The sequence below is a fragment of the Pinus tabuliformis genome, chromosome J, assembly GCF_031772625.1.
Source record: "Pinus tabuliformis cultivar Carrire ecotype Pingquan chromosome J, CPIR1, whole genome shotgun sequence".
NCBI classification, from domain to species: domain Eukaryota; kingdom Viridiplantae; phylum Streptophyta; class Pinopsida; order Pinales; family Pinaceae; genus Pinus; species Pinus tabuliformis.
Window position 1 is genome coordinate 498,464,846 of NC_142295.1, and position 72,089 is coordinate 498,536,934.

Sequence of the window (72,089 nt, forward strand, 5' to 3'; positions counted from 1 at the left end):
CACACCTATTACACATGGGGGGTGCGATGCATACTGAAAAGTCCTTCTATAGGGTGCGATGGACGAGAGTAGACAAATGGAGGAAGCAGTTTGCTAAGTGGATGATCTTGGAATCTTCGAGAAACTTCCCCAGGACACTTGTCTCTCTGAATTCACCCAGGGATGAGTAAGAGATCATCAATCTCCAAGTGGAGTCAAGAACTATTAGAGAGAGGACACTACTCAAAATCCTAGAAGCTGACTCACCCCCTGCAATCATCTATATATGGATCCCTCATCCCAGAGATCCAGAGGATGGAATTTTGTATCTTGTAAGGAAGTGTTGTTGGTTTCTTGGTGGAACATCATAGTGTTTGGTGATCTAAGATTTTCATGAGGTGAAAGAAGGACTTTAATGCTGGAGGATGACGTTGGGTCAAAACAATTGGTTGTAATCCTCTTTGCTATTCTTGATATTAATAAAGCTATTCAAACTTTCCTCCACATTCTTGTATGTTTGATGATATATGCATTTGTGTGGTCAATATACATCTAGTCCTATATTATTTATGATTGTAGATCTCTGTTCTTCGATAGTATTATGTTGCTTTGATTCCACAGGTGCTCTTTGAAGCTGGGTAGACGAAGGAGAAGCGGCAAGGATCTATCAGAAGGGAGAGGAACCGAGCAAGGAACCAAGCGCAAGACTGAGGTTGGTGTCCTTCATTCCCCTCTTATCTACTTCTCATAAAGGAAAATGAAAGTAGTTTTAGTTTGTTTATTTCTAAGATAGCTACCAGTCTTAGTGGGACTAGCAGCTCCGAGTGGACACTAGATTTCCCGATAACACAGATGATATAGTTCCTATATTTTTTTTTTCCTATATAATACTACCTAAGCACCCACGAGGGATTTGAACTAGTGACCTATTGCAAGGAGTTCCTTAATAGTACACCCATTCACCATGAATCCAAAGCCCCGTGGGCGATATAGTTCCTATATTTATGAGGAGGATTTTTGAAATATATATGTATATTGTATTGCCGTTGAAGACCTTACATTATGACCAAGATGTTGAGAGAATCTTGCCATGTATTTTCATAATGAATAATGCTAGGGTTTATCAGTCTTTTATAATGTTGATGCACTTGATCTCATGTATCATTGAGAGGATAAGTACATGTATTGTTTTTTTTGTGTAGATCATATATTATTATTCATTGGTGCTATGTACACTTATTAAATTTCCTATATTGTGAAGAGAACTCATTATTTCCTATCGATTCCATGCATTTCTACCAAGACATGTAAAGCTAAGTGTGCGTGTATCAATTGGTGAGACACTAGTGGTTAGAGCATATGAGAGTAGACAAGTTATTGGGATGGATTCCATGTCGAGTTTCAAATAGAGATGGTTGAGTATGTTGTTGGCATGTTGTTGTTGATTAGTGGTTTTGCAGACGAGTGTTTGAATGTTGGTTTTACTTACAAGATATTACCATTTTCCATTGATGTCAAAGGGGGAGAGAGAAAAATCCGAAGGCTTGGTGTTTGCAGGAGGTTGCACCAGTGTCAAAGGGGGAGATTTTTGGTACTATGGTATGTTAGCATGTTTACATTGATTTCAACCTGATGGTGGATCATGCTTGATGAATTTTTTATGCTATAGAGGTGATTGAAGGTGGTCACATGTTGTATAGGTGCTTGCGGAACTTTAGTTGGAGGTTTGGATCCTACTAAGCATATGTTAGTAGCACTATTTTAGGTTTCACGACGGGAAAAACTCGGGGCTTAACTATTGTAATTGCCCAAGGTTTTGGCATAAACGTTCATGTTGAATTGGTCTTGATTTGGTACTCAAGGTGTGAATTCCTTGAGCAATGGATTGTGCTTTTAGTGGATGAGATGTAATGAGTAATGCATTGATCTAGTCATGGGTTAAGTGTTTTATTGGGTTGAGAATTAATGGATCTTATTTGGTCTCCTCAAAAGTAATGGATCGCGTTAATTTCTTTTGACATGGTTTGAAAAGTGGAGCACATTGATTACTTAGTCGATTTGGTACAAAAGTGGTTGATCTATCTCTAGAACATATATGAATGCATTTACATCATAGTTTTCCATTAGATATGGCCCTAATATGGTGGAATACAATGAATGTCATTTGCTAGCTCTATCAATTCAAATGGAGTTCTAAACAATTTAAATATAATGTATGTTGAATTAATTGAAGGTTATATCGTTAGACAATGTGTATAGATAAAGTGAGTATCTCTGCATAGACATAGGCAATAGAATGTTGAAAGAGTGTGTGTAGACAAAACTGAAGTGAAATTAGTCCAAGTGTTAATGCGAATGGAAGCCAGGGTGTGTGGGTAGAACTAAATGGAAACTAGAGGATTGAAAATGTTGAACTGCACATTGAGGGGTGTGATGCCATTTTTTAGATAAAAAGGACATAGATCACATAAGAACAATACATAACTGGAAAGTATGATTTCCTTGAGACATATGCACGTGGAAAGAGAAAGATCATGTTGGAGTGTGATTGGTCATGCATTGAATGAGTTGTTGAGCAATTGAATGTGTATCAAAATGTTGGTGAGATGGTGTAGTGATCTTGAACAAGCTTGACGCTATAGATTTGAAGGAGTGATATCTTGCATAACAATTGAAAAAGTTTCCATTGTTGTTGTGAATATTTGAATAGGTTTCAAATTACCAATATTGTTGTTGTTGCGAGTGTGATGACTTGGAGCTACTAATATGTTTGTTACAAAGTGGTTTACATGGTAGAGAAAGGGTTTGTGTTTTGTATTGCTTAGTCATTATCATTATAAGTTTAATTATGCTGAGAGTGAGTAACTGTATATTAGTGAGGTGTATGTACTCCTGGATATGGCTCTTAAGCCTTTATGATACATAGTTTGTCATGTATAGATATTGCCATGTATGTGCTATTGTTAGTAATTGATGAGATATGAGTATTGGTGTATACTTTTGGTCAGCAAAGGAATTTATTTATGAGATAAGGACAGTAGGTGCGTTCTGAGAGGTTGATGAGTGGAGAGTGAGGTTAATGAGTTGGCTAATGTATTAAACGTATTTGGTCATTGAGCGAGAGTAGTATTCAGTGGTGGTTTTATGTTGATGATTGTATCTAGGCCTAGTATGAAAATGTATGAAAGGGTGGACCATAAAGTTTGAGGAGATTGGGTCCTTTAGAAAGTAGTGGCTTGCTAAATTAGGAGTAGTGATTCCTTGTTAATAGTGGCCAATAGACAGTTGATAGGGATTTGGCGCTTCTTGGTTGGTAGTGGCTACTAAACTATTATAGGGGTGGTGGCTCCATGCTAGTAGTGACCAATAAACTATGTAAAAGATATTTGAGGGTTCCCACTAGAATCACTTTTGTTCTATGTGTTTGATTGTCTTAATTCTTATTTTTTCTTACATGTGTTGATCAGTTGTTTGTTTAATAAATTGCCAAAAAGTTAAAAATTGTATAATTCCTATAACTATTGATTCACCCCTCTCTCAGTAGTGATATGTGTCTATCAAGTGTAACTCAAAGTATGACAAAACATGGTAATGAGAATAGCCCTGGGTGATAGTATGAAGCTGGGTTAGAATTTTGAGGAAGATAGGGTACATTTAGGTGGAAAAAGAGAGGGATCGATCGAGCCATTTTTAAGTGCTCAATCGAGCTCCTTGAGCGCTAAAAAATAACTCAATCGAGGGTTAAAAACAAACCCTCGATCGAGCCATTATTTTCTAATAAAATGTGTAGCTGCGATCTACACATGTCATTTTGCACAGACCATAGAATAATTAACAACTCGATTGAGAGTATTGGAGCTTGATTGACCAATTGGAGCATGAAGCAATCTAACCAACCTTACCAAAAAAACTGTCAATGCCCCAAAAGCTCAAACGAAGGTAGGTATTCTATCCTTTTTGACTTATTTATTTGTTTTTTTTGCAAAATTAAAAAAAATGATTTGCAAAAAAAATTACCATACAAAAACCATGAAAACCACAAAAAACCATTAAAAAACCCTTTGTTAGTGTAAAGATTCTTAGTAAGTGTACCAAAAATACTTCATTTAAGTCACTGGTGACAAGTGACCCTAACAACAATATGTGGCTATTTACGCTTCAGGTTTGCAATAATAAAACGAGAAAACCCTGCAGCAAAAAGATTGTATCTGATCCAAAATAGAAAACAACAAGAAATATCTAGTGTTACTAATAACCCAATAGAATAAGACTTCTATATGAATAATATTTCTATTAAAACACTTGGTGAAGGAGATCTACAACAAGGGTCTGTAAATCCCCCTCCGTGGGATTAGTCCTTTGATTTCTTGTGCTTCAACAATCTATTCGCTGCAGGGTCCATCTTTCCGTCCACCATAGGAGGACTCACTGGAATAGTCCTGGCAAATCCTGGGCTAGACATTGCCCTGCATGATACTCATTATGTGGTTGCACATTCCCATTATGTACTTTCTATGGGAGCCGTTTCTGCTTCATCTGCAGGATTTCACTTCCGGGTGGGTAAAATCCCTGGTCGAACATACCCTGAAACTTTAGGTCAAATCCATCTTCGGATCAATCTTTTCAGAGTGAATTCGACCTTCTTTCCCATGCATTTCTTGTGGCTTTCGGGTATGCCACGTCGCATTCCAGATTATCCAGATGCGGACATACCGGAAATTGGAGGTAGCATTCCACCGATGTTAAGGCATGGACCGGTTCCTCCAGCCCCTTCTCCATGTGTCGGTTTTCTATATGACCATCATAAGACTCAACCTGCTAAATATTATGGAGGTTCAGTAAGCACCATGTCGAATCCCCCTACCATTTTTTTTTCTTCCACTTTAGCCGATATGGGTTTCCCTGGTACTAGCAGCTTGATAGGGGGAGACGAGCTTATTTTTGGGCTCTTTCGGGTTGGACAAGAAATCCAACGCCTGGAAGGCGATCTGCGCGAATGCAGGGAGCTTCTGGCCGAGTGGTGGGAGCATTTGCCGCCGGTTTCACCTGATTTGATCTGGGAGCGGATGCTGGCCCTGCAGCAGAATATATCCTCTCTCGAGGACAGGGAAAGAGCACTGCACGAGGAGCAGCAAGAGCTGATTATTCGGGCTGTCACCTTCGCCCGTGCGGGCGAAGGTGATTAGCTACAGCTTCTTCCTGCTCTTCCTGCCAAATACGAACATCACTCGGCCGTTATCACCTCATCTTACTATTCACAAGCCGCAGTTTACTCCGACGTTTCCAATTTACCATAGAATCCCCGGGGCTTTCCTAGCCACTATGGTTTCGTTCAGTTCCCCTTTTTGCTTGGAAATAGGTTTTTTCAGCCTCACTTATGAGAATTTCTACCAACTTGCCTCAAGTTTCTCCGTCAATTTCCCGAAGTTAACTCTAAGCTTAGTCAATCTCACTTCATTAGCGCCGCGCACGCTTAGCGAAAATAATGTATCCCGATACACCTAGAACATGGATGATATATAAACCAATGGATCGTGACAAGCCGTTACTACTAGCAATTACTTTCTCTTCCATTACTTCATCCTTCCCGTATCCCTCTCCCTCGTTCTTAGTTACTCATCAAACGGCACTAAGTTTCTATCTGTGAGTTCGACCATTTACTTACAAGGTTCAAAGAGAGGGCCTTCCTGCTCAGATGTACCCGGGCCCTGTACACACCGCCCGTCACACCCTGGGAGTTGATTTCGCCCAAAGCATCAGACCAATGATCACCCTATCTATATATGTTCCACTAGTGTGGCCCACTATGGTTGGGGTGGTCTTATTGGCGCATACCACGGTGGGGTTTTAGCTTTATTGTGCTGCTTCCCACTCCCCTATAACATATCTACCGTGCATCCCAACTTCTGTACGGCTCCTACCCCTACCTTTGCTCTTGGTGATGTTTCCACCCAAAAGAATGCCTCTGTGTGAGGTCCATTACAACCAAATGTATAAGAGAGAGAGATTCGTTGGTCCGATCTTTATGTAACAGCTACAAAATTGATCCACGCTAAACTATTTACCCACCCACCCCAATCCCCAGGAGGCGGAGGTTTTTCAAGATTCCCCTACTATTATAGCATTTTTAGGAGGCGGAGGTTTTCACATCTTTCCCTTAATTTACTTATTGGGTGGGGGGCCTGGTCAAGCGTTAAAACCCTACTAATTTGGCCATTTCAGGATGCGTAAGCAGGCTCGACTGTTAAGGCCGCCATCACCTTTAGGTGCTTGACCATAGGACCTTTAGGTACTCGACCATAAGGATGCATAAGGAGGCTCGACTGTTAAGGATAGGACCTTTAGGTGCTCAACTGTTAAGGAGAGGGAGAGGGAGAGGATGCGCAAGCAGGCTCTCAATCTAGGGAGAGGAGGCGGAGGTTTTGAAGCGTAATGACATATATAATGAATGAATGCATAATGACATATCTCGAATGACGTAATTACGTATATAATGAATGACTGGAATCACAGACAAGTTTCAGTGATTGATGGGTGCGAGAAGACGATAATGGTGATGATGATAATGATCATGGTGAAGAATGAATGAAAACCCCTTTTATTTATAACAAAGTATTGGGTTGATATCGAAAATGGAAAATAATAAAATAATATTGACCAAATCAAGATCTAACCATTAGGAATACTTTATTATATTTTTTGGTCAGGGAAAAGATATTCAAAATGGTAAAATATCTTTATTTAAAAATAATTAACAAATAAAATGATTTATTAATTATTTTGTGAGGATTAAGAAAGGTGTAAAATTGAAATAATTATTAAATAGTGATTTAACAATTATTTCGAAAATAAAATTAAGGAATAATAAATAAATAGTGAATTTTTTAATTATTCCTAGGCAATATAGTCAAACGTGACAACGAATAATTATCAAATAATGATTTAATAATTATTCCTAGAGAAATTAAATAAATAATGATGTATTCAATTATTCTTATGGGGTTTTAAAATTTTAATAAAAAATAATTAAAATAAAATGGTTTACTAAATTTTTTCTCATGGTGAAACTGATTTTACTACGGTAAAATTAACCCTACATGTTGTATTTTGATCCATATAGTTAGAAATGGCTAGGTGATCATTTTTTAGTTGATACCACCCTTCCAAACAACTTAGAAAACCATAGAACCAACCTAGAAAACCACAAACTAACAACCTATAAAACCACAAAAAACAACTTAGAAAACCAAGAAAAACAACCTAAAAAATGGTTTGAAACCACAAAAAAACTATAATTTAGGTTTTAAATTTTTTTCTAACTTTTAGTGGTAGCATGTTTTGTCTATTATGCATATTTTCCTATTTTGAATGGTAAAAATGTTATTTTCTCATTATTTTAGGAGTCGTCTACGGAGGTAGAGGAATTGCCCATACGACCAAAAGTGGCCGAAATCTAGGCAAAAAAAATTCAAAATATCTTGTAGAGGTAGTGTTTGAACCATGTTTTTGATGGTGGAAATGGATTCAACACCATCAAAAACTTCTAGGGCACCTAAAATTATGAAGTTTGACAACTTTTACTTGGATTTACAAAATTCCTTGCCGGATTTTTTCAAAATATGGCCAGAATTTCCATAACTTTCAAGGCAAAAAAGCATAATCGTTAGACTACGACATTATTTTAGGCTTTAAAGTTTTTTTCGTTAGAAATTTTGTGAAATAAATTTTCAATTTTTATTTTTATTTTTTATTTTTTGTTATTTAAAATGAATTTTAAATTGCTAACAAATTTGACTGAAAATATACCTAAAAAAACTCCAAAACAGAAAACAACCAAGCTATAACCAATAAATAAGTAAATTAGGAGCTTGAGATTGACACGATGAATATTGTTTTTCATGGTAAACCTCTATTTATCAAATAATAAATTATATATATATATATATATATATATATATATATATATATATATATATATATATATATATCTATATATATATATATATATATATAGATATACATACATATATATATATATATACACTACGATTAATTTTAAAAATAAAATATTAATCTTTAAAATAAAAAATCTAGAAAGACAAAAATTTGTTATTTAATTAAATTTCTCTCTCTCTAGATATATATATATATATATATATATATATATATATATATATAAAACAAAGTATTTAACTTAGTTATATATAATATTTAACTATATATAATTATAACGTAACATAACTATATTTAATTATTATTTAACCATAACATCACATAGCTATATATTATAGTTCTATATATAAAATATAACATAATATAGTTCTATAACTATTTAACTTAACCTAAAGTTATTTAACACAAGGGTAATATTTGCGATGCAACATAGTCCCTGCTTCTACTGCTATTTAATTGTTTTTTCTTGCATAGTGTTTTCTTGGTAATGACGTATTTGTTTTCCAATAATAAAATGAAATAAATAGCTCTGCATAGTGACCTAAGTTCCACACAATAGGCTAAGTTTCTCGCTTCCACACAATAGGCTAAGTTTCTCACATGAAAATTATTAGTTGTTTTCTCTGTAATGATGTGTTATTTTCCAATAATAAAGATAATGACATATTCATTTTCCAATAATAATTTAATTTATTTTTTTACATAGCTTTTTCTCAGAAATGACATATTCATTTTCCAATAACAAAATAAAATAAATAGCTCTGCACAATGACCTAAGTTCCACACAATAAGTTATAAGATCTACAAAATGAGCTAAGTTCCACACAATAGACTAAGTTTCTCGCTTTTGCACAATGAGCTAAGTTCCACACAATAAGATAAGTTTCTCGCTTCTGCACAATAGGCTAAGTTTCTTGCACAAAAGTTATGAGTTGTTTTTTTAGTAATGATGTATTCGTTTTCCAATAATAAAATAAAATAAATAGCTTCGCCAATGGGCTAAATCTTGCACAATAGGCTATAAGCTCCACATAATGAGCTAAGTTCTGCACAATAGGGTAAGTTTCTTTTACAAAAATTATTAGTTGTTTTCTCGATAATGATGTATTCATTTTCCAATAATAAAATAATATAAGTAGCTCCACACAATTATTGATAATATTTCAATTGTAAATAATTAGGCATATGTGCAGAAGTGCAGATGAGTTGTAATACGTTGGATAACTTTCTCTGCACAACTAGTCATTTTCTCTTATATACGTTATTAAATCCTTATTCGAGAGTTTTTTTCGCACTTGCATTTTCTCATTATTGTCGTCTTTGTTTTCTTGTATATATATTATTAAATCCTTCTTCGAGTGTTTTTCGCACAAATAGTAACATTTTTTTATTTGTGAGGAGAGGTCCATATTTCATCCGCATTTCTTGTTCCGCACTAATCTCTCCACACAACCACCACTGAATAACTTCTTCCTTACACGCTATATCTAGACACATAACTCTATTGTGCGAAGAGGTCAACATTTCATCCACTAAAGGATTTTATTGCTAAATATTTTGGTAAGCAATTGACGTAAATGATATTATTGGTGATATTTGTATTTTTGAATATCTGTTTGTATTTGTGTGGAGTGGTTCGTATTTCATCCACTTTGCTTCTTCCATACTACTTGATCTGTACAACTATGATTGAACAACTTCTTCCTTGCTATATCTGGACACATAACTCTATTGTGTGGAGATGTCTGCATTTTCCAAACTACTTGGTCCACACAACTTTTTCCATACACGCTATATGTGGGGACTCGACCAGAGTGAATAACTATTTTAGTAAATAGTTAACGTATATGAAGTTATTGCTAATATTTTGTATATTTCGAACATCTTCTTGTGCGGAAGTGCTCCTAGTATAGATATCCACACTTTGCAATAAGTGCTAATATTATTGTTAATATTTTAGTTATAAATAATTCATATTAGCAGTCAATTTAGTAAAAGTTTTGGGGATAATAACATTGTTTATGTTCATATTATTTTTATTGTAAATAATGTTTTGAATATCTGTTTGTTTATGCTCTTGTATGGAAATTCTTTTTGTTTAGATGTACACACTTTGAACTAAACACTTTTATTGTTAATATTTTAGTTATAGATAATGCATATCAGTATTCAAGAGAGTAAAATTAGTGCAGAGTGCACTCAAAATTGTGTACAAAACCACACTTCATTGATCAGAAGTTTTGTTTGTAATAGAAGAAGCTTTCAAGTTTGCATTATGCAGATGATAGCATTAATTTATTGATAATATTTTAATTGTAAATAATATATACTACTATTATAATAAAGTTATTGATCAAATTAGAACTATTACCTCAAAACAATAACTATAGCAAAAAAACCTCAAAAACATTAAAAAAAAAAAAAAAAAAACCTAAAAATGAAAATTGTTGATTCTGTATCACCACTTTTTTTCGAGGTAAATTTTTAACATTTTAAAAAAATGACAGTAAAAGCCAATTTTTTGATGCAAAAAACACCCTGAAAAATGAAAAATGTTGATGCTGGAATAACATATTTTTTTCAGAGTAAATTTTCAATCTTTTTTAGAAATTACGTTAAACATAAAATATCATGACTCTGAAAAACCTTGAAATTGCAACAATTTTTAGGCATGGCATTAAAGATAAAATGTCTTGTCTCTAAAATGCCTTAAAATTCCAACAATTTTCAACCATGACGTTAAAGAGAAAGCATTTATAATTGTTTTCAATGATAGCATTAAAGATAAAAATCGTAACATAGAAAAAATTTAAAATTTTGACAAATTTTCAACCATGGAATTAAAACCAAATATCACAACTACAAAAAACCTTAAGTTTTCAATATATTTCAACCATGGCATTATGGAAAATTATATAACTAAAAAAAAACTTTAAAAATGAACACATGAATGAAATAGTCATTATACCAAGAGTAATTTCTTTTTTAAATGCTAAAAGTATAGCTATTTTAAAATCTTAGCCTAAAACAACTTGACACATTGCAACGAAAATTTAAAATCAACCATCAAATTGACATGCAGTGTCGGTGAACTTGACCTATTGCTGATCCAAGTTGATATTGGTGGCCACCCACCTATTCCACTTGAACCTTCACCATTGTTCTTTCAATTTTTATTTCATTATTTATTTCAGTTTCCTTAATTGTAGCACAATTTACTATTTTTGGTATTTTTTCGGGTCCTAAACTTCCGGAGCCGTTTTGAGGCCCTGAACAACATTTTTTTTAGAAAAATGTTTCTGGAAATTTGTAATGAAATCTCATATTTTCCATCGATGGTTTTCCCAAAAAACGTTGTTTAAGGCCTCAAAACGGCTCCAGAAGTTCAAAACCTGAAAAACTGCCAAAAATAGTAAATTGTGCTACAATTAAGGAAACTGGAAAACTGAAAGAAACAATGGTGGGGGTCCAAGTGGAATAGGCAGGTGGCCACCAGTATCCACCTGGATCAGCCTTGAACTATCTTCCTTGTTCTGTAAATCCACTAAAACCTCTATCTCTTGATTTCTTTTTGTTTCCTTATCAACAATTTCATTGTCCTTCTCATCCCACATTTCTTCCCCTTTTTATTTGGAACTATGAAATTCTCTATAGTTACGATAAATTCTTCCTTTAAGAAAGTTCTTCTTACTAGTGTTTTAAGGTAATTTTGGATACACGTTTTAGAACGTTAAATGATATGTTGCTTCTAATGAAGAAACATTTTTCCAACTAATTTGATTTTGTAGAATAGGCTTTCAAATAAAAATTGGTTTAATGTGTTTCTTATTGTATCATGGAGTGTGTATTTATGTATTGTATGGTTTTTTAGTCACAATTTATCTTATAGTTGGTTAAATTTGTATGAATTTATAGATTATAGATATTGTTTTATTTAATGAAATAAATTTATCCCTTTTAATTTGGTAACTGCTAGCTTGATTTTTCAAGAATCTCCCATTCTCTCAAATTTAAAAGATTTTCCACATCATTAATTTCTTTAAGTAATAATTCCCTCTGAAATATGCATTTAGAAGTTTCCTATATAAGAATTTAAACTTAATTTCTATTAGTCTTTAGTTCAACAACCTTGCAAATTATTATACAAATGAGTAGATTTAAATAATTGACATTGGATTTAAATAATTGAAATGTTTGGTATATGATATATATGAAAAAAAATATAATACTTTCCTTGTTACAATAGGGATCACTTTTAGTTTGGGATTTATATAGTCTTTTGAAGAAATCAAAAAATGTTGCTAAGAATAAGTAAATTTGAAAAAGGTCTTGAAATGCTTCACTTTGTTGTAGAACTCACTTTTAGTTTAGGATTTATATAGTCTCTTGAAGAAACGAAAAATTGTTGCTAAGAAGAACTAATTTTGAAAAAGGTCAAATGCTTCACTTAGTAAATGGAGACAATATTCTTATGATCTATCAAATTACTTTAAAAAATTGAGAATATTGTATTTTATTAACTATTTATAGAAATATATTTAACCACACGTTATAACTATATAATACATATTTCACACATACTTGTAATTCAAACACTTTGTATGTGCAATAGATTCACCTTGCACACATCATCACTACTAACCAATTTTCTATACTAACCGTTACAAATAGAGTACTTGAGGCTTATATTTTACTTTGAAATTTTGCACTCAAACATACGCTCACATAGTATGATTAGGAAATAAGTAAGGGTCCATTATCCACACATCATTTATTTTCTTGCAAGGAACAAATATCACATAGTGTAATTAGGGAAATTGTAATAAAGGATCATGAACCACATATCCACATACTTGCAATACAAACACTTTGTATGTGCACTATTCGACTTGCACACACCATCACTACTAACCAATTTGTTTTATTAACCATTACAAGTAGAATAATTGCTTATATTTTACTTTGAAAATTTTCACACAAACATATGCTCACATAGTATAATTAGGAAAGAAGTGGCCCATCATCCACGTATCATTTCTTTTCTTACAACTAACAAACATTACATAATTTAATTAATGGAATTGTAAAGGATCGTCACATATCCATATAAAATCTCACTTTGTATGCTCACAATTTTACTTACACACACATTCACCCCACACACTAAGCTCACTTAAAATTTGTATAAAGGGTATCCTCTTTCCAAAATCTTTGTAACTAATTTATTTGAGCTTATATTTTGTTGCACACCCTAGGTGAAGCAAATCCTTTCTAAAAAAAATCTTAATTTGAACACACTAAATTCCCCACAGCAGCCACAAGATAATTTATAGTTCAAGCTAGGACTATGGTGATAGGAAACAAATGTCTCTCAAGCAAGCTAAGAAGGATAATAAATTATCACCCAAGTAATACGGTCCTTAAAAGTTGTTTCAAAATATTGGTACTATGGCATACAAATTGGAGTTGTCTGTATCTTCCCTAGTACACCCAGGTTTCCATGTTTCATGCTTAAATAAGGTTATAGGTAACAAGCTTGCAATCAAATAGTGTTGCCAGAACTTGAGGAAGAAAGAAAAATCATATTTGATCCTGAAGTAGTCACAGAAGCAAAAACTTGACAGCTACGAAATCGATTAACTTGACAGTATCTCATTAAGTGGAAGAACTTACCCGCTGAAAATTCCACATTGGAGGATGAGAATTTTATACAGAAGCATGTAGAACTACTCAAGCGTTGAAGACAACACTTTTTTGAAGGAGAGGGGCATGTTAGCTCCCTATAATATTAGTGTATCCCCCTTATTGTTATTGTTGTGTCCATGTAGCCCCCATATTTTTATTGTTGTGCCCCATAGAAGCCCACTATTGTTATTGTTGTGCCCTTACATTATTATTGTTATGTAGGCTCTCATTATATTGTGACCCCTTAGACCCCTATATATACAAAGGAGGTCTTGTCATTTGTATCATCCAATAATTTTTCATTTATGTAATGTAAAGGAGGTTTCCCCCTCGAAGAGGATAATTTTTAAGTCATTGATCTATCTATTTGTGAGTTGGTTGCATAACACAACACATAAGATGTCATGGTTGTTTTTCATATTGAAACATAGAAATTTGTCTTTTAGGGAGCTTAAAATCATGCATCCTCCAGTGAAAAATCCAATACATGGAGAGAGAATCGTGAAGGAGTAAGGCCTAGGTGGAGGATTATCATGGACCTTCATGTTGTCTCCCAACATGTGGTAGGGGTTATGGGTCCAAAACTGACAACCAGAAGTTGAGATTCATCCATTCCCATTGGACGCAGGTAACTTAGTGGCCAAATCTTAGGGCATCTTTCCCTATAGGTTGAGGTGCGGGAGCACTTAGACCTGAGGTGATCTTGGTTAGGCTACTGGAAGTGTTGCCAGCTCTTTCAAAATGTATCCCTTGTACATTTTGCCACTATAACCCTCTCCATACCTTGGTTGGTTTTTTGGTTGTTGGAAGCATCACTAGTGAAATTTATGACATGGCCCCAATACCCTACTCTAAAATCTTCACAAGGCCTAGTTACTACTTAAGTGGAAGGACGTTAGGTATTTTTCTCATGCACAAGACCTTAGATAAACATTTTTTGGTTGATTTTTTTACACATTAAAATTAAAGGGAAAATTAACCATTTATTTTTCGTTTTGTCTTATTGATGTGATTCATTTGGTTTTCCTAAAGAAAATGTATGTGTTGAGGTGTCCTTATAAATGAAATAGTCTCAAGTGTTGTTGATTTGTTTCCTTTCTTTCCAACTGATTTATTTCCTAGAATAGAATGTTCATCATTAGTTACATGCTTCATAGGATTATATCATCTTTAAGTGCCTCCTACATACAATTAATATTATCATGAAAATTATTTTACCTATCATACATGCTGAATGCTTTCACCTTTCATCATATTTCGGATCACCCTTTTTGTTAACAGAAGGACCGATACTTTTACTGACCTACTCTCTTCTTCGACCCATATTTCCCTGAGCTCAAAACCATTTCATTTTCATGTTTCAACTTAGAATCCTTGGTTCATGAGACTATAACCCTAGGGTTTCCAAATTGATTTTTATTGATTGAGGATGAATGTTTTTATCTTTCATCATATTTTGAATCACCCTTTTGTTGACACAAGGACTGATACCTTTATTGGTTCTATCTTCTTAGACCCATCTTTCCCTAAGCTCTCAACCCTTTTATTTTCATGTTTCGAATTATAGCCCTTGGTCCATGTGACTAGAAACCTAGGGGTTCCAAATTTATTTTTATTTATTGAGGATGAATTCTTTTACCTTTCATCATATTTTGAATCAACCTTTTTGTTGACACATGGACCAATACCTTTACTAGTGCGCTCTTCTTCAACCCATCTTTCCCTGAGCTCAAAACCCTTTCTTTTCATGTTTCAAATTATAACCCTTGGTCCATGTCAACTTCTTCTACCTAGTTGCCAACTGTGAACTTGTTTTTCATTTAACTTTTCCCTAGGGTTTATGACTAGAACCCTAAGGTTTCCAAATTGATTTTTGTTGAGTGGGGAGGAATGATTTTACCTTTCATCATATTTTGAATCACCCTTTTTGTTGACATAGGGATCAATACCTTTACTGGTGCGCTCTTCTTCGACCCATATTTCCCTAATATTGAAACCCCTTTCTTTTCATGTTTCAACTTATAACCCTTAGTCCATGTCAACTTCTGCTACCAAATTTCCAACAATAAAATTGTTTTTCATTTAAATTTTCTCTACAGTTTGTGAATAGAACCCTAGGTTTTCCAACTTGATTTTTGTTGAGTAAGGAGGAATTCTTTTACCTTTCATCATATTCTAAATCACCCTTTTTGTTGACGTATGGATTGATACCTTTACTGGTCCACTCTTCTTTGACCCATCTTTCTCTTTCTCTAAGATTGAAACCCTTTTCTTTTCATGTTTCAACTTATAACCCTTGGTCCATGTCAACTTCTGTGACTTAGTTTCCAACTGTCAAACTATTTTTCATTTAAATTTTCCCTAGGGTTTGTGACTAGAACCCTAGGGTTTCCAAATTGATTTTTTTTTAGTGAGGAGAAATGTTTTTACCTTTTGTCATATTTTGAATCACCCTTTTTGTTGACACAGGGACCGATACCTTTATTGATGTTCTCTTCTTCGACCCATCTTTTCCTAAGCTCGAAACCCTTTTATTTCCATGTTTCAACTTAGAATCCTTAATCCATGTCAACGTTTTCTACCTAGCTGCCTACTATCAAATCATATCATGACCTTCCACCTATGGTGATTTCTTAAATAAACATGTGTATATTTACTATTCACTTGTCTTATGATGATGATTCACTTGACTTACAAGTATATTTTGTATTCCACTATGCAGGGATGGAAATTGAACATCCACATGAGGGAGAAGATGTGTCCCATCAAGCTGATCAACTAGATGATGATCAAGATGTGCCCTATGGACCTAATCAACCACTAGAGGAACATGTGCCCTATCAAGCTGATCAATTTTCACTAGGGGAACAACATGTGCCATGTCAAGCTAATCAACCAATGGAGGAAGAATATTTTCCCTATCAAGTTGATCAACCACTAGAAGAACAAATTGTTTCCTCTCAAGTTGACAGGATAACAGGGAGTTGTAATGGTTTGGAAAGGGGTGGACCATTTGTAGAAAATTTGGATGCAAGCACAATATAGGACCTTGGGGAGCCTATCCTTTCTCACACTATTAGAGACCATGTCAATAACATCATTCGATAACATTTTTAGAAATATTAAGTTTTTTCACAAGCTTAGATACTACATGGTTTGATTAGACATAAGAAACTAAAACATTCCACAAATATTTTGGGTGTCCAAGATGCTTAAAAGCAAAAACACACATATGAATGTCACATGAAATATATCAAAGGTATTCATTATGTTTGGAAAATCAAGAAAACCCGATGTTCAAGCTATGCATTGGGAAATTACAACTGTTATTGTTGCATCAAGACAACAAAAGTTGGGAACAATGTCAAAATTGCTCCATGTCTTGAGAAAAACCTTGCACAAGCATACCAAATTCAGAGTTTGAGTGATTTAAAATGATGAATCTTCTTATTGGGCTTTTGTCACCAGGAAACCCTACTAAGACATGGTTACAATGTGAATCATAACATTTGTAGTAGAATTCTGGGAGAGTCAAATCCGCGTTATTCTAGATAGAAAGCATGCCATATGACATCACATAACTAAAGGTGAGTTACTATGTGGAACATGCTAAGCACATTGTATAAATGACATAAAATGCAGTGTTCGAGGAATTTCAGGAAAGAAATTGCCATGTGAATATATCCATAAGGATGTTTCAAAAATTGAAGCCATAGTTTATTAGGCCTAATACAATCTGTGACATGTGTTATTGTCGATATCATGTTGAATTTTAGCTTCATTATGATACTTTCTAGGAATTTTACAAGAAGAATTATAACGATGACCCTCCTCCTCCTACAGTGTGTGATTTTGTTTCATCAATATTGTGCAGAAGGGAGCTAGAAGAGTTGTATTACAAGAAAATATGCATAGGTGGGAGAAGATGCATTGAATGTGGTTATTTGGAATTGTTCCATAGGAACTTTCTTATTTATTCCAACCAGTCTAGGATGTCATATGTCACTGTCACATGGGAGCATTATGAGTATGTTGTGGGAAATCGACCATCTTCATCAACTCTAGAACCTAAGAGGATCAACTATGTTTAGGATTATATCACTATTTCACAATTCATGGGGGTGTTTCAAAACCATATATATAGATATATCAAACGTGCACATAGGTCCAGGTGGAAAGCATATGAATTTAAGCATTCTCGTGAAATATTTCAGCCAGGCACTATCTTATTAGTGGTGGAGTTTACTGAGAGTTACACATTTTCTCCTCAGACAAAGATACAAAGTGAATATTATCACTCAAACCAAGCATCCATATTCGTACATGTTCTGTACAGACATGCACAAGTAAACATTGATGGTAGGTATAACATTGATGAGTCACATGATGTGATTAAGGAGTATCAATTTTACAATAGTGATGATCATGAGCATGAGACATTATTCGTGCAATATTTCTTTGACTTGATTTATGAATCATTAAAAAAATGACATATCATTCAGGAAGCATTGGATATGGTCAGATGATTGTGCAGGGCATTTAAAGTCAGCACGCACTTTTTATTGGTTGAGTTGACTACACAAGAAGACAAAAAATTAGCATACTTGGGGCTAATTTGAAATAGGACATGGAAATGGTGAGCACGATGGCAAAGGTGCTTGTGTTAAGTGAGCACTTAAGAGGTACCAAATGGGTCATGATGCAGATCGACTCAAATAATCACTAGAAGTGGTCAATTAGTGCAGATCCCATTTAGGACATGAAGGTCACAAATCTATAAGGCCTGTGCCTACGTTCTTCTGGAATATTGAACTTAGATATGTGAAACGATCCATTCCTTGGTATTGTAATATTGTAGAAGGAACAAGGGAATTGCAATCAGTGTGGAGCAAAGACACAAGGGAAATATTTACCATCGAGACAATAAAAATCTCATGCTTTTGTGAGTTTTGCATTGGTGTTGATGGATGTAGACTTGATCACTGTGAAAAACATGGTACATGAAATAATGGAAATATGTCTCTCTTAATCCAAAGGGATCTCATCCAATTCCGATGTGGAAATGGATGCACGACGAAGAGGCCATTGTTTCACTTGATCATGATCAAGTCTCTGATCTTGTAAGGGAAGGTATGTGGTCCATCTATCATTAACAATTTCATCTATAAATTCAAATATTTAACATATTAAACTAATGAGTATTTTGTATTTTGGTTTTCGGCGATGTTTTTGCTTTCACTACTCTTGCAGGAAATAAAGAGAATGTGGCCTACTATTTGATGCGATGCACATAAGTGAAAAGTAGGTTGGTAAGACCATATGAAGATGGACAATTCACATACCAAGTTGGTGACATGGTTGTGGTGGGCCATTGTTTTGAAAAGTTTAAAAAATAGATTGATCACATCATTTATAGAGATTTTATGCCTAAATATATATCTTTCCAATACAATCATCTAGTCATAGCATCTCAGATAAATCTCCTAGAAATCAAAACAAAGAAAGTTTAACCAAGGAGATGGAACATGACAAAATCAAACCATGAATCTATTATGGAGACTTGCATTCCTATGAACCATTAGCTAGGTGAGTAGATGATGCAAATGGCAAGCCCTAAAGTCAAGGACCTATAGCATTCAAGTGCAATCTAATCTGGTATAAGAGATATTAAATGTATGGTTTTTGTACAATCTATAAATGTGACAGTTGAATACTCTTGTAATTTTGAATAGAGAAATATTTCCCTCTTATCTAGGATGGTTTCATAATCGTGTACATATATGTTATATAAGCTTTAGTTTCCTTGAGGTGATTAAGTTTCTAAAGTACACCAAATTTCAATGAGGCTTTATTTTTAGGGATAAGACCCTGATGTGAACCCCATAGATCTAAAATTTAATTAAAATTTAAAATCAATAGGGATTTAGGTTTAGATTTAATTAAAAAAAATCATCTTAATTTTTTAAATGTCATGTCTATAGTATTCATGTTGAGCATGCAATTTTTTTTATAGATCTATATACATGTCATACATATTTGGTTTCTAGAAAATCCATTTCAATGTAACAACCAAGTTGATATATTATTTTACTTAAAATGGAAATTCAACAATCTAGGTTATGAACAACATTGAAATGTATTTATGTTATTAATAAATATGTCATGTGTCAGTTTGATATAAAACATGGAAAGAGTTACACACATGCTTCATATTGGAATGCAAAAAGTGCAAATTATATATATATCATGTTATGACTATTAAGCTCTTTTAGATAACCTCAAAAGAAATAAAATCAAATAAAACTTATCTGTAGTTTACATCTTGACATCTAAATTAAAATCATTTTAATTTAACATACATTGATTGTGCACTAAAAGACACTTTCTACAAGCCAATATGACAACTAAAATTGTTATTTTGTAAAATTTTACTTCTTGATTGTTCTTAATTGAAGGTCTTAAGATAAGAAATTCATTGAAATAATTAGATAGAAAAGTAAATTTAGGAAAGTTAATAAAATTATATAAATATATCATTAATTGTTTAAATTAACATACATTGACTACACTAAAAGACATTTTATACAAATTAAATATTAAATTGATGTACATGATATATTTTAGTTCACTTTAAGTATCAAGGTGACTTGCACCATAGTAAGATTGTACTTATTTCCTTAGTCTATGAAACTAGAATTCAAAATTGTTATTTTGTAAAATTTTACTTCTTGAATGTTCTTAATTGAATGTCTTAAGTTAAGGAATTGATTGAAATATTTGATAGTCAATTAAATTTAGGAAAGTTCATAAAATTATATAAAATTATTTAAAAACATATATCATTAATTGTTTTTTGGTATATCAAGTTCCAATATATATGACTTATATCATGTGTTGTAACTAAGTTGTTGTAGATGACCTCAAAAGAAATAAAATTTAATAAAACAAGTTATTAGTTGAACATTACTAGTTGAAGACATCTTTTAAAATTGAATTTAAAATGTATTTCAATCCTATTTGTGTTTTTTAATTGAACCATGAACATATATTTTAGTTCATTTTAAGTATCAAAATGACTTGCATCATAGTCTAAGATTGTACTTATTTTCTTAGTTTATTTCTTGAGAAGTCAAAATTATTATCTTGTTAGCTATATATGATAATAAACTATCCATACGAAAATATATACAAATTACATTTTATACATGAAAATCGATAAACAGAAATAATAAGCATCCATAAAATAAAATAATGTTCATGCATCCATAAACCATCCATACATGAAAATATACAAAGTTTTTACATCACATGGGAATGTGCCCTAAGAAATGGGCCTGAAAATAGACAAACTATTTATGATCCACTCTAGAAAGCATCACTTCTAGAACTCTTATGTGTGTTCCTCTATGTAGAGTGAGCATTCATAATCTGATACTGCAATATAACACATTCAAATTCAAATTAATTAAAACATTATTTGTACAAAATAAACAATCTGGAAATAAATGATTTTGAACTCTGCATTTAAATAGTCTCATACATGTGACTCAATCGAGTGCAAATGGAAGTCAGTTAGGATGGGGGTCTGATCAATATGGGTTTGGTGCTCCCCTGCCCGTGGCTCAATGCCTCCATACCCAGGATCCCATTCATGTGTCCACATAACTACAACATCAACACCCCTCTACATTTGGGCCTGTGTACATGATGGAAAAGACAAACTATAATTATTCTACAGATTAATTAGCATTCATACATGTAACTAAAAAAAAGAAAATGTTGAAATCTTTGGAATAAAAAATTTCACCTCAATTGTTAGTCCGTGAGTGTTATGAGGTGGAGGTGGAGATAAAGGAGATTGAGCCATGGAAACATGCACTACAGGAGGTTGCTCTGGCTTATCAACTGCCCCCTCAGATGACCTTAGAAGCTCATTTGTGTAGTTGGGTTGTGCATGCATGTTATCATGAAATTATTAATATAAATGCAATCTGATACAAACTTATTAATATAAATAATGTATAATTTGATGATAAGAGTCAAAAGTTTTGTATATATGTACCTGGTTTGTGTCACATGGGTCGTGTACCCTCCAAGTGTCATGGATGGTATCACGACACATACATGCATATGACAAAATTTGGTCATGCCCTAGACTCTCGACATATGAATCATCATGTAATGCAACTGGTGAGCCATGAGGCAAGGGAGGTTGTATTCTCATCTCTCCATGCAATGTAACATGTGCAATGGCTAGTATCCTTTACATGTTGTCTGTAATGGTATGTCTAGTCTCAGCGCTAAGTTGTGACAACTGCTCTAGCTTTGTTGGAAATACCACACTCTGAGATGGTCGTGGCAACAATCTCAGGGGTGGTGCTACATGCACAGGGTCTCTACGAGCCCCTAAAAGTTCATAACTAAGTCCCAAGCCAGGTCCATAAGACTTAGATCTGGTGCTGGTATAATCTGGCCTCATATGTAGCACAAACTTTGCATATATATGCTTTGCAAAGTAAATGGGGACCTAGTCATGGTGGGGAAACTAGCCCCAAGCTCCAATGAATCGATCATAAATAAAAGGGCCTGCATCAACATGAATTCTTAAAATATTTTAGTGGAATCAGACCAGCATGTCTTGCATGACATTTCGGAAGGATGTCAAAAAACTCCCCACGAATATCAATTTTCTTGGTGACGTCTTTCACCGCCTTCCAAGTATGTGGGCCTCTAACCTCTAGCCTCCTAATATTGTGTATAGAATATAGGAGGTGGCTTTGTGGGCCTGCCCTCTGGTATGTCTTGATCAACCTATTGATGTTATCCAACATCAGAGACAAACTACGCCTAGTAGGCGAACTAACATAGATTTTATCTAGCTCTCGTGTGATCAATGTCTACTAGGTCCTAATATACTCAACTATGATACTAGCTATAGCATCGTTCCATAGAGGGATTGACATTTGTACTTTGATCCTCGTCTTCACCCTACCGGGGGTCTGCAAATCATAACCATAATTTAATATATATAACAAACTAGAAGCATAATAACATATACATTAAATTCAAACACATCAATTGAAGATGATTTAAAAATTAAAGACAATTTCAATACATAAACACATAATGTTTAAACAGGATTTAAATGAAAGATGTATACCGGCAACGGGTGAATAAGGTTCGTTATCCATAGCAAGATCATCAACAAAGATAGAAACATTATCTATGATACTCGAAATCGTGTCGGAGGGAGGATTCATGAGTGGAACAAACAGTCTAGTATGGCTACGCGATCTAGCCCAACCATGTATAATAGATCCCCCAACACTCCGATGGGTTGCGATTGGGGGGTATGTGGGAGATGGCTATGTGAATTACATATAATACATATAACCTAATTCAAGAAAAAAATGTTGACATAGAAAGAATGTTGACAAGAAAACCATTTATAAACTCAAGTAAAATAATTTAGGCTAAAGTCTTAAACTAATTTGAGTGTCTATTTTGATAAATTATCAACCAAAGTATTGAGTTCCATGTAAACACAATAAAAAAATGTGATTCAAAATCTAACATACACTTTTTCCCATTTATTAATAATGTATTTTATTCATAGAGCATAAATATGTAAATATATGTAAAAAAAATGAAATAATCCTATTTGCAAAACTAATAAAACTTCATGCCAACCAAATACTCCATAAGGCAAGTTCTTATAATGTTTGATTTTGACACATGACATGTACTAGGTGCAAGCACATGAAGACAATGTTTCTGGTACGACACACTACATAATGAAACAATATGGTACAAATTAGAAAAGAGTCAAAATGCTTATATATTCACTTTAAATGCACTTTTCATCATGGATTTAATGTATGTATCAATGATGCATTGTTGAAACATATATATATATATATATATATATATATATATATATATATGCTATGTTGCATTATATAGTTAAATAAAAATATAGGAAGTGTAAGTTACAAAATCATTACTCAACTAATAAATTTAATAAGGGTGGGAACTAAGAGATATATAGTTGTCATGTATCATTATATTAAATAATTCTACAAATATGAGTAATGGAAATTTTAAGGAAAATTATAGTTTATAGATCAACTCGAGTCTTAAAAAAGTGTTGAGCATCACCCATCTTATATTATTATGAAGAGCACATTTAAAACTATGTTAAATGTTATATATGTGTGTGTGTGTGAGAAAGAAATGTTATAGCTACAACTATTTTATATATAGTTATATTACATGCTATGTTAAGCTATATAATATATATCTAGTTACATTGTATATATATAATATAGTTATAGTTATATTATACTTCACAACTATGTATATATGTGTGTTATATATATATATATATGTTTTGTTTTATAACTAACATATATATACGTATGTTGTATAAATGGTTAATAAAATTTAATTAAATAAAAAAATGTTTTGGATTTTTATTTTAGTTAATATTTTATTTAAGTACAATTAATTTTATAAAACAAATTAATATATTTATTATTAAAAAATATTTAAAATATAAATTTATTGAGTTTAAAATAAAAATGAAATAAAATTTATTATTTTATTTAATAGAGGTAAATCATGAGCAACCATATTTATTATGTCAATTTAAAGTTTCTAATTTATTTATTTATCCGAATTCTATAACTTAATTGTTTTCTATTTTGAAAATTTTTTGGCCATATTTCTCATCATATTTGTTCAGAATTTAAAATGCATTTTTAATAACAAAAATTCATTTTTTTAATTTATTTCATTAAATTCCTAAAAAAAAAAATTAAAACGTAAAATAATTAAAAATAAAGTTTACCATAGAAAATATTTATAATAAGCATGCTACCATTGCAAATAATATATACAATGAAATTAAAAAACAAAAAATTTAAAACCTAAATTATAGTTTTTTTGTGCTTTTCAAGGGTTTTCTTGGCGGTTTTCCAGGTTGTTTTTGGTATTCAAGGGTTTTCTTGGTGATTTTCTAGATTGTTTTTTTTGGTTTTCATGGTGATTTTTGTGAATTTTTTTGTAATTTTTGTATGTTAGGTTTTTTTCAAATTAATTTATTTTATTTTGCAGAAAAAAAAAAAAAAAATTAAATAAAAGAGACAAAAATGACAGGAAACCTACCTCGGATTGAGTCTTTGGGTCATTGGCAAGGTTGATGGGTAGCTGGATTGAGTTCCTCCATCTCGGTTGAGCTTAGAAATCTTTTGTTGAATTCATTTTACTCTCGCAGCAAAATGATTTGCGCAAGTTGCGATTAGGGTATTCAATTAGAAATATAGCTTGATCGAGCCATAACTCTTGATCGAGTCATCAACGGGGGTTAGAAAATGACTCGATCGAGGATATTTTTAAATGCTCGATCAAGCTATTTTTAAGTGCCTCAATAGCTCGATCGAGCATCCATTTTTCAGCAAAATGCACCCTCAATTCACCAAAAAGTGTAACCCAACTCCATGCTTTGACCCTATAGCCTTTATGTGTCTAAGAAAAATTAAATAGACCTTAATTTGTGTCTATTTTGGAATCCCGTCATTTATATTTTATAATCAACATACATGTATATTTTTCTTAATAATAATTCTTTATAACATCCCTTAATACTTTGAATAATATAATAAATATATGCATCAATTATATTCAAATCATTGATACACTTAAAATACTAAGAAGCATCACACATGGCGTTCCCTATAAGTATACCATCATGTGATGCATTAATGCATGTTAACACAAAAACTTGAAAAGGAAGGATAATCATCAAAACTATGAATCCACTTTTCCATTGCCATCACCAAACATTCCTGCACATGTTTCGTAATGAAAGTGCTTGGGTATTACACCCTAATAATGGTGATCTATAACATCTCTTAATACTTTAAATAACATAATAAATATGCACCAACTATATTCAAATCAGTGATGCTCTTAGAAGGCCAAGGAACAACACACATAGTGTACCCAATGAATGTTCTATCATGTGATAGACAAATGTATAGAGAGCCACACTAGTATTGCCTTTTTACAAAATGAAAAAACCAAAATTTATAAATAAATTTGAAAACCTAAAAATATGGAAATGGAAATGAAGTACCTAACATTGTTTATATTACAAAAATGTGATCCCCATGAAAATCACAAACGGAATTCCATAGACTAAATTTGATTAATGGGAAGTTGTTTGAAAAAATTAGAAATAAATTGGAATCCATTGTGTATGAAGATTTTCAATGAAATCCAACAATTTGGAAGAAAAAGTTAATATAACACTCATAGAGATACAAAGAGCACTAACGTTTGAATGTGTTTGAAGCATTGGTGGACAATAAATATAAGAAATCGACTCGATAACTTTTTTTTATTCAACCCTATTGTAATGTGCCTTGTATCCTAGGTCATAAATAATTTTTAAAATACTAAACCCACCCTAGTGTGCTTGGTAGGGTTATCTGTTGATGCATTTATTGTTTTAATTAGCAACATGGGCTAGAAGAATTATGCACCCATGTGTAATAGTTTTAATAACCATTGCATAATGATGTTTCAAAATAAACTTTTTACAAAGTTCAATTTTTTTTATTTAACTGGTGTGTCTTGTATCAAGAGGAACTTAATGCAGTTGTGTGTAATAGTTTTAATAACAATTGCATAATGATGTTTCAAAATAAACTTTTTACAAAGTTCAATTTTTTTTATTTAACTTAAAGTGGTGTGTCTTGTATCAAGAGGAACTTAATGCAGTTGTGCTTATGGTTCACACTACTTTTTTATTTGTCTGGCTTTAGTGGGTCTTATATCACGATGGAAATTGTCTGGCTTTAGTGGGTCTTATATCACGATGGAAATATGTGTCGATAGTTTAGTAAAAATCATAGAACGGAATTTTTTTTAATGGATGTTTTTTCATGAAATATTGTTTTTTAAATTTTAAAGCAATGTGTATGGTTGTAAAATGTATTAATGTGATGTTACAAGATGCATTAATGTAGGAGGTTTATTTTACAATTTAGTACGAGGGAAATGTGTAAGTATGTCATGTTCTCAAAAAATAATATTTTTTTTAATGTCAATCAAAACAAAAAATAAAAATAAAATAAAATAAAATAAACCAAAAATTAAATAACCATATAAATAAATAATTAAAAATTACTGAGAGGCTCATCAAAAAAAAATAATAACAAAAATTAAATAACCATATAAACAATTAATTAAAAATGAGGCTCATTTTACAATCGAGTATGAGAGACATGTAAGTATGTCATTGTCCTCAAAAAATAATAAAAATGCTCATTCTACAATCTAGTATAAGGGTCGTGTAAGTATGTCATTATCCTCAATAATATCAACCAAAAAAAATAAAAATTAAATAACCATATAAATAAATAATTAAAAATAGAAGAGAGGTTCATTTTACAATCGAGTATGAGGGACATGTGTAAGTATGTCATATCCTCAAAAAATAATAATAAATAATTTTAACTAATGTCAACCAAAACAAAAATAAAAATTAAATAACCAATTAAAAATCAAGGAGAGGCTCATTCTACAATGTAGTATGAGAGACTTGTAAGTATGTCATTGTCCTCAAAAAATAATAAAATTAATTTTATCTAATGTCAACCAAAACAAAAATTAAATAACCATATAAATAAATAATTAAAAATAGAAGAGAGGCTCATTCTACAATCGAGTGTGAGGGACATGTGTAAGTATGTCACATCTTCAAAAAATAATAAAAATAATTTTAATTAATGTTAACCAGAAGAAAAACAAAAATTAAATAGCCATATAAATAAGTAATTAAAAATAGAAGAGAGGCTTATTCTACAATCCAATACGAGGGATGTGTGTAAGTATGTTACCTCCTCAAAAAACAATAAAAATATTTTTCACTAATTTCAACAAAAAAACAAAACAAAACAAAAATTAAATAACCATATAAATAAACAATTAAAAATCTATGAGAGGCTCATTTTACAATCTAGTACTTCACTTTAATTCTACTTGGTTCTTTGATATTTCACTTTCACTCTTCAAGTAATAAATAAAATATTTCCATGTTTACTTTAAATAATATAATTTTATATAACTTTCTATATATATATATATATATATATTATATATATATATATATATATATATATATATATATATATATCGAACTTAAATAAATTGTTTGAATATCCATATTAATTAATATATTTCAATATGAAGTCTCTCTCTATTATGTGTGTATTAATGTTTAACTTAGTAAAATATTTCAATATTCCAAAGAAAAAAGTAATTAAAGACAAAACAATGTAGTTACTTGTTAATAAGAGGGCAATGTGTAACTCATTTAATTTTTAATATAGAATATTAATAATGATAAAATATTCAAAAATATAATATAAACAATGAAAAATTACCATTCTAGATCTATCTTAATCACATATTTACTAAGCATTAAAAAAATTAAATCTATTAGCGTGTAAAAAATTTTCAAATTTAAAATTTGATTTCTTTTAGTTCTTGATAAATCTATAATTAAATTTATATATTTCTTTCAGTCATTGAAATATATAAGTGTTTCCATGTAAATGTTATCATAGATTATGGGTTTATTTGACTATTTCTAAATATATCAAATAGAAAACCTCTATTAAAACATTTATCATCTTACTTCCACTTAAAACATTTATCATCTTACTTCCACTTAAAAGTTAAAAAAAAACAAACAAACAAAAACATTTCTAAAAAATATATTTACTTATAATTTTTAAGACCCGTATTGTTTTATTTTATTTATTAGGTAAATTTTTTAACATCTATGGTTATACTTTTATATTAAAATGAGGAAGTGTTTGACTTATATTTTGCTCCCTTTGGTAATGTTAAAAATGGAATTGATTGACATGCACTATCTATAATGTTGGAAACTTTAAACTTAGAGGAAATTAAACACTATTGAAGTATGAGTATTTATATTATTTCTTATTTCTTATTTATTTATTTTTTCAATTAAAATATGAAAAAGTTTATCATGTCTATGGTTATTAGTTTAATATAATTTCAAAGTTTAATGTACATTTGTATTATTATGTGTAAATAAAACTTAGTTACCTGAAATAAGTTAGTGTTACTTATTAATAAGGTAGATTTCTATTTTTATGAAATGTTTCTAAATCTTGAGTTATTAACATGTTTTTTTATGTTTGAGAAAGGAAAAAATAAAAATAAAAATTTAACCAATTAAAAATAATTTATGGCCATAAAATTAAAAAAAAATGATTATAATTTAAATACTATTTATAAGGAAGTTAATGTTACTTATCACTCAGATTTTACTCTCTCTCAAACATAATAAAAAAAATTAAGATCATACTCTTAAATCAAACAATAATTTCAATTTAAATAATGTTTACAATAAAATTAATATTTCTCATTACTAAGAGACGAGATTACAATAATAAGATCATGTACTTTCTATTCATATTTAAATTTTAATTCATGATATATTTACCCAATACTATTTTAATTAGAATTTAATTATAACTATATTATATTACATTCTTTTATTTTTTTTAATCTATTTCTATTACAATTTGAAAGAGACTAATGATTAAGAGTGTGTGTTCCCTCTTAAGAGGTCACGAATTCAAAACCAGAAGGGTAGAGTATGTAAACCTTAGCAGTCAAATCCCTGCATGGAGGTGGGTTTCTTGTCCCAGGAACAAAGGGGTTTCATACATCAATTTGATGGGTTTCTTGTCCTACAAACAAAGGGGTCTCATACACCAATTTTATAAGTTTCTTGTCCCACCAACAAAAAATCTCATACACCAATTTAATGGGTTTCTTGTCCCACAAACAAAAAAGTCTCATACAACAATTTAGTTTCTGACTTGACCATAACCTTAAAATATAATCTTTGACTTGAATATAACCATAAAATTGGAATCTCCTCCCTATATAAATATAAATATAAAACTAAAAACTAAATTATTCTAAATAGATTAAAAAAACTAATTATTTATATATAATATTAATATTGGTTAGGTTAATTCCTCATTCTCTGTTGCATATAACCCAATATATTTAACATGATTATTATTTATATAATAATTTTTAAAACTACCTTCATTTTATCACCACAGCCTATGATATGGGCAACTACCAACCTTTTCGGGGGTCGCCTCTCTTCCATTTCCTCGTTCTCCGATCACTTAATCATGAAGAAATATCTATCTGTACTTCCCTGAGATCCATAAATATTAGAATTTAGCAGTTTGCTCTATTCTAAACGTTAAAATACAGAAGCATGCAAAAAGATAAAACTGTGATGATTCACTGTACTTCCCTCCAATGCGCCCTTGAGTCTGGTTAATTTATTTTAATATGTAACGTGATGAGTCTAGGTATTGGGAAATGGATCACATACAATATGAAATTACGTAGCAGTTCAATGAATCGTATTCATGATCAGACTGATACTACTGATATTGATATTGATATTGGTACCCTCTACAAAGGCGCAGCATGATTTGACAGGATCCTGAACACAATTATATATTACAAATTGTGACACCCTGTACATTACAGGATCCGTATTCCTGTGCATGAACATTACGTCAACACAGAGTACAGAGGGTTAGGCTTGTAATGGGAGTTGTCTTGACTTTTCATTGAATTTGATGAAGTAACAGTTTGAATTTTATTACAGAGGATTAGGATTGTAATGGGAGTTGTCACGATTTTTCATTGAATTTGTTGAAGAATTTTATGATGATTTGGGTTAGGTTATTGTAATCGGATGAAATGATATATTAATTTTTGGATATTAAGAGGATTGAAAATGAAAAATACATTTTTTTAGATTTTTTATTTATTAAGAAGATTGAAGATGAAAAATGCAGTTTTTATGGTTTTTCCTATAGTAAGAGAGTTGAAAATGGAGATAGCACTCTCCTAGATTGTTCATCTATTAAGGAGGTCCAAGATTAAAAGTGCACTCTCTTAGATCGTTCATCTGATGTTTTATATTTGTTTTAGTTTTCAAAATATTCATAACGCTATCAATTTTCTTGGTTTTTTAAGTAAAACTATGATATTGGAAACACTTCTCACTTCTTTTTTTTAAGCATAGAAATAAAATTTTAAAAAATTAGTTTACTAGTACAACCACGTTAAAAATATTAATGTGGTTGATATAGCATAAAGTTTCATAAATATAACCAGAAAACTATTACAATATGAAGAACGCTTTACTAATCCAATAGATGTTAGTAGATGTTAATCATTATTCAAAAGTAGAAATAAAATGTTACAGAATTCAAATTAATTTCTTATTTTCTTATCAATAAACTATATTGATTTTAAAAAATGTTACAATCAATATATAATTGTTTTAATGGGGAGTTGTTAATTGTGATTAAGGCACTCTCCAACCCAATATGGAAGAGATGTTGTAATAGCTTGTATTGTTATATAAATATTTTGACTAAATAAAATTATATAAAATAATAAAATTATTATTTATAATTATTAACTGTTACCAATTAACCTAATTTAAATTCATTAAAAAAAAAAAGCAGCAAAGCCAAAAGGATCATATTTTTGGAGATACAAATCTTAATTAACCTAGCTTAAATTCATTAAAAAGAAAAAAAAAAACAAAGAAAAAGCATCAAAGCCAAAAGGATCATATTTTTGGAGATACAAATCTTTTTATTAAAAAATAAAAAAGTGATATTTTCATAAATTTGAAATTAAAAAAAAATCTAAGTTAAAATTTGTGAAAATAATTAATAATAAATATTTGTAAAAATAATTGCCAAAAACATTTTTATACAATCCATTACAAAATGAAGTTTTCTACCGCGCGAATCCATTTACAATGATCAAATTTTGCACCATCTCATTATCAAAATCTAATTTTCATTAACAAACATGTTGAAAATGAACGTTATCTACACATAGAGTGCTCTCTTGAAAAATCTGAATCCAGTAGAGTAGTGGGCTGATTGCAAAAATCTGCAATGTCAATGGTGTCAGGGGAAACACCCAGAAGCCCTAGTGTTTTATCCCACACTTGGAGAGCAACGGTCCAGTCGTTTGCTCGCCTGCAAATTTTTGCTGGTTTGCAATCATATCTGTAATATGCAAACTTAGTACTGGTATCCCGATTGTCCTCTCCACCAATTCTATGATTCTCATTAGTATCGTTTCTGGGAACGTTTGCAGTTGTTGCGCAGAACAAAACACTTCGTGCTCCTGTTAATGGAAATCAAACCCATGAGATCACAAATTCTCAGGCTGGTGAAATATGGGAATTGTTAGACTATATATGTGGGGGAAAGAAGTACCTTCTGCAGGATCAAATCTCCAGAAGGATTTGTTGCTGTAATGAGTTGCTATAACTCCCAGCTGTATGATCCACAATACAATCATTCAATTTCTGAAACAAGACTTGATGTAGAAAGAAAACATAGAAATAAATTTCATATTGTAATGTTGTGGAACAAACCAGATTTGTACTAACAATTCCTGGATGAACAACTATCACATCTATTTCAGCATTGGCTGGAAGCTTGCTGGACAGTACTGAAAGGAACATCAACTGGTACATGAACAGGCAAATTAATAAGTAAACATTACAATCAAGAAAGTATATGTTTATGACCAAGGGTTATAACCAACTCATAGTGGCAGGTTAAGTCTATCAGTACTGTAAACCTTTAAAGAACCCAAAACGTTTACCCTGAGATTTGCCCTAGTAACCTACTTACATTGGAATGTAACAGGAGTACAAAGTCATAGTTTTACATACGTGAGCAAGCTTGCTTGCACCATAAGCAGCAATGCAGTTGAAACTATTTTTCTTCAACTTGAGATTGAGATCCTGAGGGTCTACTACTCCGCAATGGTGAGCCTGGACACATTAATAATAAAGATATGATGATCATTAAACCTTAGGAAACATTAAGCATGACTTCATGAAAATTACAGAGCAGGGTACCAAGGTTGATTAATGTCATACCACAGAGTTTACATTAACAATTCTTGAAGCACCTCCAGCTTTGAGAAGTAAAGGTAAGAGGAGGATTGTTAGGAGTGCAGGTCCCAGATGATTTACTTGCATGTGCTGTTCGTTGCCATCCCTAGAGAACTGTTGTGGCTCTGCAAGCATGATATATTAGTTTATCAAATCACAGTGTTGTATGGAAAATTTTAGAGGTTAAGTGCAGTCATTTGTGAATGTTTTGAAAAGTTTCTTAATCAGAATCAGAAACAGAAAAAATTCTTAACAGTACTAAAAATTTTATGAATTCTGAAATTATTTAGACTGTTATTTTTCAATCTCATGAATGCTCAAAAATGTTAGGATCGTTATCGTTAGTTTAAACTTGACTAAGTTATTAGCAATTTTCAAGATCTAAGTTTATGATAACCCATGATTTTTCTATAGTATTTTTGTGAAATAAAACAAAAAAAAAAAAAATGATAAATTAGTCAAAGTGACCAGTGAAATCCCAACAATAATATCTTTAAAAACCACCACTCCTCTTGATGTCTAGTGATCCTAACCAAAAGATATGTCTTCAACTAATGATTCACATATATGCATACCTCCCATTCTGTAAATTCCAGCATTGTTGATGAGAATGTGAAGGGGAGCTTGACGGGACACCAGATTGGCAGCAAAGGATCTTACTGATGACAATGACATGAGCTCCAGTTCCATGACCTGCTGAGCATGGACTTATATTAGACGAAGCCAAGTGATATACTAGAGCAAATCAAGATTATAGTTATAGCGAGCCCATACTTCTATGGACAGGGGATCCCTGTTGGCTTGCTTTTGTTGTCGCTGCCATTCCTGCGCAAGCTCTGAAGCAATTTTCGTGTTACGACAGGCCATGATAACATGGGCACCAGCCATAGCAAGCTCTCTGCAATTTCAAAAAAAAATACACCCCAAATAAGCCAAAGGTAGAGTCTTGCAAAAATGTGTGTAAGTAGTCTTACAGAAATGTGTAGAGTATATATAGGCAACAAATAGACCTTGCAGTATGTAGCCCGATTCCACTGGTGGCCCCTGTAACAACACAGGAGACATATTTAAGGTTTGGGAGGGGGATATTTGAAGGCAAATGGGAAGCAAAGAGCTTCTGACACAATGCATCCTTTGCCATTTCCCAAATACCATTCATCAACACCTTCCAATTCATCTTTTTACAGGCTTCTGATTCCAGATACCTATGACTGGAGCTGAATTTTCTCAAATACCTATGACTGGAGCTGGATTTTCTCAACGTCGATCGATACCCACAATGCTCTACGAAGAGGGGGCAACCCCAAATCCCATATTTATTGGAATTCCGAAAGATGTAAAGACAAAGGAGGTTGAGCAAACATGCCAGGCAGGCCACGATTATAAAACACACCTAACTAAGAATTTAGTATTTGGCATTGTCACCTGTGGTTCCCAACAGCAACTGGCAGAAGCTGGAGGAGTCAGAGTCAGGACAAGGGAGGAAGTTAATTTTGTATTTCTTGTAGTAAAAGAGTTTTGTTTTCAGTCATAAATTAATTTCAGGCGGAAGCAGAATTCTATCCAATCATGATTCAAAATCCATGTACGGTGAACAATGTTATTAGAGCCTGGCAAAAATTTTAACCACAGGACAGGAAAGTTTTATTATGATACATGTCTATACCTATGCTCCATCATCTTAATTTAGATTATAGTTCATGTTTATATTTATCCTCGTCATCTTTATCTAAATTGTAGGTTATTTTTGGGAATATCTCATAAATTTGATAAATAAGAATGAAGTTAATTGTTTGATTTAGCTATATCACTGAAATTTTTTTAACTTAGGAAACTGAAGGATCAACCCACAAATAGAAGAAGAATGATCAACACATAGAGAGATGCTATCACCAAGATTGTGGGAGGCTCAGACACCCTTGAGATAGTTTTTAATTCCCCCAAAGTGGCTTCCATCCTCAGCCCCTTCCAATGAGGTTAGAACCGAAGACCTGGCTAGGGCTAAACCTCACTCGGACCAGCTGATCTACACCTCATGGGTTAGTTCATCACCAAATATTACTAAATCTGCAATCTAGTTAAGTTCAACCCCAATGCCCTATACAAACTAAAACAAAGTCAATTGACTTCACTCCAGTCCATCACCAAAATATTGTCTATGTCTATCCTGGACCATCCTTACCTATATTGTAGTTTTCTGGAATATTCCAAAAATCTCATGAATAGAGGTGAAGTCAATTGTTTGACTTTGCTACCATCCATCACCAAAATATTACTAAATCTACAATAAGTGAAGTTTGGCCAATGCCCTATACCAAATAAAAAAAGTCATTAAAAGTTATACCAATTTTATCACGTCACTCAAATAAGCAATGTTATGAGAAGTTTTTTTTTTTGTAATGGTAGGAAAATCTATCATAACTCAATTCTCAAACCAGTAGTGGGGAAAACCATCACTGACTACTATCCACTAATGCAGGTTAACTCATCATTGTTATGCAATGAAAACCACTCCACTTGAATTACTCTTTGGTGGTCCTTAAAAGGATAGGCTGTCACTCCTACCCGATGTCCATGAATCTTAGGCCAATAACCTAACCTATTTCCTTTCCTCCAATAAAAACAAACTCTTAACCAAAAACAATTTTAGAATATATTCAGAACTAATATCATATCATTAGAAGTTACACTCAATTCTAAATAAACTCGAACAGAAATATTCAAATAAAATTCCCCAAACATAAATATTCAAATAAAATTCCAACTGTTATTAACCGATTAGACAGCTAATCAACATATATGATTCAGAATCAGCCTGTACATTGTAGACTACTCAACCCTCAATAGAAGTTATACACATTTTAAATAATTGAACTCAACCAGAAATATTCAAATAAAATTCCAACTGTTATTACCAGATTAGACACTTTTCGACACAAAGGTCAACACTTATGAATCAGCCCTTCCACTGTAGACTACTCAGCACTCAATAGGCACCTCGATCACAGCAACAAATTTTTTAAATCCTCCACATTTGTTTCTTTCTTCTTCTGTCCTGTCTGCATTTTTTAATGGCGCCTGCAAATGATTCCCCGTAGCTTTGCTGACGGCGTGTTTCTTTCTCCTGCAGCTCCAACTAATTTACCATGCAGTACAGACAGATCATTGTAGATTGCCGACACACTACTTAATAATGTTCTTGTCTTGTGTGAAGTTGCCGAATCCCAGGCAACTTGGTGTTTATTGGAGCTTCACAACTGCCTAACTTTTGGAATATGTTTCCTGTCATGCTTCGCTGGAAGCTGAACAGAGCCATTCAAATTTAGACAAATACCCTCGCTTAGGGGTCCATATGAAGGACAGGCCATTTTGGAAGCACTGAAGCAGCCGAACTCGTTCTCAACAGAGTACGAATCTGAGAGTTCGGTAGTTGAGTTTGCTGATTAGAGAATAAGCATTAATGATGAGATAAATTCAACTTTTCATTTTAAGTTTTCAGATAAGTTTAGTTTAATTAATAGAAATTATCATTTTACTTATGTCCTTTCAAGTATAATAAATGATCATGGATTCAATTCGCAGAGTGTTCACAGGAAAAGTTGGACAGGATTAAACATTTTTTTTTTAAATATTTTTTGATATAAAGAAATGTGGAAATATACACTCTAAAAATATACAAGATGTTTTTTTTTAAATTTAAGAATGAATTTTTTTTCAGTTTTTTTCTTAATTTAAAAATCATAAATTTAAGTTGTTTAATGTAAAAAGTTTGAGAGTGATAAAGTTTTTGAAGTTACATTGATGCATTCAAAAATGTATTTTAAACCAAATTTCTGATTGATTAAGAACATAGAACTCATTCTAAGGTTTGTATGAACGAAGTCAATTAAGTTGAGAGAGATGTAGTTTAGCTAGACGGGTGCTTACTCTTCAAGTCTTATTACAATAAACTAAACATGTCCCTTCAGCAAGAATGAAACCCAGATGGAGGAGAGAAGAATTGAGGTTTTTCTACTCTTGAAGTCTTATTACAATAAACTAAACATGTCCCTTCAGCAAGAATGAAACCCAGATGGTGGAGAGAAGAACTGAGGTTTTTCTAGATATTATTCTGTTCAGTTTAAGAATCATACGTTTAAGTTGTTTAATGTGCAGAGTTGGAGTACCCCCAAAGTTTTTCAAGATGCATTGATGTATTCAAATAATTTCAAAGGGATTTTAGATTATTTCAATTCTAATAATTTCATATTCTAATTAGATAGGGAAATTAATATATAAGAAAATTTTATTTAGCAAAATGGTCCATTTTACAATAAAATGTGTAATTCTTTTTTTTTTGCTCGAGTTAAAATTAATCCATTAATATGTGCATTGGTAAGGCATTTTTCATGTCACAATAGTTATTTTATTGCTATATTTTTATTTGTTTAATATTTATAAAGCCTTAAAACATATCAATCACATTAATATTTATAATCTGATTATTTAGTGAAATAATTCTTATTAATAATTCATTAATTGAAATATTAATGAATAAAAATCAAAATATTAATTATAATATTATATAATTTAATTCAATTTATCTTATTATTAGATTTGATAAAAAAAAAATTATATTTAACACTAAAATTGATTAGGATTATTATTATCTAATTTAATACCTCCATCTATATTGAAAAGAAAAAAACATATTTATCGTTTATTTTGGATGAATTTAAACATTAAAGTGAAAAAAAATACCTTACTCATCCATCATATGTCTTGGAGCATCATATGTTTTGAATTTAAACTAAAATGAGCAAACCTACTCAAAAGGCAAAGAAAAAGAAGTGCACTATCTTATGATAAATTTATTATTGATCATGGTTTAACACCAACCAATAAATTTTAATCATGGAAAATTGGGATTTAGTAAGACCATGAATTGCATTGATTTGCTACATTGATGTGATATGTTTGTTGATTAATATAACATTAAGGTTATAATTTAATATTTTCGAGGGTAACCATGACTTTGTTCTTAGTGAAATTATGTCCTTTTTAAATTTGGGCGCGCATGCAGATGTGATCACTAAGTCATGACGTGCTAAGTGTGGATGTGTGATCTACTCTATATTAAGATAAGGCACATGTCATTAAAGTATTCACCCCTTCCTTAGCATGATTCATGGCCACTTGAAATCTTTTATATCAAAGTAGTTAGAAAACGATAATGTTAGATTCCAAATTTCTCCATGCTCCACCCCTTCACCCCCCTTCACCCCCAAACCTACTCCACCCCTTCACCCCTCAAACCTATACTATAGAATGGCTCTTGACCTCTACAAAAGCTTCCTCTTCCAGATATCTCTTAGGGTCATGAAAGGATCCTTATCACTTGTGATGAACGTAATATTGATAGGTTGGGATTTTGTCAGGGTTTGAGGCATGCAAGACAAATGTCAGGATCTGAGGCAAGACAAATGTCAGGATCTGAGGCATGTAAGACAAATGGGTGTCTTTATCTTTAACTAACTTCGAATCTTAATATATAAGATCAATCCATAAAACATGGACCCTTATATTAGTATAAGTCCAATAATATAAGCCCCTGCCAAAATGATAATATTTTATTAAATGGAAGGTTGTTCCATAAGCATGCTTGAAGAGGATTTCTTTAAAAAAAGTTACATGAATATTAAAACCTAAAAAGGTGACATATGTGACCAGGAGCATGCTAGAAGGATACTCATAAGTTCTCTATTTTGGTAAAGATAGTTATAAGTTCTTTACTTTGCTATGTATTATAGAAGAAAGTTAAAAGGGCTTTCTACCAAAAGAAAGTTCAAATTCTTTTCAGAAATATGTGAAAAGTAATATATTTTTGTTTATACATCTTTTATAATTTTATATTTATGTAAATATTAGCTAATTATGAATATAATGTGTTAAATTTTTTAAATAATTGATTATTAGTTTGGTGATTTATAATATGTGATATTTGTTTAGCATTTTGAAGGAATATATCATATGGTAATAAAGTTTGTTTTCATTAAGTTAATTTACTAGTAGTATGATTCACTATAGGTGTTACTTTAAGTTAGGTTATAAGTGCTTTAAGGTAAAGAAAATTGGTTATAAACTCGTGTCATGTTGTATTCTTGAGACAATTCCTACTTACATAACCATGCCAAGACATCGAAGTTTAATTTTGTAAATGATTGGATACAAATTGTATATAAGCTAAGTGTTGTGGGACAATAGATCTTAAATAGTCAATTGAAGACTATTTATCAACTAACATAGATACTTAAGTGTATATAGGAATGAATTGCAAAATAAGAAATATAAATTGAAAGGTTTTTAACATTAAACAAATGTTTCCAATATCTTAATGAAGAAGACACACTGAAATAGTATTGTAGTTCTTAATCACTTTATAAATAATAACTACATGAAATACTTAACATACAACTAAACAAGAAGAGGTATGACATAAACATATTAAATCCATTCATAAATATCTTTCATTATTAAGTTTGTTGCATTTGAACTAAGGGAAAATCAACACTCAATTTTAGCCTCTTAAAAAGTAATTCATATACACTGCATATTATATAGATGCAAAAGGTTGTGATTCATAATATATAAATTCACACAAAGAAATAAAACAAACTACAAATGGCTGAAAGAAGAATCTATTATAATTGATCCACTTCAAAATATCATTCACACATTTTTATAGAGATAATACAATCTCATTTTTTCTCCAAAATTCCAATCCTTCTTTTGAGTTTCTTTAATTTATTTACACAAAAATATTACAAGCGGAGTTTATTACAAATATAAATATTTTGGGATCTACTATATAAAATAAGAAAGTGCTTTAACAACTTGAACTAAAAATCTGGCATATATGTTGATTCAGATGCATCTGTTAAGGAGATCAAAATCTTCATGAAGCATTTTTTGCCATCTTATCCCAATCTTTTCTAATTGGATGATGAAATATTGATAACTTTCTATAAAAAAAAAAAAAAAAAACATCCAACTCGGTGTACTTTTGATAATTAGGAATAGTTGGAAACAAATTTCTTACTTGACAATGAAGATAGAAATCATTCATTAATTTATCTACTACAATTTTTCCTATCAATGCTCCTACCATGTCTTTAAACTTGTCCACCTTATTTATTTCCCTCAATAATAGCTCTTTATAGGCATCCAAACGTATCAAAACTTGATTTACATCACAACAAGATGAGAGACCTAATTGAATCAAAGAATTAAACATGCTATGTTAAGAATTTATATTTTTCTTTACCATTGTACATTTATCCTGATCCTGTTGAAGTAAATTTAATTTAGTCAAGACCTTGTTAGCCAATTTACTTTTGCTTTGGAAAGTTCCTAAAGCGTATAATTGCTCCCAAGTTTTGGAATTCAAAAATTTCACAATTTTATTGACCTTATAAAGTCTATTTCCTAATTGATCTTAGGACTATTGAATGGATTCTTCTATATTTTAGACCAAATTAGACTCATCACCTATAACTTTGAAAGAATTTTGCATCTTTGAGATCTTAGTGACAATTTTAACCCATATAAGTTTCCTTTCTTATGTTAAGGTTGTTGTGCCCACCAGTTGATTTTGTAAATGTTGTTTATCTTATTGGAGTCTAGCTTTAAGATGTGATCTATGTTTATGGTAGCATTTCTATCAACTACCTGCTCCTTAAGTTTATCAATTTCTATGTTTCTCACTGAGATTATTTTCCTAATATTTTTAATTTGAACATCCTTTATACTTAAAGTTGACATATTTTCAGCTAAATTCTCAAATGGATCAACTAATGTTGATGGTGTTGAAGAAGATGATGGAAAAACATGTTCAATTCTTTCTTTTGATAAGAGTTCAATTTATTGCTCATAATTTTTCTACCTTTTTATTCAACATTAATATTATATACAATAATTGTTCCTTCAATTTATGTATGTCTTCCAATTTAGGTGTTTGAACATGTTTTATACTTGGAATTTTAAACTTTCTTCTTAATACCTAAATGTTTGTATCTCAAGATTTAATTTGGGTATGTATTGAATAAGAGTCCTTTGGGTCTACCCCAATTTATTAATCCATTTATCTAGTTCATTAATCTTCATTTGTTTAGTTTGATAGCAATATTTTCCAGTTTCAACTAATTTATGACTTTTGTCACCACATTTTCTAATTTTTATGCATTCAAGGTAGTATTTGTTAAGCTTATAAAAATCATCTCTCTAGTCTACCTGCGCAGATCATATGATCTACCAAATGTATTTTCTTGAGTTCTATAGTAAACCTGGCTTCCCTGTAATCTTCTATAGATTTAATTATTTGAGCTTTGGGTTCTAAAATGGCCACATTCAATTGTCCTTTGTCATAGTCTAGGGCAAACAATAACCTAGTTTAAGATGATCTTGAACCTTGTCTCCACAATTTTTAATAAGGATCTTGCTTCATTTTAATATTCTTATTTTTAATCTCCATAAACTGTGAATAAATGTTATCATGCTTCCCTGTAGTTTAAGGTGACATGCTTGAAGATGAAGTTTCTTGGAATACAAAAGCTATTGGAAAAATTTTCCAAGTAAAGGCATGCTTGCTTAATGTAGCCTCTTTTGTGCTTTGTGTCGATACTTCAATTTCTCTCTCTTCATTTTTTCTTAGTATTTTCCTGGAAGGGTGGTCTTCCTTTGTTTCATATATTGTCTAAAGACTTTGAGTATAAGTTCTCTTTAGACATTTCTCTTTTGTTTGAGGTGTTTCCAGAATAAGTAGCTAAGATGACTATTGAACTCTTGAACTGTATTCCATGCTTAGACATTACTCTCTTTCCCAAGTTTTCCTTATTGGATATCTTTTAATGTTTAGTTATTTGTATGATATAATCTTAAATTGATCACAGGCTCATACTTTTGCTTGTGGAAAATCCATTTGTTTAATCAATTCTTCCACTTGTTGAAGAGGTACTCTAGTATTCACTGAAAATGGACGTACCTCCTTCAGTTTGAACATCACTTGTTGCTTTTTGGAGATGAAGTGCAAATGATCTAAAGAAAAAAATTGTCTGATGTACTCCAAAGTGAATATTTTCAGTCAGAGAGACAAGAAGATGATATGGTGGAAGCTCACAACCATACACTCTAATTCTTGTGAAATCTTCAAACAAATACTAGCCTCCAACTTTGGTGTTTGGACTGAGATATATAATTTTATTTATTTCTAGAAACACTCTAGGTGGAGTCTCTTCAAACATGAGAGAATAAACAATAGAGATAGATTATTGAAAAAATTTATAAAACCTAAACTATTTGGCTGGTTTCTAATGATTTGAGTTGAAAAGATTACAATGGATGGGTTTCCTTCTTCATCCTAAATCTTCAAATGCAGACTAGAAAAAATTTCAGCTGGAAAACATAAGAACAAATGGACTTGATATGACTTATATCTAAAGTATTTAGTCTAACCATCTTGAGACAACTAAAAATTAATACTTTATGTAAGGTATTAGCTGAAATGGAATTTGATGAAGGAATTTTTCAAAGAGGAAATGGATACTAAGAAACATATGATAGTTTCATCAACAAGTTGGTCATGATCGTACCTTAGTAGTCAAAAAACCATGGAAATTATTTTCTTAGACAACTCAGGAAAGATAATGGAAAGATATGGAGGTGGAGTTTCAAATTGAGGGGCATTCAATGGTAAATAAGACTCAAGAAGCATAGTTGTATCTTCTAGGGTTAACTCTCAATAATCAAGGATAAGGGTGTCCTCATTTAAAGTTTGAGTTTTGTTGGGAATTACTACCCTAAGCATCTCTTGAAAGGATTAAATGGTTATGGTAAATAAAACAATGTCATTCTTAGAAACCACTGATTGTTTTCTTAGGACATATTGATTAGAACACCATGTCATGATTTCAGGAAAATTATATGTCTGAGGGATGGTAAATAGGGCTAGGTATAATTCCCAAACTAGAGAAATATCTTGTTGGTCTATAAATTGTCGATAGGCCCAATTCCTTAATTCAAAAAAGATTGAATACACACTAGGTATCATGTACATCCCCTTCCGAGTAAATCATAGGTATATTGCCAAGATTCAATGGTTGAGAACCCTTTGTAGATGAGGGATTAGAATTTTTAGTCTTCATTGTGGAAACATAAACGAGAGATGATTTACAATTACCCATACAAAAATGGTGGAGAGTACTAGTAGGGTTGATGGAAGTTGTTCGTAACAAGGTCTTGCTAATTCTTATCATCTTCTCATCATCGTACAATTGAAAATTCAACTAAAATTTCATTTTCCTCCTTTTATGGCCAAGCTAATTCTTTCTGGATGTGTGGCGATTTTTTATTAGGTAGGGATCTGCCATATATGCATTGCCACTCATTTTTTAAATTTATGTTGTGATGACGTTCATTACATCTCAACATGACAATTAGCTTCCATGTGGATTTCTAGTAATTTGTTATTAGGTCCAGTTGTGCATCTAGTCCCATCGACCTTCAAACCTATTTTTCCTAGACCAATATGAAAAGCCACTTTAGGCAGGTGGGGGGTGAATAGCCTCTCTACTAGCCATGTTTCATCAAGGATTTTATATCGTGATGTCATTCCGGAATCCCCCCTCCTCTTGTTGTTAACTATTGAGCACATTCGGGGGTCCTGAAATGGATGAGGACTATTGTTTTGGAATTCCTTTAGATCCACCTTGATCAGAGACTTTCCTTTTACCCTTATTGCAAAATGGGCAGATTATCTTGAATTTTGATTTTTTTTTTTCGACTAAAAAATAATTGTTTTCATAGAAATTACAAATTATAGCACATGGAGAAAATAAAAAAAATTGTGCTACAACAGGTCATAAATGAAATCTAATTGGTCTTAAGCTTAGCTAAGTTGTTCATAACTAAACACTCCATGAACGCATTTAACCAATGTCAAATAGTCATGGTAACGTCGTCCACATCTACACAACATAAGGAAGAAAACTTCTTTCTCTACTTTGTAGTCCCTTAAGTGTGTTCTTCATTCTAATGCTCTTAATGTAAGTGGGAAGAACCCATCTTATTGTTTACCTTCTAGAATAACCTAATAGAATTATACCTTGGTTGTAAAGCACATTGTGAGTAGAAATTAACAAATGAAAGGGACGTTTCCTAAACAACCTAGCTCCCATGATCCTCTACCACCATCCATATCTCTTTTGAAGTCCACAAATTACTTTTCCATATCTATATTTAGTTATTTATATGTTTGCATATCAATCTAGAACATGGGGAATTCATTTTTTTAAACTTTAGTCGCATGAGAGAAGGTTGTGAATAAGTTGATTTGAATTTATAATGAAAGTGCGTGCATGAGAATGAAGGTGGTGGATTTCCATAATGATGGAGGTTCTTACACTTCCCCATGTGATTGTACTTAACCCCCATGCCCTTATAACTATGTTTGATAGTATTTTTCACCAACCAATTAGCACATGCATCTAATGTCAGATTATAAGTCAAGGATGGTAGTTAATGTTTAAATAAGATGCATGGTAAATAAAAATAAATGAGAGAATTTTGAAAAATTAGGATTATTAATCCCCTTTCCCCTTCTTTCCTCTTACCTTCTACTAGATTCATATCCCCTCTCATTATCTCCACAACCAACACTTTTGAATTGATATTTACATATCTTGAGTATACTAGGGAAGACACACCACATGGTATATAGAAAGCATATTACTAAAATTATATATGCACCCATTCATTAATTAAGCCTTGGGCTTAAACTGAACACTAGGAATTTGTTATGAATCACATGCCTTAAAATGATAAGAATTCAATGAATATAATCCACCTTGAGGGAGGAACTTCCTTTTAAGATGAATACAAGACAAGAAAAGATATGATGATCCCAAGACTAAGTCTCAATGGTGTGTGTGTGTGTGTGTGTGTAGGAGACAAAGGGCACAATTATAATGGAATGGAACAATGAAATATTCTAGCATATATAACCATATAAGTATAATAAATCCATATCTAGGGCTTCATAAAGGGTTTTAGATTTAACATGGGGTTTGACAGGAAATTTAAATGCCCCTCCCCTTCAAATAAGTGTTTTCCTCAATACTTGACTAACTACATGTATTTATTCATGAATAACTCATCTTTGAATGTCACCTCTTACACTAGTAGGTTCTTACATTTGATGAGGTACTTAGTGATTGCTCAAGTTCTTAACTAATTAATTCTAGTTTCAAGGATTGTTTCTAGTTCTAGTATGATTTTTCCTTCTTCATTAATCTCTGGTAAAATAGTGTGGAATAGTTTCTTGGCATCTATTAAATTTTTTAAGCAAGAAACATGGAATATTGGATGTACACATGAAGGTGGAGGTGTTAGCCCCCTAATTTGCTCTCTTTTGGCCATTTTTCCCTTCCTAAATTATAACCATTTACCGTTGTTTTACCTCTCTTATACACCCTCATCTTGCACTAGTCCAAGAATGATGACATATTTCGTATGAACTTTATATTTCATATTTTTAACTTAACTTAGCATTAATTAATTATTTATTACATGATTTCTTCCTTATGATCACTCTTGTAACTTATCGATATCTCCAATGTTTATTTGGTAGTCAAGTGCTTACCGTGACCACTGATCCTAGTGCAGGATTGGATCTCGCACCGGTGCCAGCACAACGAATCCTTGCAGCAGATCCAGACCTCCTTTATCACCACCTCGTTTTGCGCAGCTTCAGCCATGACAGTAGGATAGATCCAATGGTAGCCAAGATCAAACTTATGAAGAACGAACAGCTGGAGATTGGCTACGGCTAGTTTTGTTGAACTGCCTAATTTTGAAGGCCGAGAAGCTAAATTCTGCATATCGGTTATGTAATTGGTTAAATGATCTTTTTGGCCTTCGGCCAAAGATCTATATAATGAAGAATGTAAATAGGACAAGATAGTTTTTGGATAGAAGTTTGTATAGAATAGAGATATAGCCAGAGAGGCGGTAACAAGCTTGTATTTTGTTATCGCCTGAATCTGGGCTGGACTATGTATTCACGCATGTATTTGCCTCAATGAATTAATAAGAAGGGAGCTCCGCCTCATGTTTCATAAATCGTATTTCTGTGTTTGAAAGCTGATGAATTGATAAAGTACTGAGCATCATTTCTATTTGAAAGGGAAACGCGCTGGTTGGCTAGGGCCCAGCCAACCCAACACATTTACCCTATTTTCTATTCTTGTAATTTATGCTTATATTGTCAAGTGTGATTTAATTTCCAGCACATGCATTCCTATTTGAGTGAAAGTGGATCTGCTGTGTGAAGTAGTTAAATTTCTTTTTCCTGCATCTGATTTCGGATTGGTTTTCTTGCCTGGTCCAAGCAGGAGAAATAAAACTGCACCAGTGCACACTGGTGTGCTATTCATTTTCTACAGTTTTGTTTGATTGGTTTTCCCGCCTGGTCCAAGCAGGAGAAATAAACCTGCACCAGTGCACGTTGGTGTGCTATTCATTTTCTGCAGTTTTGTTTGATTGGTTTTCCCTGCCTGGTCCAAGCAGGAGAAATGAACCTGCACCAGTGCACGTTGGTGTGATGTAACAAGCCTTTTTAGTTTACTTCCAACAGTTTTCTTGCTTTCATCAAATACTTCATGACATGATAAATTATATGGATTGTTTCTTTATTTCTGCACTTTGTTAAAATTAGAAACATTCATTTTTATGTGTGCAATTTGATTTCACAGTATAATAACACTTGCAGTAATTAAGCACTTATTTCAAGAATTAAATGCTAAGTGCAAGAAGCTCTGATCTGGTGCAAGAACTAGTTTCTTGCCACAGGATCTGAGTGCTTTGAACCTGAAAAAGTTCAAGCCCTTGCAGGAAGCAAAACGCTTTTAGTAAAGACACCATTTATACCCTCTGCATAAATCTTTGTTCCTGCACTAGTGCAAGCAGACTGCGAAAGTGCAGGATAGATTAGTGCAAGAAGGAAATATCTAAATAAGCAGGTTTTAAGGGCCCATCTCATGAGACTGCTAAGTGTCTCTGCTAAATAAAAACACACACTTAGTAATTGATCAATAGTTAGCTCGAGTGATTGCCCTTTATTTCTAAATCCCTTTTGCAAATGCATTCTTCCTTGTTCCAGTCTTAGATTATTTTGATGGTTCAAGTTGCCTTTTTCTCTTTTTTTTTTTTTTGATTCTGCAATCTTTCCTTTAACGAAAGTAGGGATTGGCATTAGAAACATTCATACCATCTCTGGTGTTGCCTGTGCTTCGTCTCTAAGTTTACGAATCCCCCGAGTTGAGAATTTAAGTGTTGAGGAGATTTCTTAAGTGTAATTCCTGCACCCAACAGGAGGTGACTCCAATTTGTAATCCATTCTTGCAATCCTCTACAACACCTTATATGGTTGACGATACCTTGGTGTTAATTTGTCTAAATAAATATTTCATTAACAATCCTTTTTGTCGGCATCATTATTGGTGAAGAGGAAAAATCTCTTTGGATAGGTTGAATGATGTCATCCTTTAACACTTCTTGAATCATAAGTTGAATCTCACTCATTTGTGCATATGGATACATGTAAGGCATAATGTTAGGTTGTACACTTCTAGATTGCAAATGAATAACATGGTCATGATTTCGAGTAGGTTGAATACCTTTAGGCATCTCTACAAATACCATGGAATGATTATTGATAACGTTTTAGAGATCCACTAGAGCAGAGAATATAGATGTTTGAACATCTAAGGAGCTCAATGGTGTAGTTACACCATGGTTTCCTTTTTTGAGTACTTTCGTCATGATGTTAAAGCTTGTCACATTAGAGGGTTTCTCTTGATACCTCTATGATCAATTTCCTTTACTTTTGAGAAAAATATCATGAAAAAATTGTGAAAATCAAGGGCCATCGTTGCCAATGATTGTAACCATTGTACCCTTATTACAACATCAACATCACCCGTTTATATTGCAATAATGAGAATATCCAATAAATACTCCCTCTATATTTAGATTAATACTATGAAAGACACTTCCCTAAATAGTTTATGGTACCACCATCAACAATAATTATTTGAAATTATGGTGTTGCAAATATAAAAAATTGAGAAGTTTTTCCAACTTGTAATTGATGAAGTTATGGTTAATACAAGAATCCATAAACACTATCACCTTTTTCTTTTTCATATATCCTTCTATATTAAATTTTGTGGAATAGTGATTCTGACCCATGCATGACAATAGATTTTTGTAGTATATTCTAGCTCTAGATCTTGTGATGGTTCAAATTCTTAATCTTATTCCTCTTTATGATCTATGTAGAATAATTTCTTCTTACCAAATTTATGCCCCTTACTAGTTGTCACTATCAAAATATAGTCCTTTTTCTCTCCTGTCATCCATTTTTGCGGTGCCAACTTTGTTGGTTGAGTGAGGTTAGGAGAGGGAGTATGTTGTTCTCCATCAAAGAAATTTTGATGTCTAAAATGGGCCTCCTAAGGAATATTATAAAATAATAGTGGAAATAATAAAATAATATTAGAATACGTCATCAAGTTTTGGAGGGAAAAAAGAAACAACTTCTTTTTAAACTCGCATTTTCAACTTATCTCCCTGTGATTTTACTCAAATTTCGAGTGGGAGCACTCATTGGATGCATAATTTATTTTTTCATCTAAGGGTTACCTATGTTGCATACTTTCAATGGACTCTACTACACAGAAAATGTGAAATATGAAAAAAATGTGATTACAATCATGTTTTTTCATATATTTCACATTTTTCTTGTAGTAGGGTCTATCAAAAGTATGCAACATGGGTACTCCTTGGATGTAAAATTAAATTCATAATCCAATGAGTGCTCTCATTCGAAATTTGAGTAAAATCATAGGGAGATAAGTTGAAAATGCGAGTTGAAAAAATGTTTTTTATTTTTATCTTTTTACCTTATTACTCCAAAAATGGTGAATCATCCCCCATGGTTGACATCATCGTATTGAATCCTATTGGTTATTATAAATTTGATAAATTATTGTACTTTTTTGTTTTGAGGTCCATTTTTTTCCTCAAAATTTCTCTAATGTATAGTTGTTAGTGACCAATCTTCTCGTAGTGATATGTTTACTTTCAACTTGTTTTCTAGACGGGAAGTATGCTCTAGGGATTTAGTTTTAAAGAGACACAACTCATGTTGAATGCTTTTCATTAAAGTTCCCATAAATATATCTAACAAATTTTCATCTTAAGTGTTTTTTATCCTAAGACTCAACTTTTGAAATTGTTGAATGTTCTCTATAATTGGACTTGTTTGTTGAAGATTTATCAATTGACTAAAGAACATATTGCTCTTATTATCCCCATAATGTACTATAAATTTCTCTCTAAAAATGGAAAAATATACAATAGAATCCTTTTTCCTTTCACAAACCCATTGATACCATACACATTTATCTTGTTCTAAATGCATGGATTCCATATTTACCTTTCGTAAAGTTGTCACTTGGTGCAGATCAAAGCATTACTTCATCTAGAATATCCATATTATAGGATCATTGCTATCAATCCTCATATTGATCTTCAGAATGAAGTAGTTCCTTGGTTCTCACTTGAAGCCCTAATGATGTGGATCTTGAATTGGAAATTTATGATTATGTTTTTATGATTCAACATTTGTGCTCTCCAATCATGATAAAATATTCCCCATATGCGATTAAGTTTCAACACAATTATTCTCCTTATTTTTCCGATTTCCTGAGATATCTATATCATTGTCAAGAAGCCTCTTTGAGAGAAGATTTTACATGGAATTCATGGATTTTTTAATTTCTTCCTTGTTTTCCTCCACCTTTTGTTCCATAATTTTTATTGATCCTTGCACTTGTGACAACTAGATTTCCAACTTGTATACTAGATACTAGACAACTTCTATCTCTTCACAAGTCATGGGTGAACCTTCTATAGGTTTATGTGGTGAAGTAAATTTTTAAGCACCCCTAGGAGCCATGTGAGTAAATAATAACTCTCTTCCTTTTCCTCTTTATCATAATTTTTGAATCACTAGAAATATATCTTCGAATAAAAAGATATGCTAATTGTAAGTTATGTACCTTTGAAAACCCTAATTTATAGGCTATGTAGATGGTTTACCTATGTCCAAAGTTGTTAACTATATGTGTGTGTGTGTATGTGCATTTATCTTAGGAACATTACATCAAGCAATCCAAAACTAAAATTATCTATCAAAATGCATATAAGCCAACAACCACACTAGATGAGGACTTGCCAAAGAACCACAAGGAACAAACAACTAAAACATCTATCCAAAAGATTAGCATTATGAAACATAAATACTTAAAATAAAAAAGATACATGTAAATTGTAGCTTGTAGAAATCCAAGGCTAAGCCATCTATTCTTTAGCTCCCAATACTATTAATCTCCAGTAAAATTCCATGAATTGGTCTTTAATAACCAAGGGGAAAATGCACTAAGGGTCAATTTTCCACACAACCAATGCAACCACCTTCACACATGTTTCTCTTTGAGCAAAGATCAAGCTCAATGAGGATAAGAACCATATCTCACATTGTTCTCAAGAATATCATTCAACTAGTAGTGACTAAATCAATAAATTTACAATTAGTTCAACCTAGGTGTGGTGGAGAGGTTCTTGGACTTGTAGTACATTTATATCCCATGGGATTATGGTGTGCATTGGTCTTACTCTCCCCTTAACCTAGTGACCAAAACCACTGATCTGAATTTGGAATATTAGTTTTCTATGCTAAGATCCTCATCAAAATACAAAAATGTGCTTGAGGTTTGTACTCCAAAATAGCAAGTAAAAACATGATTGTTATGTGTGTTTTCTTAAGTTAATTTCATGGAAAACTTTAAACATGAAATCAAACACTGAATGGAATCATGCATCAATGAGTAATACACCATCCATTGTTAAAGGAGTTCACCCCTCCTGGGCTACATCTCCTTGGACCAACACTAATGGCATGACCCATTCTCATTATGCTCAATGTCTAGAAAAAGAAGAGTACATAAAGTTCTGAAATGGAATGGTTAGTTTCTCCTTCAAAGAAACAACTTTTGTAAGATTTGTCACTCCATACACATGCTAACCTATAGTCAAACATGTAAACTTTTAGCAAATGTAGGTATCTTACACCAAGACCCCATACTCCAACTTCAAAGAGCATCAACAATACCACAATCCATTTAAAGTACATAAACAAGTCTCTTCTCCAAAACACATATAGAGAAAAGAAGAATAAAAGATACATCACTGATGTAATGGTTGTTGTAGAAAGCACATGGATGTTGGAAAACCCCTGCAAGGTCATCTCCATCTTCAAACCCCTCCATAAACGGATTCACCACTCTAGTTGACTATGGCACCCATAGACTTCAATATGAAAAATTCCTATCTAGAAGTGATCCTTTGATTTTGAAACTTGCTCCAATGAGTCCAGAATGTCCAAAAATGGCTACGTAGCCTCTTTTTGCATCCAATTTGGATGAAAACTGGAGAATTTATGACCTCTCCTAGTTTCTCCACTATTTTCTCTACAATTTGCACAAAATCCGGTATCACCCTACAAATTCACCCCATTTTCCCCTAACGGAGCGACAAAGTCTCCAAATTTCGGGTAGATTTTTAGGAGTGTTAATTTTACCACCGAGGCCTTAAAACCAAAAGCCTGGTCATATGGGGACCATGCACCCAGGGACTAGCCCCTGATCCTGGCCCCCTCCCTTCGGCAGTAACAGTAACCGTTTGCAAGCGTGTTCACATGTGGATGTTTGGTCTAGAAGTTAGGCGGTGTCAGTGACCTTGGCAGTCAAAAAAAATAGTTAATCCCTGGTGGTTTCGGTGTTCACATGGGGGGGCGGTTAAGTCTGCTCGACCCCCCAACCTTGGCGGCGTAGCCTTTAACATTAACTCGGAACCCTTATGGTTAAGAAACATAGTGCGGGATAAATGGTAAGTCATTTCATTTGTGAGTGGGAGGTTGCAAGGTTGAGCTCGGCCTTGGCCCTGTCCGCCATACAAAAATTTTGAATTCCATTAGGAGGACACGTGGCGGCCTCCGGATTAGCCACATGTCACCTCCTTATTGGCCCAAAACAAAACACATGGACCAATAGGATGATACCAACTCAAAAAATATTCTAATAATATTCCAAGAATATTCCCCTTTCCACCTAGGCGGTATGGATGCCCAGTCAACATCTCTATTAGCCACTTGCAAATTTTTTTACTTGTTTGACAAAGTGAACAGATCGCATTTCTGGGAGCATATGGTGTCTGTTTCACGTGAAACGAGTTGTGCCGGATTCAGGACGACGATATCTACACGGTCATTTAGGTTCCAAACAATTTTGACAACTTTGAATTTTTGGCAAATTTTGAGCTCTTGATAACTCTTCCCCATTGAAAACTTTTGGTCTCCAAAATTTCACTTTCAATTGTTCAACATTTGAAGGTACAGTTCCTTCATTTTTCCAGACTCGATGCAATCGATGATTGTAGTGCCTTGACTTGTACTTGTCTTGGCTTTTTCTCAAGCTGAACTTGAAATATAACCTGACCAAAGACTTCAAGTTCAATGTTCTTCTTAGCTTGTCCATGTCTCTATGGCCATCCACAACAACATCCTTCCCAAGAAGAATTCTAAGGCGCTCTTATGAAAAATCCTTATCAAGGATAAAATCTCAACCAAAAAAAAAAGACTTTGAAAAATGGACCAAAAAAAGTTTCACATAGTGAATACTTGTATAACTTGAGTTCTTAACACATTCGTAATACACTAAAAGTGTTGAAACTACTCATACAATAGTTTCGAAATGCTTTCTTAAACTACAAATAGAAATGAATTTTACAAGATGGAATAAACTTGACTCCCAAATTTTCCATTCAAATTGACTATAAACAAGCCAAACTAGCATAATAATGCCCAAAGAAAACACTGTTGCATATAAGTGATTTATTTATGAACGTCATTTTTACTAATTGCCCAACTATGGGGATATGTAACTAGTGAAAAACAATGATTTACAAACTTCAGTTGGGAAAATAGTCTGCCCATTTCTTACCTAACCAGGTAAATGAACCCTCTATTTTAACTTTTTGTTCTTCTGGAGCTGCTTCAGGGACGGTCGCATCTTGCGCCACTTTTTCTTTTGTCGCTTCCTCTTCTAGTGCTTGCATAATTTGCTTGTCCTTGCCAAGATGAATTTGTGGAAACAATTTCCAAAACTTCTTGACCCAATGCCTACTAATATTGCACTGTGTGAAAAAGTTCTTTTGAGCTTCTCTTGGCTCACATGTCTTTAACCTTGGATGATATTTTCTCTTTTCGGTCTCAATTCCATTAGACATAAACATCTTCTTGATGATTTCTTTCCTTTTATCACACTTATCTACACAATGGTTAGAATAAAGGAAAAAGGTGCATGGAAACACATTCCTCAACATGTCATTCAAATCAGCATGTTGTTTTTGATTATGAAAATCATTTGAATTAACAGGATGATTATACCTCCTTTTGTTGTCCTTTGGCTTACGCTTCTTGCATGAGGAACTTATGTAGGAAGAAGAACTTATTTTTGTTTCTTCTTCAAATTTTTCATCTCTCTTTGGAGATGTTTTTCACTTCAAGTCCTCCTTATTCTTGAGGAACTAAGCAAGTACCAATTTTGGATGCAAATCCCAACATCTTGCCTCCTCATGTCCTCTTTTATGGAAAAAGGAACATGATACCCATGAGTCGTTGCTATAAGACGATTCTTTCTTTGCAACATAGCCTAAGCCTTCATATTTAGGTCTCTCCTTTGCTTCAGTTGGACTTTTAATGCCTTGATGGTTCACTCCAAGGCCTCCTCCCTTGTAACCCATCTTGGTTAAGAGCTTGGATCCAATGCCTTTACTATGTTTTTCAAAGGCTGCAAATGAATTTACATCAACACTTTCATGTAAATAAGAAGCATGTAAATGCTTTACATTTGCCTCATATTTTGATTTTGGATGTGTCCTCTTGGACTCTTTGGCTCTCTTCTTTCAGCTCCTTGAATTTGTGTGTTGATAGAACCTCATATTCCACATCATGTGTGTAAAAGGTACAAACTTGTCAATCTACCTTCTCTGAGGGACTTTCTTCACTAGCATCTTTCATAAGAGTTGTAGAAAAACACGAAGATTGTGGAGAAGATGGTGGTTTATCACCATTCTTGTTACCTTTTTCCTTTAGATAACATTCTCCTCTTGGAGGTCTAGAGCTTTCACCTTGCAATTTGGTATTCCTCTCTTGATAGAGGACTTTCACCATTACTTCCATGTCTAAGAAAAATTTAATAAAATCCTTCACATCCTTTGAGATTCTTGTAGGCTCTCCTCCTTGGGACATGCTTTGCTTGAAGCTTCCTCTGCAACTTGAGGTAGAACTGGTGGTAGATATTGTAACAATATGGCTCTTCTTTCCAAAACCTTCTCCTCACTTGAGCTTCAAAACACATTCACTTGCAAACAACAGTCAATTCCTCCTTGCACAAAGCAAACCAGTGATCTGATACCAACTTGATCTGAATTTGGAATATTAGTTTTCTATGCTAAGATCCTCACCAGAATACAAAAATGAGCTTGAGGTTTGTACTCCAAAATATCAAGTAAAAACATGAGCTGTTATGTGTGTTTTCTTAAGTAAATTTCATGGAAAACTTTAAACATGATATCAAACATTGAATGGAAGCATGCATCAATCAGTAATACACCAGCCATTGTTAAAGGAGTTCACCCATCCTAGGTTACATCTCCTTGGATCAGATCTAATGGCATGACCCCTTCTCATTATGCTCAATGTCTAGAAAAAGAAGAGTACATAAAGTGCTGAAATGGAATGGTTAGTTTCTTCAAAGAAACTACTTCTAGAAGAGTTATCACTCCATACACATGTTAACCTGCAGTCAAACATGTAAACTATTAGCAAACATAGGCATATTACACCAATACCCCATACTCCAACTTCAAAGAGCATCAACAATACCAAAATCCACTTGAAGTACATAAACAAGTCTCTTCTCCAAAACACATATAGATAAAAGAGCAATAAAAGCAATATCATTGATGTAATGGTTGTTGCAGAAAGCACATGGAGGCTGGAAAACCCTTGCAAGGTCATCTCCATCTTCAAACTCCTCCATAAACTGATTCAACACTCTGGTTGATTATGGCACCCATAGAATTTAATATGAAAAATCCTATCTAGAAGTGCTCCTTTGATTCTGAAACCTACTCCAATGAGTCCAGAATGTCCAAAAATGGCCGCCTAGCCTCTTTTTGCATCCAATTTGGTCGAGAACTAGAGAATTTATGTTTCTCCACTATTCACTCTACAATTTGCACAAAATCCAGCATCATCCTACAAATTCACCCCATTTCCATTAACGGAGTGACAAATTCCATGGATTTCAGGTGGATTTGTAGGACCATTAATTTTTCCGTCGAGGCCTTAAAACCAAAATCTTGGTTATATGGGGACCATGTGCCCAAGGCTAGCCCTCGACGTTGGCTCCCTCCCTCCGACAGTAACAGTAATCGTTTAAAAGCATGTTCACATGTGGATGCTTGGTCTAGTGGTGAGGCGATGGCGGTGACCTTGAAAGTCACAACAAATAGTTAATCGATGGTGGTTTCGGTGTTCACATGGGGGGCGGTTAAGTCCGCACGAGCCCCCAACCTTGGCGACGTAAACTTTAACATTAACCCAAAACCCTTATGTTTAAGAAACATAGTGCGGGCTCAATGGTAAATCGTTGTGTTTGTGAGTGGGAGGTCATGGGGTCGAGCCCGGCCTTCGCCCTATCTGCCATACCAAAATTTTGAATGCCATTAGGAGGACATGTGGAAGTCTTCGGCTTAGCCACATGTCACCTCCTTATTGACCCAAATAAAAACACATGGACCAATGGGATGATGCCAACTCAATAGAATATTTTGAGAATATTCCAATAATATTTCCCTTGTCACCTAGGTGATACAGATGCCCAGTGAGCATCCCTGTTAGCCACCTGCAAATTTTTTTGACCTGTTTGACAAAGTGAACAAATCACCTTTTTGGGAGAATATGGTGTTCGTTTCGTGCGAAATTAGTTGCACGGAATTCAGGACGACGAGATCTACGTGGTCATTCGGGTTCTAAACCATTCTGACAACTTTGAATTTTTGGCAAATTTTGAGATCCTGATCAACCACATAGTAGTGCCCATCCCCCCTTCAAGAAAATATCTTACTACCACCTTTAGCTAGTGTTTGCAACCACATAACATGGTATCCTACTCTATAATGATCTTACTACCAAATTTAGCTAGTGATTGCAACCACATAAAAAAGGTATCCTACTCTACAAGGATCTTACTACCACCTTTAACTAGTGATTACAATTTCCCTATAGTGGCATCATACAATTTGGTCCCAAATAAAAGTACAAGGAACCTGATATTTTGAGTTTTAGAACCCCTTCATGTTGTAGGCACACTCCTAGCCTTGTACTCCACATAGCTCTAGTTAACATAGACACAAATTCTATCCAACCCATCATCCTCATACACAAGTGCATCAATCCTACTTAGCTCATTATGACCTAGCAATAAACTCCCATACTATTTTTTTTTATTGTTTTCAACATCTACTAAATTAAAAAAATAACACACGGCCCCTCCTTTTCTTTTGGATTTTTAAGTTTTTATGTACATTATTATGGATTCATCTCTTTACTTTGAATTTTTTCATGAAGTTAGTCTTGTTCTTTCTTCTTATAATTTACTAGGCTCCAAAAAATTGCATTGATATTTTTTCCTAGCCTTTTGAGTCAGTTTGTCCATTTGGAATCTTAAAAAATTTGTAAAAAAGTTATTTTTCACATTGCACAAAAACTTTCCTTGTGTCATATTTCACTAAAGTTAATTTTGGTCATGACACATTACATCACACCAAACTTTGTCTTGGTTATGACAAAGAGTCAAACTTCAAAATATTTGGAAAATTTCACCATATCATATAGTATTGAAGATTCCTTTCCTTATGACATATCACATTTAAAAGATCTATCATTGTGATGTATCACATTGATCGAAAAATTTAGAGCATGTGACATATTACATAGAACATATTCTTTGGTGTGACATATCAAACTTGATAAAATTTATCCTCCCCATGGTTTATTGCATCATAAATTTTTATTGCATGATAGATCACATCTCCTCTTGTTTTCACACATTTAGACCCAAATTTCTCCATTGTATCTCATCAAAATTTCCTCAATGTGTGATACATTGATGTGACCCATGATGTGACTATTTAAAAACTTTTAAAGGGTCGAAATGGTGTCAAAAGGAATTTGGTTTATTAAAAACAAGTTTCCCCATTTTTCTTCAACATTTCCAAATTGCACTTGTTTTTTCTCATCCTTCATTCATCTTCAAGTGCACCAAGCCATCACACATTATCCCAAAACAACTAGTTATTGGACCATCATGAAAATTTGCATCAAAAGGCACCATTTAATTCTTCCATGTATGCATTCAACCCTAGAGGTATAGGGGATTTTTTATATGCAAACTTCAATAAATTTAAAAGGAATAACAAACTAGCCAATACCATCCTTCCACATTGTCATTAGGATTTCCTACACATCCAAAATGGATTAACCTGGGATCCCACATGCCCATCTGCATAAACCTTTTTCTTGTATGTCCCTACCAAGAAATGTTTTTCCCTCATTTGTGAAACCACATTTTTGGTTGACTAAATCTCTCCTTTGTGCCCATTGGAAACTTAAATCACCATTACATTAACCGTTCATTTCATTTTCCATCTTCGAAAAAATTCACCCCTAAATAATATGAAGAACAATGTAACAATGCCTTATTATTCTCATGAAATTATTGTTGACCCCATCCATACACAAGAAATATTATCATAGAGCACTATCCTCTTTGTGGTTCCAAAATAAGGGATTCATCAACTAAATATGAAGACTAATCAACAGAATATATGAATTTCCATAATTCCATATGAGTGACCCTAGGCACACATTGTGATTTTCCTTTTTGCTTTATAATACAATCAAAGTCCAATTGTGAGTGGGCCTTAAATATGTACATATAAGTAAGAGGGGGCTTATTTCAAAATATGATCAGTGAAAATTACAAATCCCTTTCAACGCTTAATTAAATATTATGCAAACATAGTGAAACATGTTGAACTCAAGACTTACACATTCATAGCCCATGTCTTGTCCAAAACATGTAACATAGTTGAAAAAGGTGGGACAAATGGTCTTGTGATAGGTGGTCTTGGTATTTTCCATTTCCATTTTCCTTGTAGACCTTGCGCATGACTATAAGAGGGACTTTCCTTCTAGCAAACACCCTTTTTTCATTGTTATTGCAAAATGTTAGCAACAAGTTTTTTTAGGGGAAAACTTTGAAATAACATTTTCATATGTAGAAACCTGTCTTGAAGATGGCCACCATCAACAAATATGGAAAATTTGAATCATTTATATTTGTTGACACAATGAGATTCATATTTGTTGTGGGGAAAAATGCCTATGCAGGACGATCCTATCCACCTAAGGTGTGACAGTGCCTTAGCAACAAACAGAGACAGCTATTCTAGTATTCTTCCTTTATGAATTAAGAATGAAGAGAGATGGATGGACTAACCGGTGTCTTCCGTTTGTCCCTCGATCCGGTTTCTCTTCTCTTTGGGAGTTCCCAGCTACTTGCCTTCTCGCTCACCCAGCTTCAAGAGGTTTCTGCAAGATCACAAGAAGAGAACACTACACAAAGACATAGATTCATATTCATAACTAGTTCAGGATTAGAAATAAACTAAACATACTAATGCAATCATACATCAAAGATACATCAGTATATAGGAGAAACCAAGATAGCTTTATTGATGAATAACAAGGTTCAGGAAGAGATACAACCCAGAGGGCTCCAATCCAACATCTCCTTCCCAGCAAATGAAATTCCTATCTTCACCCCCTTCAAAGCATTAAGCACCCAATGATTCCAATCTCAAACCAACAGCAATTCTTTGCAATAACAAAATTCCAGCCTCTAGATCTCATGGAGGAGAGATCCATATATAGATGTTTGGAGAGAGGATGAGTCAGCTTGAGATCTGACTAGTGTCCTCTCCCTCTGTCAGTTCTTGATTCCACTTGGAGGTTCTTGCTTCCACTTGGAGATTAGGAACCTCTTACTCATCACCAATCGAATTCACTGAGGCAAGTGTCATTGAGGAAGATTCTGGAAGCTTCCTGGGTCTTGACACCTCTTGGAATGAACTTGCCATTTGTCAACTCTCGCTTGGCGCACCCTGGTAGTGCTTCTACCTGCGTTGCAGTGCAGGTAGCCAGTGTTGACTTTGACATTCAGCGCAGACAGCTAGTGGAGCCACTGAATTGATCCTGAATTGACTTGTTTTTGAGCAGTTTCTGGTGGAGAACTTCTGTGAATTGCTGTGGTTTGTTAGCCTTGTTCCTCTAGGGGTAGGAACAACATGTTTAGGGACTTTGGATCCCTTAGATTATGGACATTTCATGCTTATAGCTGTAAGGCACAAAAATGTCTATAACAGTTGCCCCCTAAAGTATGAGGCTGTTTATCGGGTGAAATGCTTTATCAGGAGGATCCGAAGTTCATCCAATGCTGGGAGGAGACCTGTAATAAGATACAATACAATACATTATTTTTCATACTGCTTTCATGATCTAGCTGAGGCGGGCATTCCCATGCTCAGCTTTATAAATTCATTTTTCTGTACATAGAACAGACAATCGTCTGATGGTAGACTGATAATTTTGATGAAATTATCATCCTTTGGATAGGATGATTATCTGTTGCAATGATGTACATGTCAATGTCTTTATCTTTCCTGAATATATATCGCAGCCCGGATGGATGAAACTAGATCCGGGGTCTTCAAACTCGTTCGATCTTCACTCTAAGTACAAGTCGATCCATGTGAGAAATGTTCTGAAGTCGAACATGGAAAGACATCGCTTGATTACCGGTCAATGAGGTAAACCGTTAACAAGCGCGAGAGGAATTACCGATAATGATAATGACCCTCAAGGTACTGCAGTACAATTCACGCGGTGTGAATAAAGGACTTGGCGTCGAACACCACGCAAAATCTTTCGGTCGAAGGTCATTGATGTATACCTGTCGCCGGAAGTGAGAAACTTGCCATTGAGGCATGCAAGCTTCAAAGTACTGAAGGGGTTGTTCCTAGATCAACTTCTTGGATAATGAGCTGATGTCGACAAGAAGCGATCCGTCAAAGGAGGGCCTTAATGAATCCCACATCAATGACACGGAACGGAGCTAATGATTTTGATGGAGGTGAAAACGATCTGTGACATATGATTCAGGGTGGCGGTCATGAAAGGATGAAGGATAATGTACGGCAGTGGGTGGGACACGGTTGACTTTTCTGAACGACTTCTCTTGAACATATGGCGACACTGATGCGATGGATCGGTAGCATTACCCCAAATATGGATGGTATGGCGAGACCATGGTGATGTGACCGGTGAATGAAACAACCCAACCCGATTGTGGTACGGAAGAAAAGTGTCATGTTCAAGAGCGACTTGCTACCATCAAAGCTTTCTTGAGTTTCTCCCAATTTTCCCCAGTCATTGCTGACCAGTACCTCTTTATTTTTGTCAAGCTTGAGGAGGATAACATATGCTTGTTCTATAACTTGCCCTTCGGGCAAGCCCATCGCTATGTTTTAACGAGCCTAGCGATAGTGAAACTCGTTCTCGTCTAAAGACAAGTTTGTCGCTATTTAATGCTTTTAACGAGTCTAACGACAAAGATAACTCGGTCCTTTTCATTTTTAGAGAGTCTAAAAAGGTACATAAAGTTAACTCCAAAGGTCCTTTTTCGTCATCTAATCCCTTAGGTCTGAAAAAGTATAAAACAATACAGAAGGGATGAGTTTTCGATAGTTTTAACGAGCCGAATAAAACAAGCGCTCGATCTTTTTGTGCAATAATCCCTCAGGTCCAAAAAGATTAAAATCTAGAGGAGGGATAGCACTTCCTGTCCCTTTAACGAGCTGGAAGGCCAAGGACTCGGCAATCTTTTCATATTTTACGAGTCAGATGAAAAGAGCTTAAAGAAGACTCGTCTTTTGAGGAACGAGTGATGAAACAGGTTAGCAGCTGATTCCAGGTACAGGTTGGAATTTTCCAATCATGGCAGTGTCACAAGGATGGCTAGTGAAATCACTCTTCGCAGCTGTTCCTCAAAATGGGTAAACAAACATATGGAGGTGAACGATCGGCCAATGGAAAAGTGGAGGTGATGGTGCAAACACGACCAAGGCTTTAATGGCTGATGATATTACATTCACTGTGGTTATTTACCGGGATAGTTCATTTTTTAACGAGCTTAAACGCGGGTGGAAACATTTGCTCGATCTTATGTTTATTTTTTAACGAGCATGAACTATGTGCTAAAACTGCTCGGATCTTGCGTTTATTTTTTAACGAGCATGAACTGTGTGCTAAAACTGCTCGATTAATCTAGTCATGTGATAAGAATGTCTCATGTAAGATTCCATTTTTTATGGAGCTTGCGCCTTACCAAAGCTATGCCCTGCATCCTTTCGTTATGCAAGTTCGGAAACGACTAATCCTACGAGTTTAAAGGGTTAGACCTACAGGTTTAAAGGGAAGGACCTAAAAATTTAAAAAAATAAATAGCCGCCCCTTGCTTGCACTCCAAAAGGTTTGCATGCCCCCAGGTATAAAACAGAGTTTCAAGGTTACCCCTACTTTAGTCCGGCAAAACAATTGTTTTACCGAGAGAGGCCTACTTCTTTCAGGTTACCCAAAGATTGCTCCATTCGTGGCCACGAATAAAACACTTCCTCGGCGATGTCTATCGAAATAGACAAAGGTGAGCGACGATGCCCGCCAACTCACATAACTTTGACAAAAGAATCTTATTCTAGAACAACCCCTCTTCCACTCACGGACGGGGTACAGACTAGTCATATTCTCCCGCGGAAACCTACCCTATACCCAAAGTTTTCCTGCCGAAGCAGACCAGGACGCATGCCCCCTGGGTTCCAGTCATATCCTCCCGGATTACTCGCGCTCATCAGGAGGACGGACCGTGGGTTGAGACATTTCTTGCGTGAAGAGACCATTTAGGGATGGTATATGACTATTTGGGATGCGTGATCCGGGAAATGAAAGCTGGTCCACGAGCTTGACCACTCTTCCTTCATGCGGAAAACACATTACTCTAAAGAGTGAGGAAACGATGGCTCCCATGCGATATATATAGTCTCATCCAAGGAGTAGGTTATAATCCAAGGGTCCTTGAACGACCATCACGTTCATTTGAACGGTCTTCCCTTTCAATGTGATCGGCGCATTGGGGAGGATCCCTAAAGGTCGACTAGTTCCTTTATCAAAGCCTGATAGATTTCTCATTTCAGGCAAAAGCGCTGGCAAACCAAGCACTTTCCAAGCAACAGAGGAAAGGATACTCACAGATGCCCCCTCTTCAATGATGGTGCCAGCCATTACCATTCTGTATATTTGAACAATAATTCTGAATGGTATGCTTGCTGGCAAACGGGGTCTGCCTAGTTGGTTCCAGTCGAACGAGACAACTAGGTTACTTGGTGGTGGGACCGAATAGACGGCCGGGTATAACTCTGACGAAGTTCCTTCCTGCGATAAAGGAATGGGCAAATTGCCCCCTTGTTCGTCGGAGTCTGTGTTGATGAAGAGAATTTGGACGGTGTCGTCTTTATTCTCCTCTGTGATGGTATCATTCGAAGATAGAGCCTCTGAAGGCAAAACCGGGTCAACTGCCGCCTCAACCTTTTGACTTTCGTCAGGTATGGATTTAGACGGTTCATCTTCAATGATAGGTGCTTCGGCTGACCACCTGGGCGGGCCAGCCGGGTTCTCAACTAGTGAAGGACTTGGCAGGAGTTTTTGATATCCAGGAGGAAGTTGCGCTCGTAAAATCGGGCGATCTTCCAAAACTCTTTTAGCCTTGTCTAAGAAGGGACAATGGTGGATGGCATGGTCGCCTTCACACAGTTTGCAGGGAAATCTAGCTTTCCCTCTCTGTCCTGTGGCTTCACTTTCACTAGTTGACGGTGTGTTGTCAACATGGCTATCAGAGGTTGACGCCACCGAATTGTGCAAACGGGGAGACCAGTCCCTTAGTATCCGAGGGATGCAGGGACAATCTCTGTGGAAGTGGTCTCCCTTGCATATGACACATGGCGATTTAGGCCTAGTCAGTGCTGTGTGTGGATTTTTGTCAGACGACACTTGTTTGCCCCCAGTCGCTTTTGGCTCCTTCTTCTTCTTCTCTTTCTTCTTCTTTTCCTTCTTCTCCTTAGGAACTTGGTTTTTTGTTTTACCAGCTCCGTCAAGCGAAGAGGAAGGAGGAGAGGAAGAATTAGATGAAGTAGAAGGCTGGTGGGCAACTCTGGTTTGGTCTAACTGTTGATTCGACTGTTCAGGAATAGTGGTGTTTTGAACGACATTGGTTGAGAAGAGCCAGACCGGCAAGCCAATTGTCAATCCTGGAAGCGACAATGTGGCCATGTGGGGCGCACCAACATCTCCCCAAGAGGAGAAGGGACTAGGATTTCCACCAAGGGGAATTCCTTAGTTGGTGTGCTCCATTTTCTCAACCTAAAGATCAACGCAGGAATAAGGGGTGATTGTTCCGTTTAAAATAAATTTTAACGACGCTTTAGACACAACTTGCTTTTTCAATTTTAAAGAGTCGAGAAAAAGCTAAAGATGACTCTAGTCTCCTTCGATGTTTTAACGAGCCCGAAGTGACAAATGCTCGGATGGACTTTTTTCGTTATAGAGTCTGAAAAAGGCCAAAAGGAACTGCTCTGGAGTTCTAGGTAGAGGGTGTGCCAAACTTTTCGCAAAACCGCAGAATACTTTTTAAGGTACGGGCGGTCGATCTTCCTGAATGCTGTGTTCAGTGCATTGCGATCAGTAGGGCGGCCGACATGGCTTCCTAAGGATAAAGGTTTTATGCCTATAGGGGTCTCCCAATATATACGCGACGGTACGTGGGAGCACAATCCGTACTGGCGCTATCGTCCCTCAGGAGGAATCACCCACCATCAACGAGATCGACAGTCACCAGGCTTTACGACGCCGGAACACGTCTCTAGCCTAGACCTCTATGTTGTGCGTTATGTTGCAAAGCGTTGTTAAGTTCATTCAATTTATTTTAGGTTGATCTTTTTTAGAAGTTTGCCTTTTGAGGTTCACCACGAGATGGATGATACAATTCCTAAATGCAGTCTAAAGATGATAAGCAAGCTTTATATCTTTTTAACTTATGAAAATCCTAGCTACAAAGGGAAAAGAAAGACACCATCTTTTCTCAAAGAGCAATCAGCACACTCTAATGCACTTTTCCTAAATCAAACATGCAAACTGTCAAGATGCAAATGCACAATGCAGGTGTTTGTTTTCCGCTTTCTTAGTATTGATGCCTACAAAGAAAGCTTTTTGTACAACTTTGAATTTGCTTTTAAATGACAAATACAAACAAGTTTACTTTTTCGAAATCAGAGAGGGTAGAAGAGATTACAACACTTAACGATTTTCGAAATGAATACTTGTTTCGACACTTAAAAGAAACAAACTCAAACCAATAAGCAAGAGTAAATGTATAATCAACTGTAAACAGCCAATGAACTCTCTCCTAAGATCACAATCAACAGATCTGAATCAAGGGCTACAGGATGACTATTTCACTCTTGCAAAGGAAAACTGTAAATGACGCCACAAACACATAAAAAAACTCACAGTCTTTTTGTACAAAAGGAGGCGGAATTTAAGCAGAGAAAAGGAGTTATCAGACTGGTACCTATGCTGGTTACAGGCTGCAAAAATCAGAGATCAAAACAAGGCAAAACAGAGCAGAGAACCCCAGCTGCACAAGGCTTAACTGGATCAGCGCAACCTCAACACAGGGGTTTTGACATTCAGCGCAGGTAGCCTTCACGGGACCTGCGTTGAAATGCAGAACCTCTTCACAGGGTCTGCGCTGAAGGAGAAACGAGAGTTTCTCACTGGGTTCTGGGTCACAGATTGCTGATTAATCTACAGTTTCAGGCCAAATCAAAGCAACAAGCAAGGTACAATCAAAGGGATGCTTTGAGGGAGTACTAAGATCTATCACAAAGGATCATCAAATCATTTGTGAGTCCATTGTTCAGATCATAGACAAATCCAGTGATTGGATCAAAGCAGCAACTGTCTACTTTGCATCTGAGAATAGCAGATGCAGTTCGATTGTTGCTGTTGAGTCTATGAAACAAACAATGATGGAAACACAAATAAAATGACTAAACAGATCTCCCCAGTGGAGTCGCCAATTTGTTGTGGGGAAAAATGCCTATGCAGGACGATCCTATCCACCTAAGGTGTGACAGTGCCTTAGCAACAAACAGAGACAACTATTCTAGTATTCTTCCTTTATGAATTAAGAATGAAGAGAGATGGATGGACTAACCGGTGTCTTTCGTTTGTCCCTCGATCCGGTTTCTCTTCTCTTTGGGAGTTCCCAGCTACTTGCCTTCTCGCTCGCCCAGCTTCAAGAGGTTTCTGCAAGATTACAAGAAGAGAACACTACACAAAGACATAGATTCATATTCATAACTAGTTCAGGATTAGAAATAAACTAAACATACTAATGCAATCATACATCAAAGATACATCAATATATAGGAGAAACCAAGATAGCTTTATTGATGAATAACAAGGTTCAGGAAGAGATACAACCCAGAGGGCTCCAATCCAACATCTCCTTCCCCGCAAATGAAATTCCTATCTTCACCCCCTTCAAAGCATTAAGCACCCAATGATTCCAATCTCAAACCAACAGCAATTCTTTGCAATAACAAAATTCCAGCCTCTAGATCTCATGGAGGAGAGATCCATATATAGATGTTTGGAGAGAGGATGAGTCAGCTTGAGATCTGACTAGTGTCCTCTCCCTCTGTCAGTTCTTGATTCCACTTGGAGGTTCTTGCTTCCACTTGGAGATTAGGAACCTCTTACTCATCACCAGTCGAATTCACTGAGGCAAGTGTCATTGAGGAAGATTCTGGAAGCTTCCTGGGTCTTGACACCTCTTGGAATGAACTTGCCATTTGTCAACTCTCGCTCAGTGCACCCTGGTAGTGCTTCTACCTGCGTTGCAGTGCAGGTAGCCAGTGTTGACTTTGACATTCAGCGCAGACAGCTAGTGGAGCCACTGAATTGATCCTGAATTGACTTGCTTTTGAGCAGTTTTTGGTGGAGAACTTCTGTGAATTGCTGTGGTTTGTTAGCCTTGTTCCTCTAGGGGTAGGAACAACATGTTTAGGGACTTTGGATCCCTTAGATTATGGACATTTCATGCTTATAGCTGTAAGGCACAAAAATGTCTATAACAATATTCTTTTAAAAACTAGCATTGCTAATATTGATGTTGTTGACATGGATGAAGTGTAGGATCTTGATATGGTTTCCAACATGCAGGGTAGTTTTTAAGGATTCAAAATTTACACCTATGTATAGGAGACTATTTTGGTTTGAAAAATAATACATATAGAATGTGGGTAATATTTAGTTTAAAAAATGTAATTTACTATTAAAACTAATAAATTATTGGTGAATCTCACCAATTTAATCATATATATGTAAAAAATGGTGAATTTTTAGCCAAACATGCCAATTGTTTTAATCCCTATGTAAAAAAAAGAAGTTGCCCTTAAAAATTGGATGCTAAAAAGAATTAGAAGGTGTTGACACTAGAAAATATCCTATGCCAACATGACGGAGAATCACTCAATCACATATCCCAATCACCCTAAAAATTTCTCTATGTTGACACTAGAAAATGTTATGTGTCAACATAAAAGAGAATCACTGAATCACTCAATCACAAATCCCAATCAAATCTGATCTTGTTTGAAGTGACAATCTTTACAATATGCAAATCCAATTGAAATTAACAATTTTTTTTTAGAAGGAAAATTTCTTATAATCCTCTAAAATTCTATATTCCTATGAAAAAAATTAAAAAACTAACTAATCCTATCTACTAATCCTATCTCTTCTATTTGAGCACTAGCCAAGAACATGATTAAATTAGATAAAAAATGAAATAATAAATCCGCAAGAATGAATAAAAAATATACACATGCATCCTTATATCTAATTAAAATATCGAAGGTAGAAAATGATGATATGCAAATAAAATGTCTCACAGGAATGTAGATAAATCCAATCCTTCATTCATACAGAAAAATCTTCTCAAAAAATAAATAGCATTCGTTTTTATCAAAAGTTGATAAAATAATAAGGTTGTCAGAAGTTTCCAACCCTTGACAAAAACACCATTGTCCAAGTTTCCACTACAAATTCACTGGATCTGACTGTAATTTTCCAGCGTTCCTGCCATGATAGTGGGGGTGGTCTCACTTGTCCAACCATCCTCTTTGTATGATCACCTAGCACCCTTTTTATCTATGATCTCATGTGTAACTATTCTTCACAATCTCATGATTAAAATGCACATTGATCTCTGGAAATTAGTTATTGATTCTGTGGCACCATTTTCCAATGTGGCTTTCTCTTCTCTGGTGGCACAAACACTTCTGTAAAATCTTCTTTTAGTGATCAGGTGACCATGAGTTTTGACAGAACCACAATCTGGTTGAATCTCTATATTAATAATTAGTTGCACTCCTTTCTGCTTTCACAAATCACCTTTCTTCTCATTGTGATTTGGTAGCATGCTTTCTGGGATCCTTCTGCAACCAATCCTCACTTTACGAGGTTGCCTTCACTTTTCCACATGCATGTTGACCTAATCTCGCCCCCACTGCTGTACTTGTTTTTTAAAACACACCTTTTAAAGTAAATGAATTTTAAATGATTTTTGAATATGCTTATAAGCGAATTGCTTTGAGTGTGATTTTTTGAAGTTTTTCCGGTCTAATTTCTCCACAATCTTGCAGGAATTTATTGAATCACAAGTTTAATAAGTAACTTCTTCACAATTCAAGTGTCTAGGGGTTTTCGAGGGTGTTGAATCCATATATATAGTCAAAAAACCAGTTTAAATAACACAAATCAAGATTTCACTTCATTTTTTTCAGCTCGATTCCAACACAGGAAAGTCCAAAAAATCGCACTAAAGAAAACTCCGTTTATAGATGTATTAGTTGGAAAAGGTTTTAATTTTTTTAATACTTTTGGTAATATATTTTTGGTTGATTTTATTTAAAATTTAACAGAGATTTCTTAGAATAGTAATTTTGGTTTCTATAATTTACACACTTCAAATATTTCACTGGGGGTTTTGAAGAGGTTGAATCTATATATAAATTCAAAAAACTATTTTAAACCAACATAGATCCTTCTTAAATACGAATTTAACATGAGCCCAAAGATATCTAGTTTTTTCAAGTGTAAATCTTTTTATGAGTCTATATTATTTAAATGTTTTGTATAATTATTTTATTTTTCAATTTTTAGATTTTTTTTTCTAATTTTTAATTTTGAATTATATGAGTAAAATTTGAACTTAGATAAAATTTCAATTTTTATTTTGATAAAATTTCAACTTTGATGACGGATACATATCCTTATACATTATACGGAGTTATAAAATAAACCTCTCAACTCAATAACAAAAATTACAAATTACAATCTCATTAAATTATTTATTACTGAATTTAAAAAAAAACTAATAATTAAACTGCTCTGCTCTCAACAAAAACTATAAAATTTATGGCAAAGTAACATTAAAAAAATAGAATGCCTTCACCAGTAAACAAATTTCCTTCTAATTTTTTAAATGTACGTGTTATCTAGCCACTTCTTGTAGATACATGCATCGTTGTTTATCATTCAGTAAGAGAAAGTATCGACATAATCATAGAGGAACCTGGTTTTCCATTGCTATTCTTTTTTTTAATTATTCGACTGTGATACCATTAGTCATGATGCTATTGAAGTGGTGTTAATTATGACGGAGAATTGGTACCATTAGGAAATGATATGTTAAATGAGGTGAGAAAAATGATATTTTTGTATATGATTCAAATTTTATGATGTGATAATTTATAGGTATTATTTATTAGGTAAATGAGTAAAAATTTATTTTAATTAAAAGTTGTGTGGAAATTTTTTTAAGAGTGTAAAATTTGAATGAAAAGTTATTATGTTTATAAATCTGATCGTGTATATTTGATATGTTTGTGTTTTGTGAGTCACAATTTATCAATACAATTTCGAGTAAGATTGTGATTTCTTGTTACTTGAAATGTACTTTTGAATGTATAAATGGATTTACCAACTTAAAAAATCTTTACTTAGCAAAACTTTGGAGATTAAACAACTTAAACTCTTGATTCTTAAAAATCTCTACACTTGAAAATCTTTACCATGTTTTGGAAACAAATGACTAGTAAAAGTGTCAAGAAGAAGAGGGTCATTTTGTCTATTAGTTAGTTTGTCTATTGTGTGTGTACACACATAACATGTGTAATTTTTCGTTGTATAAATTGTATTTTGAATGTATAAGTGGATTTAGCTCCTTGAAAATTTCCTATCTTGAAAATTTATTTGGGCACTTTTGGAAACAAATGACTAGTAAAAGTGTCAAGAAGAAGAGGGTCATTTTGTCTATTAGTTAGTTTGTCTATTGTGTGTGTACACACATAACATGTGTAATTTTCATTATATAAATTGTATTTTTGAATGTATAAGTGGATATAGCCCCTTGAAAATTTTCTATCTTGAAAATTTATTTGGGCACTTAAATTGTGTAGACTATGTACACATTTGCTTCATTTCGAAAAAAACTTGAATTTTGTAGATGATGTACACATTTGCTTCATTTAAAAAAAATGACCAACCAAAATGTAAAATACTGAGACTATTTAAAATATTTTAACCATAAATTTTTCCCAATTACTTTATATAACGTTTACATAGTTTTTTTAATCATATATGATATATACATTGTTGACATTTAGATATTTTAATTAACATTGACATTGAAATATTTGATTTATAGACTACCTTCTCCACATTAAAATATGTTTTCTTTTATTAATATATTTTCAAATACACTTCAATATTACATATTAAAATATTTGATTTATGATTCACATTGAAAATTTTACTATTAATAATATTTTTTAAATATTACATATTAGTTTAATATTAAGAATTAAATGAATTACAAATATCCCTCTTATTACTCTTATTGTAAAGTAATTGATTTTTTTGACTTTTTCTTATTTTCTTTAAGCATTAATATATTTTATTATGATAAACATTATTATTATTGTTATTATTTAAACATTATTTCCATATATACATCTATTGAAGAATGTTGGGTCTTCATAATCTTTGATGTAAAAGAAATCAATGTAAATAACATATTTACCATTAGTTACTACCCACCATAATTTAAGCAAGTATTTGCATAAAAGACAAAATATGAACAAGATATAAATAAATATACTTACCAGGAGTTAGTACCCACCATTATTTACGTGATCTTCAACACTTTAACAAATATGAGTAAAAATGTAAATGTGTAAACTTACTAGAATTAAATTTACAAAGAGACGTGGCTATAAAATACATTTCAACTTTTTGATTTTACATACACACTTATCACTCACATATCTCTCACACACATTGTGATATCTTATCACTCACATATCTCTCACACACATTGTGATATCTACATTCCTGCTTACTTTTCATGGTTATTCGTTGAATTTCTGAATCGTGATTGCTTGATGAAGGTAAAAAATATAATAATGTTCACAAGTAATTACAATACCATGGTACGAAATCTACTTTCTTACTTACTTTTCATGGTTATTTGTTGAATTTCTGAAGTTCATGGTTATTCGTTGAATTTCTGAAGTGTGATTGCTTGATGAAGGTAAAAAATATAATAATGTTCACAAGTAATTACAATACCATGGTACAAAATAAAGTACTTGTATCAATTGTACTGAAAAATCAACATGGTATAAGAGATTTGGTAAATGAAAAAGCACATAGATCACTTCTTCAAAAATACTACCTTGAGATCATCTTGAAGAAACCCTAGATATATATTCAAGTTGCATCCATGGCCTCTACTATGAAAGTAGAGAACAAGTTAGAGAGGGGAAACAAGTTAGAGGGGGGCACTAACTTTAGGGTTTGAAAGACAAGAATCGACCTAATTCTTGCAAAAGAAGTTTTTTTGGAAATTTTCTAAGGCAAAGTGAATGAACTTACAAATGAAGTTGGAAAGGAGAAGTACAAGAAATATGACATGATTGCCATATGCCTTATTTTGGACTCCATCAAGGACCATCTTATTCCATACATCTCATAGCTTGACACTTTAAAGAAGGTGCATGATGCCCTAAATAAGTTATATAATGTCAACAATATTAGACAAGTCATGAGATTGAGAAATAAGCTTCGTGATATAAGAATGAAAAAGAACAATACAATGGCTTTATAACTTGTGAGGGTTTCTTAATTAAGAGATCAACTATAAGTTATTGATGAAATTGTCTCTCATAAATAACTTGTGATTTCAACACTTAATGGACTACCATGTTCATGGGATTCATTTGCATCAGACATAAGCAATCGAAAGGAAGCTCTGAGTTTGGAAGAACTATGACAATCTTGTGCTTAGGAAGAATCAAGACTTCTATCTAAAGATATAAAGCCAAAATAAGAAGAAGATTCTAAAACCTATGTCGCTCATTCCATGAAAGCTGGAAGAAAAAATAAATCTGGTTTTCAGAAGAAGAAAAATGGTTTCTGATAGTAGACCTAATCCTTAAAGGAAGAGAGATGTCTCAAATTCAGTGCTTTCGTTGCAACAAATTTGGTCACTTCAAAGCCCAATGTCCTAAAATGTTCAAGGATAAGAATAAGAGAGGAAATCAACATGCTACTATGAAAAAAATTTAATGAGCATTCCAAGAGATCCAAAGTTGAAGGGAATAAATAGCATTTCTACTATTCCACACTTATAAGATCTCATGGAGATGGAAACAATATATAGATGATTGGTAGTGGAGCTTCAAAACATATGATAGGGGAGCATGATCATCTTATAAATTTGATGGAAAGAAGATTGGCACAAAAGGTAGAGCTTGGAGACAACAACAATTATGCAGTCAAAGGAATTGTGACAACATCTATTAAGCTAGAAAT

General features: G+C 33.5%; 1 protein-coding gene across 1 annotated transcript; it reads right to left on the reverse strand.

The window, feature by feature from the left end:
* Positions 1-31,558: 31,558 nt before the first annotated feature.
* Positions 31,559-34,055, reverse strand: LOC149227971 (dehydrogenase/reductase SDR family member FEY-like). The gene is made up of 8 exons (XM_089375610.1): positions 33,703-34,055; positions 33,467-33,590; positions 33,268-33,385; positions 32,678-32,817; positions 32,468-32,569; positions 32,165-32,257; positions 32,004-32,064; positions 31,559-31,911 (listed from the first exon to the last, which is right to left on the reverse strand). The coding sequence occupies exons 1-8, from the start codon at positions 33,867-33,869 to the stop codon at positions 31,604-31,606; spliced, it is 1,113 nt and encodes a 370-aa protein (XP_089231736.1). The 5' UTR covers positions 33,870-34,055; the 3' UTR covers positions 31,559-31,603.
* Between the last annotated feature and the right edge of the window lie 38,034 nt (positions 34,056-72,089).

Coding starts and splice junctions, on each gene's coding strand:
- LOC149227971 (XM_089375610.1), bottom strand. CDS start 33,869: ATGAATTGGAAGGTGTTGATGAATGGTATTTGGGAAATGGCAAAGGAT. Junction 32,570..32,677: donor TTGTTAATGTAAACTCTGTG/GTATGACATTAA, acceptor TAATGTGTCCAG/GCTCACCATTGCGGAGTAGT. Junction 31,912..32,003: donor GAGATTTGATCCTGCAGAAG/GTACTTCTTTCC, acceptor TTCCATTAACAG/GAGCACGAAGTGTTTTGTTC.